This window comes from Malurus melanocephalus, unplaced genomic scaffold (genome assembly GCF_030028575.1).
Source record: "Malurus melanocephalus ecotype Western Australia unplaced genomic scaffold, MMel_1.1 scaffold_132, whole genome shotgun sequence".
NCBI classification, from domain to species: Eukaryota; Metazoa; Chordata; class Aves; order Passeriformes; family Maluridae; genus Malurus; species Malurus melanocephalus.
Window position 1 is genome coordinate 711,528 of NW_026623364.1, and position 72,089 is coordinate 783,616.

The 72,089-nt window shown below is 39.8% G+C and overlaps 1 protein-coding gene across 1 annotated transcript; it reads right to left on the bottom strand.

The window, feature by feature from the left end:
• Positions 1-12,527: 12,527 nt before the first annotated feature.
• Positions 12,528-41,979, bottom strand: SLC25A36 (solute carrier family 25 member 36). The gene is made up of 7 exons (XM_057370766.1): positions 41,809-41,979; positions 33,822-33,992; positions 29,282-29,359; positions 26,545-26,645; positions 19,037-19,103; positions 17,291-17,580; positions 12,528-16,544 (listed from the first exon to the last, which is right to left on the bottom strand). The coding sequence occupies exons 1-7, from the start codon at positions 41,847-41,849 to the stop codon at positions 16,351-16,353; spliced, it is 942 nt and encodes a 313-aa protein (XP_057226749.1). The 5' UTR covers positions 41,850-41,979; the 3' UTR covers positions 12,528-16,350.
• Between the last annotated feature and the right edge of the window lie 30,110 nt (positions 41,980-72,089).

Sequence of the window (72,089 nt, forward strand, 5' to 3'; positions counted from 1 at the left end):
GTGTTTTGCCCTTGTTTCCAACCATTGCACTGCTGTGCCCTGGTGCAACTGAAACACTGCACAGGAAGCCTGTAAACCACGTCACTTCAACCTGCATTGTGTTAACAGRCTTATGGATGTGTTCCCCTCACCTGTGATCTCCAGGAATCCAACAAGCTTAACTCAGGGCTGGCCAGAACCTGGGCCAAGAGCGAGAGGACAAATTCTCTTAGCAGTGAGGTGAAGCTGGGAGTCTGGTCTGCAAGGGTCTCTGGAATCCTTGCACAGAGCAGCTGGCTGGTGCCTCATGGGGTCCCACAGACCCCACTGAGATCTCAACACCACAAGTGACCAGGGGGGAGTAAGTGCTGTCAGGAAACTGAGTCCTGATGGGATAGAACCCACCCAATACTCTGACCCTTTTGAGGGAAGCACAGTGTGGCACTGAAACTGAAGGACAACACTATTGACTAAATCACTGCATTAACATCCTGGGTTTTCTTCCTTTCCTTCCATGTCTCTGAACCAGAACAATATATATTGTTTGCAAGAGCTAATGAAATCCTGGCTCCAGATGGGACAGCCACGAGTGGCTGTGTCCAAAAAATGAACTTGTACTAGAAAATGCATACCTTTGGATATTGCAGCAAGGAGACATAAATATTTACTGTAAATTTGCATTAAGATCAAACCCAGGGGATCCTACCTGCACTCACATCAACTTTCATGAACAGAATGCTGGTGTTTGTTTAGTCCTGGTGTGAAAAGTCCCCTGAGTTGGCAGCAGATGGTACTGGGGGGCATCTGTGTTCTGAKGTTAAACTCCCTGCTTTACCCTGAACTGCACCTGAATTCCAGAGCTTGCTCTCTTGTGCATCCTAAGARAAGCCTTTTTTAAGCCACTTGTCARCAATCTTACAGCACCTGCAATGGTTTACAACAGCAGCAAACTGAAGGCAAACCTCTCAAGTCTTTGACAAGCAATGMACCACTACATTATTTTGTACCCTTGTATTCAAAGCGTTGTAGAAACAAGTAGCTMCATATCCATTTTGTTTCTGGATCCCCATATAAAGATTTTTAATATATTTTGTTTGAAGAGTGTGATAAAACCCAATTAAAATGTATTAGCTTCTAGCTGCAGCAACAAAGAGATGATGTGCCATTTTTTCCAAGTTTGCTGGTGAGCAGAGGGAGCCGACATATAGTTTCACAAAGGAAAATTTAGTCCAAATCAAACAACTCAAGCAGAAAAATAATTTATGAGCTTATCCTCGTCTAATGAGAAAAGAAAAAGATGGAAGCACACATTTTTGGCAGCATAACAACATTAGCTGGAGAACATTAAATAATTAGTTGGCAGTGGTGAGCCTTTGATTCAACTGCTTTGCTGTGAATGAGTTTTGCATTGCAAAGCAGGTTTGTAAAACTTAACAGCGTTTTCACATTATGAATTTTTTTCCTATGTAGTATCTAAAAATTAGCTGGGTCCACTGGACTTTATTGCTGCTGCACAGTGGCAAAATAAAAMCTGGAGAYTTTCAAAAGACACAAATGGGAGATRAACACCCAGCTCCTGACCTTCAGGATTACTTTCAAGGGGAACCAAGTATTTAACTACTATTCACATAGGAAAAATAATTTAACATTTAAAGCACAGCTTTAGGAGATACCCACCTGCAGGGGTGTCCAGTGCCTGGACCACTGACACACAGTCACTCCAAACCTGCTTGTCCCATCTCTGGCTTTTGCTGCTTCCAGGCCAGGGGAAGGGGCAGCTCCAGGAACATTTCTTGCAGGGCAGTCAGACCTGGGTGCAGAATGGTCCAACACAACCTCCCAGTCTGAAAACCGGAGAGCTGGAAAGCTTCAGACACTCATGCAAGGAAAAGAAGTCTCTGTTCCCTTCAATCTACAGCTTCTTCTCCTTCACTGCTGTGAAGGTCACAGCAACCCCTATGACAAGAAAATATTCAAAGCTGAATTCACAGCTCCCCTTCAGAACAGCATGCTTGATGCAACAAAATTTATACTTTTTTCTACAAGTTCTCTGGGTCTACTTATGTTTTCATTTCAGGACCACTGAGGTTTTGTGTGGTGATTTTAAAAAGCCTGCTTTTCATTTTACATTGTTGTGATAGCTCTTTACATTTTGGCACAAGAAACCAAAAGTCTCTCCAGCAGTTCTATTAATAAAAATCCTTACAAGTAATACAGCTGATCTGATAGCTTCACTGAGATTTAGGAAGAAAGCCAGCCTTCCAACCAAGATTTGGAAGGAAGCCTATAAATAGTCTGAATACTCATCCGTTCAGCTGCTCCCCTGCTCCCTCCCTGCAGGTCCATCCCATGGAGCTGCTGAGCTGTCCTGGGTCCACACCAGGTGATGCCTTTCAAATACTTCTSGTTACTCCTCACTCTCACCAGCCACAACCCAACTGATTTTTCTGCACTTTCTATCCTTAAAAGTGTCTGACCTAGAGAAGCACAGGGAAATGTGCTGAGACCTAATGACAATGCACTGCTTCAGACAAAAGCCAGTCCTGTTCAGAAATGTTCTRTTGAGAAAACAAAGATTATTTCCAGTGTGCTCACTTATCACAGACTGTAAGGCAATTCTTGGTTATATCAAAATATCACTCTGTCTTTGACTCGGAAGAGGGACAAAAATGCAAAAGGTTTTCATCTGCAAAATCTCAACTGAATTATGACAATGAAAAATTCTTACTGAAAGCAGTCCAGCACTTGAATCACAGAACATACTGCTTATCTGGGCTTTGTACTCTTTCAATCATAAACTAAATTCACATTATGAAGAAAATAATCTCAAAGTGTGAGTATGGCAATTAGATGCCWTGATGAAAATATTCATTAACTGTTAAACATCAAAGGATTTACCTCAGCTTCATAGGATTACCCAAATCCCCGAACAATCCAAACAAAATTCTAATAATAAAAAGGAATATTAACTATGATTTGGCTCATTTAAGTCTATAATTTGACTGCTATACACCTATAATTTTTTTCCCCCATTGGGTCTTGTCAATTTAATGGCTTTACTTATGCAAGGCTTCTTGTAGTTGGTTGGGTGAAAGTACCTTGGAGCTTTGTGAGGGCACAAGAAAACAGCCTGAGGGACAGAGAATGCTACCATAAATTAAGTTACATTTAGGCAGCTCTAATTTAAAGGCTCTCTGAGCCCAAGATGTATAGTCCCGTTTGAATGAAACAAACTCTCATCCAGAGGAATCCAGGAAACCAGGCTAAGTAMAATGTCCACAGAAAGCCACTCTGAAATGAGCAGAAAGCTATTTCTGTCAAAGGGAAATGTAAGAGACAGCTTTTTGTGGTTCATTAAAATACCTGTAAATCTACTTGTCTTCAGCATCAAGAGCAGTGCAAATAAAAACAGATTTTTTTTTTTAATAAGAATCAGTAATTTAACTCTCTACAGGAACAGATTTCTCCCCCACAGGAAGAGGGTTTTTCCCCCTTCAAGACTCCTTCTGTTGGCATTAGCCTCAATCAGTACAGTGCAGTCACCTGTTTTATGAATTATATTGTTCCCAGCAGGAAATAATGGGAAATGGAAAACTTTCTCAGAAAAAACAAAGGGGAGGATAACAACTCAGCTTTTTCAGTAACAGTGATGAAATCTGTAATAAAGACCAGCTGCCATTGAATTATTTTATTATCAGACAGATCAATTGAATGCACCTTGCGTTCCACACACRTTGTTATTTATATCCACAGCCTGTCAGTGCGTGGCTAATTCCCACCAAGAGGGGAATGTGATTTACTGGTGGCTGTGCACAGCTGCAGAGCCAGGAATGGAAGTGCTGACTCTCCTGTGACTTTAAACAACCCCACCACTGAAGGACTCTGTAGCTTGAAGGTCAGACACACACACAATGCAACAATATCAGGACAACAGATTCCCCAAAATTACAGGAGCAGCTGTGAGTGTACAGCAGTGAAGGAGAGCTAAAATCCATTGGAGTGGTTTTTCAGGAGAGCCTCACACTGTGCTGCTGAAAAAGCAGTAGTAGGCTGTCATGATGGCATCGAATGAGGAGGATTTATTTAGGCAAGTTAGGAGAGAAGAATCAGACCCACAGAAGGATGCAAGCAAAAATATTAYGAGGTTGTATTTCAATGGTGCCATAATTTCATGTATAACCGAAAGGAAATTCAGTGTCTATAGTCCCATAGAAAAACTTGCACAGAATGTGTGAGTCACTGCTGCAAACCAGCAATTGAGAGCCGAAATACAGCAAAAACAATCCAAGAGAGCCAGTCTGAACGAATTGCTGGGCTGCACAGAAGCTGAGCCAGCTGTGCCATTCGCTGACTGTAAGACACAATAGCTGGCTGATTATTCAGTATGTTTGTACAAATATGAGGAACTGTTTTAAAATAAAAATAAGACAGCTTTTTTACTACACAAATCCAGGAACAAGGCAACCCAGGCCACTCTTCCATGTGCAAGATATTCCCTGTGCTACTGAAAAGCAAAAGAAAGGCAGCAGAAAAAGGGAAATCAAGGAAACTGTCTCCAATCCAAAGTGCCCATGWCACAAGTGACTCTTTAGAGGGCAGTTGGCATTTATTGTCACTGGTGATATCAATTTGTATGGACTCTTGCTAGGACAGTAAATCAGAGCAGTTTCAACATAAGAAAGCCAGGTTTTGAGGCAGCCTCCCAGAGGAACAAGTAACCTAATTAGTTAAATGATGAAGCCTGGTAGTTTTATGAATGGTATAGGCCACAAGTTCCCWCAACTAGGACCTGGATTTAATTACACAAGGAACCCTGTTTGGTCCTACATTGCTAAGTGAGAGGGGACTAATTTYTTATGTGCCTGTAGCTGCCTTGGTTCTACTCAAGCCTTCCACAAAAGTCCCAGAACACAGAACAATGCAGGTTCACAGCAGGCTGGCTGAGTGGCACAGCCCTTCCAGGGAGCTGGGCAAGGATAGTTCTGAACTGGAACAAATTACTTACCGTTTCCATGCTCTTCATGGTTTTACTTTGTAGTTTTCTGTCATCATTCCCAGGCTACTTTTAAGCTATAAACCACCTGCAAATCACATTGATCTCAGTAGTAACACTCCAGCTACACATTAAGGTCCCATTTCTGCAAATTTTATACACCCTTGGGAGTTCCATTATGAGCTATACAAACAGCAGTGCCACAGACAGCACAAGGAGTTAGACAGTGTCATGTCATAAGCAACTTATTTAGAATTTACCAGAATTTACCAGGTTTATCAACCACAAAAATCCTCAGCATCAACCTGTATAGAAAATATCAATGAAACTTGAAGTGTTCTTGAAGTGTGACCTATTAGAGACTTTCTCTTTCAACTCATATCTCCAATACCAAACATTTATCAGTTGGGTGAAGAAAAGCATTAACATTGATATATATATTGATATAAAAAAGCATTACACTGATATATTCAAGTACTTATCCAGGCTATTCAAGACCTGGCTCTTGGCTTTCCTGCTTTTCATTGGAATTCCCAGTCTGAATCATGCTTTTATATTGACTAGTTATATAAAAATACTTTTTTTCCAGAGCCTTATGCCCTCATCTCTGCAGGGCATGGACATTTCAGACATGGAGCTCTGCAAATAGACTCTGTAGATGATACTGTAGATAGTTCACTTGTTAATTCTAAAAACTTGCTGTTAGGTGCCAAATAGTTCTTAAGCAGTCTGGTGGATAATCTTAAGAATCTGATGGATAATTAGGTTGACATAATTAGAAACTACAAATACAGAATGAACCATCAATCATAATAAGCTCAACAAAATGTTACAATTCAAACCTAAAAGCTTGATCTTAGCAATTTATATGTACACCCCTTTACACTAAGTCACCTTAAATAACAAGTAATTCTCACAGTGTTTAACATACCGAGGGAAAGTATGAGAAAGCTCAAATATACTTCCTTTCCTGTCCTAGAGGACTGCAGATGTTATTTATGAATGTGAATTCATGAGGTACTTCTGTTCTCTAAGTGCTATGACCCATTCATGGTTTACTGTTGGTGACCCTACTGTGCTGCACATAATTCTGACTGTAAGTTATTAACATTGTCTTTAACCTTCAGAGTGCTTTCTTAAGCAGTATCGAGCTTTTCACCACGTCAGGGACTTTCTGTTCGTGTTAGGAGATATTTGATTGCCTGTAAACAAGGAAATAATCAGCATAAATTAATCTTTTAGGCATTCATGTAATTTTACCTTCATTAATTCTGTCTTACTGACTTCCCGCTAACCTGGAAAAGCTGAAGTGGGGGGTCCGTGGAGGGGTGGAAATACAGCTGGGAGAACAATGACTGGAATTGCTTTAGCTGGTATGCAATTCCCATAACACCACACCACTCTTTCTGCACTGAAATTCTTATGACTAGAAAAACAGTGGGAAAGCCATGTTACTGTAGGAAAAAAAGCTGCTTTTGATAGAAGAGGGTAAAGTTTCATTGTGAAAAGACATATTTGGGCCTGAGCAAATTCACCATTTTGCCCAGAGGGGGAAGTGCAGTCGTTTGCACATGAATAAGAGGGTTGGCTGGCAGAAAAAGCAAACTGTACACTGGATCAAATTTTCACATACTTGCAAAACTATCAATTCCCATAATAAGTGAAAATGGGTAGTCCTCTATAGCTCTGTTTTCAATATTCTTGATCACCCTCAGCCCAGAAACCAGAAATCCCAAGGTCAAGAACAAGCCCCCAGTTTCAGAGTCAAATGTTCAGAATGACCTTTTTTAAAAAATAGGCACCTTTTCACTGGTCCCTCTGGGTCTCCGGGACTTACACTCCTTTTTCACAAGGAACCACTTGGTAACACTTCAAATTAACAGGCTAAATTACAACTCTGTTAAATCAAATCAGATATTACAGGTGGGAATGCTTTTCTTCCCACTACCACTCCTAAATCTTCAACAACTAAACCAAGAGAAAGATAAATCAAGAATTAGTTTGTGCCATTTTTCTTGGTTTGCAGAAAATTAATTTACATGCATTAGTAGTAATCTGAAATATACTGCATTAATTAGGGCCTGCTTAGAGGGCAGCTGGCATGCCAAAGGTTCACATCTGTAGCTGGCACCAAGAGGTTCTGATCACAGAATTAYACAAGTGTTTGAGTTGGAAGAGACCTTAAAGATCATCTCATTCCAACTCCCTCTGGCATGGGCAGGGCCRCCTCCCACTAGACCAGGTTGTTCATGATTAACACTCCTCACTGTTACAACAATAATAATCATCATAATCCAAATTCCCTCAACACTATTCCATAGGAGACTACAGCTAACAGTGAGGTTTTAGATAATTTCATATTGTGGTCACCTCATCAGTCCTTTCTGTAGAAACACATCTCTAAACCTACYTAAGCATAATAAACCATGTTGAGAACACTACTGCTAAATTGTTCCCTGCAGTGGAGTGAGCTGATAATTCATTTTCCCTTATGCAAAGCTTGGCTGACTAAACCTCAGTTCTTTTCCTTTTGTCTTTGCCTCAATTTCATGTGACAGAGTGAATTACCCAGGTTCAGTATCAAAAACTCTGTCTAGTGGAAGGTGTCCCTGCCCTTGGCATGGGGGCTGGGACAAGATGAATTTAAAGCCCATTCCAACCTAACCCACTTTATCCTCTTATGTACAGCCCACCTATTATTTTTCAGGGTGACTTCGCTGACATTCTGCACTTACCCTGTCTTTAGCAGAGACTGCCAGGCTTCTTGCTCAGTCCCAAGAATGCTGTTTAGTCTGTCAGCTCAGGATGTTTGTGAATGTTTCTGTTAGAAGCTTTTTTTTTTTTTTTTGCCATGTTACTTCAGTTTTCTTGTAGAAAAACTGCTGTACTTAGTGAAATAATAGTTTCCTCCATCCAGTACTGYTTTTATAATCAAAAATATACAAATGAAAGAAAAGCTGTACAAACATACATCAGGAAATAAACATCTAGTAAAGAATCAAATCAGGAGAGCTACAGTTTTCAGAGCCTTGCTCATCCCAGCTCATCAAAGCAGCAGCTCAAAACCGTGGCAACTCCCTGCTTTCTCCAGATGCTGCCTCTTTGCCTGAATCCTTCTTTAGGAAGGGATTTACAGTGCTGAATCCCAATCTTATTTCCTCTTCAGGAATAGGAAGCTTGGCAGATACTGCCACCACACGTTGCCAGTTCTCCATATGAATAACAGAGGTCTTTCTGCAGCTAGGGATGAATACAGCTAAAAGTTTCACCAATATTTATTTTCTTAAGTTATTGGGAGGGAGGGGGTGATCATCTCTTTTTGTCTTTTCTGGTAAGCCAGAATTCTCATACTTTTACTCAGCTTTCAGCATCTTTCCATGTCTGTCACCTCTAAAAATCCCATCCCTCCCAAATTAATTCTGACCACCTTTTTGTGGAGGGTGAGATAGGTGACAGCCCAAGTTGGTGGGCTATAAAGCTCAGAGCCTGAGAACTACAAGAATGCTGTCCCACAGAAATATCCCATCACACCTGAGGACCACTCCAGRGTCCCTGCCCTGCCATAAAGAAACAATTTTTTATCCTGGGAAAGAAGGTGATAGGAAGAAAGTTTAGTTCTGGCTGCCCTGAGCTCTGGGGARTGCTGGCTCTAACTGGTTCAGTCCTGTGTGGCCAAGTGTGTGTGTGGTTTTAACAGCTCTAAGCTGCTCCTGCTCAAGAGGCAATATTCCATTTACATCCAAGCTATAAAATTTTGGCAATGTTCTTGGTTTTTAACAATTAGGGACTAGGGTAGATATTCTTCTCCCTAATGGGGAAAGGTCAATATTTTTTATATTGGTTTTGTGATTCCTTAAAAAAAGCTTTTTTTTAAGGTTTTTTTTTTAGTATTGCAAAGAAAGCACTTTAAATCTTTGTCTTTTGCCTGAATGAATGAGGGAATAATATTGGACCACCCTTCAAGCAGAGCTGAATGGTTGTCATTTTTCAGTATTTTCCCTCAAGTAGTCTCGCAGGAAAACGTGTGAATGATAATAGATCATTCTTGTTTCAAGTAATTCAAAGCATATTTCCAAGTCTCTAAGCATATTCAGCACGAATCCAGCTGGAGCTCCCCAAATCAACTTGCAAGTCACTGAGTAGGCCAAAACCATTTACAGTGGCAGTGCAGGATAACAGAACTCTGAACTTTTGGGGCTAACCAAATTCCAAGAGACAGAAGGGAAACAAATATCTCCAGAAATGACAGAATGAAAGTAACTAAGAACTGTAAACTGAAAACTTACCAACTCAGAAACAAGTTTTCCTTGCTTGCCTTTCTTTAGCAGCCAGAGGAAAAAATTGTTTTCACATCAGTAAGAATTTTCTGCAGGAAGCAGCATCTTGGGCAGTGAAAGTCTTAACAGCAGGATGTGTCTTCAACTATTTCCAAGGAATGAGGAAGGAAACTCTTCCCCAAGCAGACCTCACTCCTGGACAGACTGAAAAGAGAACACCTAGGGAAATCCATTGTGACTTCTCAGAGAATTCCTTGAAGAATGACCCATTTCTGGGTAGAGATTCACACTTACTGGGCTTTCTTAGCAAGAACAGAGTTGTTCTTTCCTCAGCATTCACTTCCTTACCCCATCCAAAGGATAAACTACAGAAACTGGGAGCACCTTGTCTCAGGTGTGCTCTCCCTTCAGCACCACATCCTCAAGGTGTTTGCTAATACTCATTTTAGCCAAAGTCAAAATGAATATTCTGAGAGAAAATTGAACAGTCCTGGGAGAATTGATCTTGCTTCTTTAGAGGGAAGTGATCTGAGTTCACAGACACATTTCTACTGGGCATTCTTGTGGAGGCCTTGAGGAGCTAGAAACAGCTCTGGAAAGTATCCACAATATTACCTTCTCAATGGAAGCATGTAGCACAGCTGAACTGGGATAAAGACTCTGCAAAGTTGTACTTGGAGAGCTTTTTTCCATTAGGTGAGAACTGCTGACAAAGGGGACACCTTTTCCATTTAAAAATATTATGCCACATCCAAGCTGAGATCATAAAAGCAGTAATAAAACCAAACCAAATCACATTACCTACTCATTTCTTCCACTCTATTTTTACCTGTTTCTTCTGGTTATGGCAAGGATACTGCTTTCTATTGCTGTAACTCAGATATGCCCAGCTTCCAGATTTTTTACTTTCAGAGAAATGCTCAGCCTGTAACTTGGAAAGGACAGCTTCTTGAAAATTTTGCAGTGTCCACACACTTTCCCCAGATCTTTACTTAATGCAGAAACTCACCCTCACTATATACAAACAGGAATGCACCAGGATGAGCCAGCCCAGGACACTCCCTATGAAAGCCATCTATTCTCTCCTAGCACCTTAGCTAACCACAATGTCATTCCTCAGTGACAAAAATATAATGCTGGCAGAAAAGCATCACCTGGCACTAGACCAGGAAAGATTCAGATCAGCAATGTGATAACTTATATTGTTCAATTAAAGTGATAAAGTGCTTAAAGATTAAAAAATTTGACCATATCAAATGATTTGGACAAGACCAAGACCAGTTTTCTTCAGAGGCCATCGAGAACTTGCAGTACTCGCAACCAATCCAACAGTGCTCATTACAAAACACTTGCACTCTAAACAAAGATGTTACCCATGTTGGAATATACTGGAAATTTTGATTGTAGCTCCRCATCACATTGCTTCACAAAACCCTGACATGGATTGGGTCTCSTGCATTTACTTCAAGTGAAACACAGATGATCACAAATAAGCATCAGCTTCTTTGAAACACCAGCAATTCTTGCTTACTGGCCAGTTACCTTTATGCCTATAACATACTTTGCAGAATGTACTCATAACTCTGCTACAGTCTCATAAGCCTGTAGTTTTCCTATTTAATTGTTTTCCTTTTTAAACACTGATTCTRTATTATCCAGTCTCTATTTACATAGTGACAGTTGTGAATTGACAGAACCCTTAAAATATTTGCTGCCCCACTGGCACATTGTATTTCAGAAGTTTGGAAGAATGACCAAGTCTCAGAACAGATTGCTTTGCATTTTAGTTTGTCTTGGAAAACTTCTAGTCAGCTTCACACATCACTGAGGTGCCTCTGCAGCAGTGAACCCAGTCTTAAGAGCATCCCTTGAAATATTCCATCTACACTAACAGAATCTMCTGTGCTCCAATCCTTCTTCTACAGCTCAAGACACCATTTTGTTTGCATCAATTTGCTTATGAAAACTGGATTCCAGTCCTGGCATTTCCTGCCTTTTCCAGAAGCTGTGCAGGAAGATAAGGATGTTTGAGTCAGCACAGAGCACAGTGGCTGGCAACAGCATATGCAAGATGAGGGGAGTGTTTGTCTTTGGAAATACATTTTATTTTAGTGTAAGTGCATTATCAAATTCAAGGGCTTTTCTTTGTGAAAGACATCATTGTTAAGCCTCACGTGCTTTCAGGCTGCATCTGTCAGACTGCACTGCTGCACCAATGCCAAGTCACAACCAATTAGAACCTTAAATACACCTTCATTTCATACACAACCTTTTTGACCATGGCAAGCTCAACACAACCCCTCYAGCAGAACAGGCTGTAAAAGCAGCATGAACATCAAAACATCCCCACAGACACACTCTGAGCTCTGCCCTGACAAAGTGCCTCCTTTGGAGAGTAAAAGTGAAAGATCAATTAGGGACAATTATAGCTATGCCAGTTAGAGGCAATAAATTCAGATGTGTCAGGGATAAGCATGCTGCTTGCCTGTACTGGTTCCATTCRACTGATCACCTGGCTGGCCTGGGAGCTAGAAAGTACAGCAAAGWAAAGAGCAATTCACTATAACACCTACTGAAAGAAAAAAGTTATCACAGATGTGCTGGTTTAATGTGAGTTTTGAATAGCTGAAAGAATCAAATCAGAGACATCCAGCCTACCTCYATATCAGAGGCTGCGAAGATCCAGTTTCAGAACACACACTGAGGGGGGAAAATCAGCACACAGTCACCAAACAAACCCCATGTGTGCATWTGCAGAATGATTTGTGAGGAAGTCAAGGACAGACTTCAGATCAAACACCAATTATTGCAAGAAAAACAGTATCTAACGTGTCAGGTTCAAGGACTTGATTATAACCACACATGCAATTAACTCTGAGCRTTTTAAGGAATTACCACCCTTCAGTTTTGTCAGCAGTGGCCTGTGTTAGCTGGAACTTTCAATGGATATGAGTTTTGTGGTCACCACTTCCTGAATCTCAGCTGACAGACAGGATCCCTCGGTTCTGCAGCGAAAACAGTGCTCAAATCCAACTGCACCAACACATATCAATAGTTTAAGCCATCCATGAAGCCCTCCAAAAAGACCACATTAAAGGTACAATGCACATACATTATTTTCAGCTACTATAAAATGGCATAGGATAATGAGTCACTGGGATCTCCTAATGAATTTTTCATTTTTAATCACAACTGTCCAGGCACTGTTATGTATCAATAATAGAAAAATTAAAAGGTTAAAAATAGTCTACAGTTTAGCACAGAAGGCAACAWTTGAATAGAAGCACATAATTTTAATTTGCTTTGAAGTTTAAAGCAATCCAAACAAAAAGTTAACTATACAAATACAGAGTAAATGCACATAGTTTACAGCCAACTACATGTATGCAAGAATAATAGCAAACCTCACATGAGTACTGAAGTATTCTCAAWCTGTCATCTGTGAGTGTTTAGCTATGACTCTGAGGGCATAGTTATGTTCACATATGCAGGGTAGGCAGACTCTTAAATAGAAGAACTGAAAACATAACTCAGTCTTAACAGACAAAGTTGAAAAAAGTAGTACATTTACCTAGGCACACTTCAGCATTCAGCTTGTTTTCCAAATTTGAACAGTTTAAACAGGAAGCAACATTTATAAAGGCTCTCCACTCTTTTGTYTCTGGAAGCATTCTTGGACAATGCTACAGTCTGAGGAATGTTACAGATGTCGTAAGAAAAAAAACAGAATAGCAGAAACTGTCATTAACAAACAAACAATCCGCTGTCATTAACATCTCAATCAGCAAGAGAAGATGCGGAGTGCGTTATGTAAACAGAGATGGGGGCAGTGTTAATGGCTAAGTGGACAGGTGATGTCTCAGTTATAATCACAAAGTGTAAACCCACTCGCAGCCGGGCAGAGCAGCAATCGGGACAGACAGGCAGAATCACCCTCCGCACAGCACTCCAGGGCTGGAGGGGCTCAGGAGCTGCGTTCCCGCCGTTCAGTTTGCCAYGGCTTTGCCCGGCCCTGACTCGCGTGCTGCGCCGCCACCTGGCGGCCGCGCTGGGGAACGGCAGCTGCCAACCAAMCCCACCGGGCACCAGCGCTCGGGGCTGACCTCAGCGGGGGAAATCAGCCACCAATTCATTAATGAACTAATTACTGACAGTTCTTCACACACCCTTTCCTTCTAGCACAGACAACTGTGATAAAAACATGACATCCAGATACAAACCAAGATGACCAAGCTAATGGAAGTTTTAATGCACTGCTTTCAGCTCTGTAGTTAAAGATATTATCGAATGAAATATCTTGTTATTCCCTTTGAGTTTTTATAATAAATACCAAGAAAACTATATAAATAATTTAAAGGTCTTTGGGAAAGATATCAGAGGTAATTTTGCAGGTACTTATATTTTAAAAATAACAAAAAATCCCAAGAAATTTTGGGGTTATGTTTGGTAATATAAAGGAAGCCAAAACGATCACCCTGAAGTTTAAAACAATGCTGGAACACCCATTAAGGAGGTGGAAYAATAAGCTGATTGTCTGCTTTTAGCTGTTGTCTCCCATATTTAACTGTCCTTGTTAACATGTCCTACTTATCAACTCCAGGGGCTCTGCTCTCACCCAGAGAAGGCACACACACAGTACCCAGGGGATTCCAGGCAATACCCAGGAAYGGGAGACAAACACAGAACCAAGGGACAATGTACCCAAACAGAGGGCAGTAACTCTCATGAAGCCTAGGCTACTCCAAGTGTCCACTGGATTCACGAAACTCCAAAGCTGAGTATGGTCTTGGCCAATTTAAGTTTTGGCTATGATTGAGTAATCTGGATAACCTGAAGAGTGACCCACATTCTACACCATGAAAATGACAGTAAGTCACTGTTCCTCCATTTATTTATCTAAACAAAAGCATCATATCAAGGCTTAGGTCAGTCATAAATACTCTTCTCTTTTCCTAGAGAGACTACTAGAAAAAGCCCACTTTAAAATACATTTAAGCACCCCTTTCACTTCTTAAGACAATCAAGTTCACCATGGTCACACCTCAGACCATGCTCTGTCTTTAAAAAGGGAACATTTTCTGAGCAGGGAAATCAATGCAGCACTGCAAGGTCACTTTACTTACTATGGGTGGCTTTTAGAGGATCAGAAATTCATACAGAGAATTACATTAAATACTCAAATACTTTGACACTGCGTGGAGAGCATGACAAGGGTCAAAATAAAGGAAAGTAAATGAGAAAAACCCAGGCTGATTGTTCTGCAAGTTTTGAGGTTTTACATAGAGCCTACAGAACCACTGCCACAGAGATGCTATGGATTTACAGCATAAACTCCTGCACAGCTTCCACAGAAATCAAACCACATGCTTTGTTTAAAACCAATCTGCATGTTTCACACACAGCTTGATTCCAGATAATCAGTAAGAGGAAGAAAAGTTGTAAGCCCTAAGAAGGCCACAAAGTGCATTAAGAAGTCATTAATAAAATAAAGCCATTGCACATGATGCACAGTTCAAGTGTACTGAAGTACCACACTGGAAGAGCTGAGAGCACAGTTCTGTCCATGCCAGTGTAGCAGCATTTATATGGAGAAAGCTATTGACCCCAATTTACAATGATTATCTTCCTCATAARGGTGATGGATGCAGACTGAGAAGACACCTGTCTGGAAAGCTGTAAAACTTCCTGTAACATTAACTGCTTGACACTCCAGTTGTATGATTTTGGAAAACTCTGTAAATTATGACAGAATAAACCAGCTAAGCCTCACTGCTGAATGCAAGGCATTATTTTGCAATTGGCTTACGGAACAAAAACAATGCCTGAATAATCAGACAATGTGGAGGACAAGGTTATACTGTCAGGTGCAGTTCAGTACACAGGCTCAAGCTGACAGAAGTGATACAGCAATTATCATCAAGGGGAATGCTTTCAAGAAAATCTCAATTACAATTCCTCCATCCTCAGAGGCTGTCTGCACTGACAAGATCTATCACAACTTCAATTGGTCTCTGCTTTCTGGTCACCCTAGCCACAGTGATATGTGCTGTCCCCCAGTACTCCCATATAAATACTGGTAATCCGAGGCAGGATTTGCCAGACATTTAAGGGTAATACAGCTTGTGCTTAGGCAGCATGAAACTATCTGTGCGAATCCTGTCTTCACAAGTGGGAGGCTGACTAATTGAGATTTCTCATCACATTACAAATCCCTAAAAAGGCTATAAAGTAGCATTCAGCAACTTCTTCCTTAGCTGCTTGAGTGATCTGAACAGGTTGGCAAGGAAAACTGATGATATAGGACAATGTTTCATAGGTCTCTATTACTTAAGTTCCAGAACAGAAAAAGGATGATGCAGCAGGACTAGAAATCCACATACACAAACATTAACAGACTGATAACCTGAGGAGTTGAACAATCAGACCCTCTCTTACTAACCTACAACACTGCTCAAACGTCAAGGGAAAAAAAAMCAAAATCAAACCAAAAGCTACACCAGGTATCACCTTTYGTAGTGAAGAAATAACTGTTCTGGGTCCCTGCACCATATTTTTCTTGAGGTAGCAACATGGAGAACTTTACACACTGACTACTACCTCAGTCTCTTTATGAATCTTCAGAGCAACTAAAAGGAAGTTTCAGGTATAGAAAGCTATAAAAGTACTGTCTTGCCCATTCTTCCAACAGGTTCCTGTGCAGTAAAATAGAACAAAAATGATGTAGTTGAGAGCAATCACTAAGAAAAGTGAACAGGACTGCCCAGGAACATATTTTATGTCCCCTCCCTCACCCATCGGGTCTCTGAAGATGACTCAATGGCTTTGTCTAGATTAACAGATGAAAAGAAAGGAAWAATTCTGAATTAAGAGATGTATGAAGGCATTCCCTAAGGAGCAGTTCCCATTTGTCACATTGACAAGAGACCACACARTAAAGGCAGCAAAATTATTCAGAGTTGCCCACAATCAACCTTCTCTTTTGTCCACAGCCACTTGCTCCTGATGCAACGTTCCTTTTGCCCACCACATTGGCATTGACATTCAGTGGTCCACTCTAGTCTTTCCATCTTTCACCTTCTTCCAGGAAGCCTTGTCACACTGCTATCCATCAAGTAAGTAGACTACAACTTCATAGGTGGACATCATGATAGCCGTGTTTGGAATCTGTCTGATCAGGTGTGTGGTTAAACCTCGGTACAGGGCGCCGTACCCCTCCTCTCGCACAAGCAAAGAGAGTGTCTGGAAGAAAGATCTGTATTTTGTTCCCTCTTCTCTTAGTCTTGTTCGTACAACCTCTGTACAAAGAAAACCAGTGGGAAAAAAAAAAAAARAAAAAAAAGAGTGGTTACATTCACCACTTTTCATTACTTTCCCCAGCAACCAATTAGTGATTTTTACATTTACTCTGCAAATTCTCAATCTCACAAGCCTTCTTTGAAAAAAGGAGGATGAAGACAGAGTAACAAACCAAGGATGTGTAAGAAGAGAACAAGTTACATTTTTGTAAGCATTAGATATGTGACTGAACAAGGCAAATTGATTTGCTAAGCTACAACCCAGAAGAGTACTGCATCTGGGCTTGCATTTTAGCTCAGAAGTTGACACTAATTTAATACTCAGCCAATGAACAAATTTATTGTATACATAACTTGCAGGAAGATCAAGTGCAACTGCAACACAAATTAGACAGCCTGCTTCCCTAGAAGGAGGACAAGAACTTGCTGGCAAATTAGGGAAAATTGCTGAGTATATGGAAAAATATACAGCTGAAAAAGTACCTCTAAGTACCTTGGGCCATACCCTGGCAAATCCCTTGGCAAAATAAACATTGCCTAAGAAAAGGCCATGGAKGATATCCACTATACAGCATTTCCATTACTGAACACTATACTCATGTTGACTTGTTGAATCTGATATTTACACAGGGAAATATTTCTTGAGCAAGTAAACCAAAGCTGGCTGTGAATCTCAGATTCTGACTCCTGAAGATCTCAGAGAAGACTCCTTTTGATGGATCTGGGCGTGCACATGTCRCACTTACCATGGGGATATGCTATTGACGTTGCACACGTTTTGGAAGTGGCAGCAGCCATCATCATTCGAACAAAGTCCGATGCTTCTTTTGCTGATTCATCCTCATTGTCCAAGGCAGAAGCAGTCTTRTACTCCAGTAATTTTTTCTTAATACTCTCATAAATGACAAAGTGAATAACAGTCTCAGATATGCCTGCATAGGATGCGGACATCCCCCGGTAAAAGCCTTTAAAACCATCCGAGCGATAAACTCTGCGGACACATTCAAAAGCACTCATTCGCTTTTCTCCACGATTCCTAAAAAGGAGAAAACGAGTCTGATATCAGCTGGTGCAACCAGTGAGACTGGAAAATAATTCAACAGATTTGGAGGGATGAGAAGACTTAGGAAATATCCAGCACTGATGTTGAKGGGTTCCAAGTCAGACAGAGCTAAGAACACACAGAACTTGAAATCTCAAAGGCCTTCAGAACTAAACACAGGTAAAGCATTACATGGAATCCAAGCCAAACTTCACACAGTGACTAAAGAAAAAATATCACACAGAAATGTTGAACTACTCCAGGCCTCCCCAGCTCTCTGCAATAAAGGGCTAAACTGCCTGAAAACAGGCTCCCAGATGGGCTATCAGTGTCAGCGACTCATGAGAAAAATGACCATTTCCTTTTGCATAATGGATTTGTTGCTTCAATAAGGAGCTCCACAGCATTCAGTGGTAAAGGGTTCAAAGAGCAGCTCTCAGCAAACAACTGGCACAGCAACCAATGCAACACCAGTAGCTGTTATTTGATTCAACTAAGCCACTGCTGATGCCAAGGAAAATGCTCATTAGACATGACTGTATCAAGCAGAATTTGGCAAAGAAAGTTTTAGTCCCATATTGAGCTTGCTCACTGACTTGAGTTGCGCATATTGAAGTAGCTAGAACACTGTACACAGCTATGCAAACCCATGATAACACTGCATGAGATGTGCCTCACTACAGCTGCAAATGCAGTCACATGGCTGGTGCCAGCAGAGGTCTGAGTGAGCCAGGCACAGAATAAAAGAGCAAATAACCTCTAAAGGAGTTATGGTAACTCATATGGACACATGTCACATAGCATCATACTAGCATCTTCCTACAGTTTTAAACAGATGGGAATACAGAGGTCTGTCTTCCTTCCTATTTGCACAWAATTCTATTTTCATTACAAGTTTCATCATAAACCCTTTTTGTAGTCAATTCTGTCATAAGTCCAAACAATTCATTGACTATCCCACATTAAGACAATTACTGTTTCTATCCATGAAAGAAGTCTCTCCCTTTTTCTAGGCTAGAACTCATGGTATGCAAAAAAAAAAAAAAAAAGCCATAACAAAAAAGCCCTGAGGATGTTCAAGGCCTTTTTCTAAACATTTGTTATAACAGTTAATCCGTATTTCAGGAATGTTTAGCTCAACAGTTAAAGAGAATGTATTACTGAATAAAAATGTAAGCATATGGTTGGTAGAACATGATTTTAATGAGATTGTTAACCTTGTAATTAATTCCAAATTTAGTGGCCAGTCTACTACATTGCCTTAGGCATGTCTCAGAATGGATTAAAATAGAGAGAAATTATAACATAACTTGTAGAGAGAGCAGCATCAACCTTCCAAATCTGAAACGCTGAACSTTTAAAAATTCATTCTATTTTGGGATGCAGAACAGATTCACAACACCTGAGGACCATCTTATCACAGCAGTGAGATTTCCTATTGTCACTTTACCTCGCATCAAGCTGTAACCGTGTCTTTACCAACCAAATGGGATTAGTTGTTGTGATCGCAGTAAAGCCTAAAAAATGTAAAAATAACAAAATTAGATGTGATAATATCATAAGAACAGCTGCATCTAYGTTCCAAACGCTCACAGTAAGGTACAGTGGATGCAAAAACTCGGACTATACTGATTTTTCCGAAGTCCCCATTTTACTGACATTTTTGTGAATCCATACAGCCAATAAASTTAGCTAGTTTTTAAAATTTACATTAATATTGAGTAAGTTTGATTCTTAGCAAGAGATGCCCCATATAAAATATGCCAAATTAAGTACAGTTCTCTATCTAATACCAACCCTGTTTTGACACCACAGAACAGCAATGCCAACTAGACAAATATCAGCCAATTGGGCAAAAATATCACTAAGAATGCATTGCAGAGACAGCAATAGCAATTTGAGATGCTATAAAACACTGCCTCAATTTAGTTGGTTACCTGAAATACAATCCGAGTTTAAAAGCATGCAGACTGAATAAATACTAYTTTTGGTGCAGTTAAAAGGCATTTATTACTGTAAATTAAGAGACCTTTTAATAYTGAACTATAAAGAGCAGTTAAATTTGAGTGCTAATCTTTTATTTAGTATTCAAAGCAGAGATGGTTGGCTGGCCTTGGAATACTTTTATAAGCATATGAGTCTTTAAATTGTTAAAGTAAATACTATGACTTCTAACTATTCAGACAGACAGCAGCTACTCAGGTTTGCATAAGGGCCAAGGGTTAAAGCTTTGATTTTCAGTCCACTAAAGAAAAAGGAAGAAAAAGAGAAAAGGAAACAAATTAAAAAAAAAGGAAAAAGGAAAAAAAAAAGAAAAAAAAGAAGTAAGAATCACTCTTACTTCTGCACAATCGTGAAGAGAGAAGGAGAAAGCAGAGTGAAAGGCAGCTCTGAAAAAAAGTAAAATTAAAAAAAAAAAATCATCTCGAGCTGTAATACCACACATGCACCATCAATGAGGTGTCATGTCTGCAGGAGAGAATAGGAAAAGGAAAAAGCTGGAACATGGCCAGGCAAGAGATGATAAATTTAGACACTTGCTCTCTAAGTGACACACATGGCTGGTTTATCACTACAAAGACATGCTGCCCTCCTGCAAAGGGATAGATAGACTGGGGTTGTGGGGAAGGACAGAGCTACCCTGCTTAGTGCATGGTTGGGGCACGGTACTTATCCAGCAAACAGGCTATTGATAAGCTCGTTTATCAGAYCAGTAACAGCTCACAGAAATAGATTTAGCAGAACTGGTTGCATACAGTTACTCCTGTTCAATCACAATCTAGGTTTACATTGCACACAAAGGTCTGCAATACTCAGAAATGCCAGGGGATCTTAACTGTTCAAAGGTTTGATCTGTGCCCATCCCCCAAATCTTAAACAGGTCATTATGGWTTTCAGTTCAAGTTCTAAAAACAAATTACCAGATTCAGAAGCTACTAAGATTGAGCTGGTTTTCTACACCAGAAGAACAAAAACACTGGAGCTTTCTGCTCCATCTTCTGATTMAATAGATTTTTAAAYTATTTTCAAACTTCTTAACTAAGCAATTTCCTGCTGTTGATACACTACTCTTTTTTCCCTGTATCTCAGTACATATGGACACTTCATAAAATAGAGCGAAATCCTAACAAACCAAGTGTTTTATATCTCTATTTCATGGAGATAACTATGTAAAAACTCAAGGCACTGGGGAACTACTCTGCCATAGCAAGGCTTGGGATGTTGTAAAACACTCCCACATGTGCAAAACAGGCTCTGTAGCTCAAGTAGCCAGAGCCTGTCCGACCTTCACTTAATGTCTCAGAAAATCCACTGACTCCAGCAACACTTGAGCCTGACCACACTGAAAGGAAACATTGTACTGGCATTTTTTTATTTCTTTACCCTAGCACTAAGAAAGTTTCCATTTTCTTTGACTTCCAATCAAAACCTTTGTGGAGTGAAGGGCACTAGGAAATGCACAGAACTGCAACAAAGGCATGGAAATAACATGGGGAAAAATAACTAATTCCCCCTAACAGCATATTTTCTCCAAAATCAGTTAAGTCTCTCCTAGTTCTTAATTACAAGTGACCAAAGCCAAAAAGTCTTTTGTATTCCTATTTCAGTTTCATGTTTTGGAATTTTGTTACTGTTAGACTGTAACATACAGTCTTTCTTCTTCCTATTCAACCCAAACTTAGGGTCTMTGCAGATCCTAAATCTGGAAAAGGCAAGGCATAGGTACCATCAGTGGCAGTGTTTGAGTGACAGCAGTGACTGTACTCACCCACAGCAGSAGCCTGATACTTATAGGCTGGCTGAGAAGAGTATATTGGAAATTTCCAGTGCAAAGTGGTTGGCATAGGATTCTGCCCCTACTCTGCTCAAAACTACACTCCTTGGGTCACTCTAAGCATTATTTAAACGCAGCACCTCCAACAGTAGGATCAGACACTCAGCAAYGAGGCCAGTTTTTTTTAGCTAGGGCTGCCGTAAGCCTAAACTGACAGTTTAACCCTACGTTTTCAAATCAAAGGGCCTTCAATTACTCAGGTTTCAAGACGAAATGACTACAGGTCAATTCTTACAGCTAATGCAGTAAATGCAGTTAGTGAAGAAGAAAAATGAATTAAGAGTTGAGTGATGCTGACACCAATAAATGCCCTCCAAAACATGAAACATACCGTTTGGGATCCTTGAGAAGATAAGCTTTGATGATTTTTAAATACAGAAAATTTGTAGCAAAAATTTTTGTTAAAGAAATTAAGGTTGGGGCTCTCAGCAACTACCATGAAGCTCCATCAATTGTTTCTTTTTTTCTTTTAAAAAGCTACAATGAATTTTATAATRCTTTATAATGCCTATCAATGTGTTACATCCTCAAGAAAGATCCTGATTTGTGACAAGTACAGATAAATTTGGCAATASTATTCCAGACTCCTGGAGTTTTATGTTTTATTTTATTGTAACCCAGTTTCAGACAGAATTATCTCAGTTTACTTTTTCAGTTATACCAGCTACTGACAGGTAAGATCCCAGGTATTCCCATTAGGCATCATATTTCAAAGGATAGGGTTGGTGCTTTTTTATCTATAAGCCAATGTAATCGACACAGACACATGTGAACATGGAATGCTGAATTAAAAATCCGAAGTAGTAAAATAAAAAACCAAAAGAGTAAACAGAAAGAGACAGAAAGGAGATTATATACACATATTAAAAAAAAAGAAAAAGAAAAGAGGTCTTTGAAATAAATGTGACAACACAGAATATCAGCTGCAGTGTTTTAAAGGCAGCTCTGGGACACTGAAAAAAAAAAAAACCAAAATGCCTTGTTTAACCCAGTAGGGGCTTTCAATTAGCCAGAGCTAAGTACAGTAGCAGCTCTCAGTGAAAGGTATTTCCTACCTTTCCCTGAACTGCACAGAAAAAAAAAATTAAAAAAAAAAATCACTCTAACCAGAGTTAAGGAAAAGTGATGTCTTTGCACAATGCACATCATCTGAGTTCAAGCTAGAAGTGCCTTCCCCTTATGTTGTTTATTCAATAGAGATTACAAACCCAATGTGTGGTTCTTACACTAGAGGCTGCAAGAGACGCTCAGTTCAGTACTCACGAGGTTTAAGTTAGTCCATATTGCTGCAGGAAGTGACCTGCGGAGGGGGAGCATGAGATGACACGATCTCACTCTTTTCACGGGAGAAATGTACAGTAAATGCCTAAAATAGACACAGGCTTTTCTGTATCATAACAACAAGCAGTGACCTCATCAGACACAAGTGTACAAATCGAATCCCAGCGGAAGGATTTGTCAATTAGTTATTGGGAGATCTAACTGTTTGCAGGTAAAAGTTCAGGAAAAAAAAAGAAAGAAAAATAATCAAAACAGGCCACAGATATTAAAATAGATGTGTAAAATGCACTGAGTACTGAAATTTCTGCTCATTTGCAGCAGTTCAATTTTACATCTCCAAATACTTACCTATATAGCAAATTTACAAGTGAACCCTTCTTCCCCACTCCCTTGAAAATATTACTCACAAAAGCTAGCTTAGTCTTAGGACTGAAAAAGCAAAGATAGATGCCTTATGAAATCCAACTTCCTAAGATCAGTAAGTAWGCATTTTATTTGGTATGAATTAACTGTGTACATAGTAGTAAAACCTTGCAAAAGTAATGTAATCTCTAAGTAATAAAGTGGTCCCAATTATTTTTTAATAAATAATATTTTTTTTTTAAATCTGCATTTGGGTTGGTATGCCAGTAAAGTTCTAGAAAAWACAGCAACAGCATACAGGGCAAAGTAGTTTTGCAGCAGATTTGCAACCATGTTGTCTGACTGAGGCTATGAATCATTAAAAAAGCAAATAAGAAAGCCATACAGGAATCAAGTATCTCATTCAATTCTCTACAGCTTTTCTTCTCTGTGGTGAGAGAGGCTGAGTGCAATGAGAAGGCAGAGTTTATAGTGAATCTGAGACTTTAGCCTAACTTGGAAATGTCCAGAAATCAACTCTCTTCATACAAGCAAGCACTCTCAGTCTTGTAGCTCTGACATATTYACTGCCCTAGTCCACAAAAAGAGAACCATGATATGCTGAGGAGTAAGCAAAAAGGATTGCTGAGTATTTCTTCATGTCTACACAGATATTTTAGGTATGAGGGGACATGAACTATATGCTGGAAACTAGCATGGCAAGACGACAGCATTTATTTCTATTTGCATAAGGCATCAGTTGCTAATACGCAGATAATTCAKTCTCCTTGGCATAAACCAAACTTGGTACAAGAATCTTAAAACTATAAATATGTATTTTGAGAAGGAAGAAGCAGGCCTAAAACCAACCAACAAAAAAAATGCTTAAAATATCATACCCTCAGCCTTTCACTCCCAAAACCACCATGTGCATAAACCAATCCTTATTTAACAATGACATCACTCTAGCCTGAGACATGTATTAGCACATGATACAAACACACAGAATTTTAAGTTGACTAAAGTTCACTATTTGCAGTACTTTCATAAAACAATGTTACAGTTGTCTTTTTTTTTTTTTTTTTGCATCATTACTATATTTTGCAACCTAGAGGAAAAGCTTTGTAAGTGCAAATCCCACTTCATGCTAATTAGGTVTTAGACTTTATGAAACAGAAAGGTCATATCCAAAAAAACCCCAACCCACCAAAAAACCTCCAACAAAACAATAACCCTCATTTAAGACTGAATTACTCAATTCCTTACTGAAACCAATGGCAGCTGAAAAAGAAAAACACCATTACTGATTATTTTTTGCTAATTGTGAAGTATTTATCCACCTTGCCAATTCTGAAACCTTAGGTTCCAAAGCAAATATTGCAATGATCTGCTGTATTAACCTGTCAACCAAATAAGAGCTCACATTTGATCTTGTCCCTGTTATTTTGTTATTTCTTTAAGGCGATTTGCATCATACAGCAATACAAACCTTGCAGGTAAAACTGTTAATAGCTGGTTTAAGTGCATTTTCTGAAATATATTAGAATTACAAAAACAAAGTTAGCACATTCCCAAGAAAGCAATTTTAATTTTAACTGCAGAGYCCTTTTCAAACATCAGAATAACACCAGAACAGAGTATTGAAATGTTGTTTGTCAAAAAAACTGAGAATTTCTGTATTGTACAGTGCCAAGACCTATGGTGTGAGCCTGCACTGAGCATTCTGTTTTGCTGACTGTGGTTTAGAAATACAACTGCAGAACTTGGGAWGTGTGAGAAAGTTAACAGCCCCAAGAGCTGCTCAATACTTAAACTTGTATACCAAAGTAAAAAAGGTAAACAGAAATCAAGGCTCAATAGAAATCAAGGCTCAATGTTTCCCCAGTCTCCTGCAGTCGTATGTACAAATGCACAACATCAACCCTCTGGAAATGAAGCAGCTACAGAATTCCAAGACAGACTACAGCCTGAGCCTGCAAACACTCAGGAAATGACAGTACAGCACATCTCCATAAATGTGCTTTTCACTACAGAATGAGGGCAAGAACTTCCAAAGATGAGGAACACTCTGACCTTTCATTTGTGTGCAGCACTGCAGCTGCAGCACTGCACAAGATGCACAAGTTGCCTTCAATCAAGGACAGACTTGTTCATATCACCCATACTTCCCCTGTCCCTAAATTTAAAGACATGTTTTATTCCCTTGACAAGGAGCTGAAGACTCTTTATTTTTCTTGGTGCAATTAACTGATTAGGATAAACTCTTCATTAACTCCCCTTCCATCCCATTCCCCATGCTGTTCACTGACAAATAAAACCACACACTTCTAGATAATAAAAAAAACCAACCAACGTTGCATTCTCCTTGCCTGACTTGGGCAAAATAAAAGAGCTTTCCTGGCATCTTAAACATGAAAAACTACCACAAAATTTCAGGTGCCAGAGATGAACATTAGTGTCATTTAAGTATAAAGCTCATGGCAGTTGTATTTTATATGCTATATGAACCTTTTTCTATCAGATTTTTAGCAAGAATTAAATAGAAATCTAATCCTATTCTKTATTCTGACATCACACATTTGTCAGTTCATTCCAGATTGCTGGTACACGCATTCTATAGGCTGGTTGTAAAATTTTACAGGAAATAAAAACTTCAACAATTAAATTGCCCAAATTCATCTGTGCCTATGAAGTGCTATGGCATATGAAAAAAAACTTGAAAATTTGTTTCTGTGCAGGAAAGGCATAGGCAACAACAGGTAAAGCATTGCCAGCCCGTTTTGATTTTCCAGCACAAGTCCAGGACCATAATTCAGCTCAGTTGCCTTTAACTCCTCCTTGTAAATGATCCCAAAGCACAGAATATACAAATCAAGCAACAAATGTTGGAAGGTGCTAAAATAAACCAAAGTTACACTGCAGATATAAAATAGAAATTATTTCTTCAGAGATAAAAATATATGAAAACTATGAAAAATCTGCTCTTTGACTCTTCAGTGGTAGAGCAAACTTCCCATAGACTGGTATAYGAACAAAGGAGGGAGAAATGTAACATAGAATTTACAAATATCTGCAGGCATATTTCTGAAAGACAAAAATCAGTCAAATATACAAAGCTGTAGCAGAAAGTGGTGGTAAAAAAGTTAAGAATTAAACCAGAAGTCAACACAAATAATGTTTACASCACACAGAGCAATAAGTTACTGTTTTGAAAGGTTACCTTTTTCATTTCACAAATTTATAATTGAAAAAGCAAGCATGCAGGTTTTCTAGAGAAGACRTTCACACACACTTATTTATCACCCAGTGCAGTTTCATGCATATATGCTCCAGAGAGCCTGTTTGTTTACTGACAGGCCAAGGCAGATAACCACTAAAAAGACATCATTCAATTACCAAACATGTTCTGTTTTGTTGGGGTTTTTTTTCCCACATTTATTGTCACCTCTCATTTTGCAGATATGACTGTAGGATGAAGCTAAAAAGTTACAGATCCTTACCTGCCACTCCAGCTGAAATCATGTGTACCTGGGTAGAATCTGGATTGAAAATACTGTTCAACTTTTCCTTGCAGTTTGAGTAAGCAGCAAAATATATAGCTCTAAAATTARAACAAAATCCAAGTTATGTTATGTTTTGCATGTCAAAATCCTTAATGAGCAGTGCCATTGAATTCACTAACTGAAGAGAATCATGGGCTAAAACTTCYTTTCTCAGTAAAGACCTACTCAAGRATTAACGCTTGCAAAGTAGTGGGACTATTCTACAAATGGAAAAGAAGAAACCAAATGTGACACTTGAACTTTCTTTTTTCAATTCCAATCAGCGAGGGGAAGGACAGATAGTTTGAAATGTGGCAGTGGTTTTGGGACAGTAGGAAGTTCAGCCAGGGAAGAAAACCTCAGAAAAAGTTCCAGTATTCTTCAACACTAATAATAGAACGAGTTCCTTCTAATGTACCTAAACTCATTTCAATAGCAAGACAATTTAAAGAGAACTGGCAAGTATGCAGCTTCTTTAAAAAAAACCCAAACAACATTCTTATTACTATAGCATTTAAGATTTAAATGTTGATAACTCATGATTATAAATATTTATACTYTAAATGCTAGAACAGCTGTGAAGCTGAGATTCACATTTTGTTTCCAGAGTTCTGCATTTGTAATGGACACTGAGTTTTGTCTCTGAATACACCATGAAAAATGTTGTAAACTTGTGCTAACTCAGGTTTGTGAGCTGGTGTCAAAACAAAGCTAGACAAAGTCAGCATCCCAATTGAATGTACTATAAAAATGCTTGGTTTTGCTCACTAAAGCTAAAAAACTTGTTTTAAGCACATCTAAACTTCACATTTCAGGTTGTAGCTCAGTCTTTTTAAACGTACAAGTGCCCCYCTGCAAGAGAAAAAGTGAACGTGCAATTTTTCCCAAGCAGGACATTAACCTCATTAGCTGTGCAAACATGTTTTTCTTTATTACAAAAAAGATAAAGTGCTTGTTTTATGGGTGTAATTTCCAAAATGGAACCTGAACTCAGTTAAGTACACTGGATGTGTTATGAAACATGCTTCTCTACAGCTTATTTAAACAAAGAGCTGATGTTAAATCCACTTAGCTAATGCTTAATTGAAATGAAGTACWGGGTGAAGACAGACTCAGCCAGAGGGAAATAAAGATGTGCGTATAAATAAAGTTTACACATTACATCAAGTTGACATTTTTGGTATGGTGGATGGGAGGCAACAAGCTAAGTATTTCACCTGAGKGAAGAAGCAAAGGGAAACAGAAGATTTATCATATAATTAACTGAAAAGAGRTAATTTGTCTTATTAATTGAGCATATTTCTCCTAGAGGATAGTCACTTATACAATAGAACCCATTCCTGGATAAAAATTGCTATTAAATTGATTATCAATATTGAAGATTTGATAGAACAGCGTAATCTATTATATAAAAGTACAGGCTCTCCAGACGAGGGAGTGCTGATATTTTACCTAATAGGTGTCAAGAACAAAAATGCTACTGAATYAACTTCAGCTTTTCCAAACAGCAATGCTAAGTTAGTGATGAGAAAATACTTGAGATATTCCTAAATCCTTTAAAAAAGTCTAAAATAAAAATAACTCAATTCCTCCATTATGGTTTTCTCTTATTCATGCAGAGAATCTATCGAACACTACCACATCAAAACTAAAGTTCAGTTTAATGATATTTTTCAGAAACATCCAAATACCTCAAACCAGAAAAGTTAAGATACTCTCTAAATTAGAGTGTGCAGGACACTGAAATGTTTTCAAACAAAATAAATAAACAAAAGCAGGACACTAAGTCAAAGGAAGAACAAAACCTGTGTGAACTCTATTCCCCCTGCATAAAGGCTCTTCTAAATAGAAGAGCAAAAATATGGGCCAGGAAACAACTGCAACTGTTTCTATAATGTAATTACTTAATCYTGGGTGAGGACAAAGCTGTGTAAAAGCACTCTTCCTATGTATTGTCCTATTTTTGGRCTGAACTTCAGCTAACACTTCTATGCAAGGATAAATTCAAACTCTGGCATAATCTGCTCCTCTCTGCCTGCCAGCACCAGCTRAGTAGCTGGGGTATTTGTGCTGATRCAGAGCAACAGACAACAGCACMGCCACTGCCAACTAGATCAAATTTACATCCTCGGCCCCTGCACTGCCCCAGTACCCTTTGGAGCCCAGCCCAGCTGGATCTGCTTTCTCTGGGACAGTTGCTAAGTCTCTCATCTTACCCAGTGTCTCACCCTTTCTGAAGATTCAGAACAGGCTTCCTCCTGCAGGGAAGCACCAGGCTGTGYTTCACCAGAACTCAGGAAGGAATACCCAGTGTATGAGGCTACAGTCACAGAATTGCTTCCTGAGCATGATGGATTAACTGAAAGCCAAGTCTGCCTTTGTATTTTCCAAGATCCAAACTTCCAGTTTACATGTGCAACTCCTCAAGCACTTTTTCTTTTTAACTAGACAAAACTCCGCATAAGGGATAGTACACAACAGTAAATACTATTATAGTGCACACAGGATAGGAAAGGTTGAGATACCTGGAGCTCTGGAGTACATAAATGGCTCAATTCCTTAGGCAAAAAATTACCSTAGAAACCAAAGGCTTCTTGCTGCTAATTAACTATTTATAACTGCWGATGCAAGACTTGTTTCAAATACAATTTAAATCCCTTGATGTATTTCATTTATTGTGCRTGTTTGTACTTACCTGGAAGGAGCAACACCTACTAAATTAGGACCCAACCCTCTGAACAGAGAACGAGGGCCTTCATTTTGCAAGATCATCCTAGAAAAGAAAGAGATAATACTGAAACATTCAGAACAAAATTAAGGAATGCACTAACCACCAAAACTACATAATGTGAAAAACTTTCATAGTAACTGACAATAATACAGTGCCGACTACAAAAAAAAATTAGTCACTTCTTAGAATCAGCATGAAAAACTACGTTATTGCTCAACATGCCACAAAAACCATAAACTAAATGCAAAGTAAAACTCAGGATGTCAATACAGATTTAACTTCCATGTAGGAGAATGCACATGCCCAGAGTTGTCTGTTGGGAAGTTAAAGRAAGTGTCCTTGAATCAGGGAGAGAATACTCAGCATGGAAATGTTCCCATTCGTGTAGATTGTAGATAGTTAAGGATGCAAAAATAGTTGAATTTATGCTACATTCCTTTCACTTCCCTTYAGCTCTCAATGTTTGTGAACTTCTTTGAGTGGGAGGGCCAGGGAACAAAAGGCAAGAGAGAAGGAGAAGAGGCAGAGTTCAGAAGTTCAGTCTCACTGAGCCATTGCTGTTTGAGAACCACTCTGCAGGATGCTGTTCTACTGYTTATGACACCCAGCCAGGAACACCTTTGGCAATTTATTATCTCCTCCTGTCAAAAGGAGAGAGACCTCAACGTAGCTTTGCATGTGCTACCCCCCAGTGCAATTCTACAAGATTCCCAACAGAGCACTGAGTTCCATGGCAGAAACTGCTATCTGGAAGGCTGCTTTCCTCTTTGCCCTGCCTTTCTCATCCCATAAATTACTGAAATCCACTAACTATTCAACTAGAAGCCCATTCTTAGCTTTATTCTTTAAGACATGATGATTAGTTTGACTACAGTAAAAGGAAATTGAGAACTTCACTGTGAGAAGTGGCCCTTCCTGGAGGCTGGCAGGGGCTCTCTCCTATCAGTTTTGAACTGCTGCCTGTGTGTTCCTACCCAAGCACTGCTGCTGGGCTGTAAAGCCAGTGGTTTTTTGCTTTTTGACTTGTTCCAGAGAAGACAGCCCTTACCTACCCATGCAAGGTAATTCACTGATGGTACCTGAGACAGGAGTGTAACCCATGCAGAGTCACAGCCACAGTACAATCCTCACATCTCCTGTACCACACCTACTACAAACACAGCTCAGGAAAGATTGCTTGGGTGGTAACAGGATGTAACTCTCCGCCATTTGTGGAATTTACAGAGAAGCAGGGATACAAGCAGCGGGTTGAGACCTCAAATGAGGCATTACATTCCTTTAGTGTTTGTAGAATGGATGGCATGTAGTTGAGGATTTTAGGAAGAGTTGAAAACTGTAYCATGCAAGGTATCATGGCACAGTAAGAGACTGTGCATGAACGTTCAGTTTTAGTGAATCTGCCCCACAATCTAGAWGTTAATCACATCAGTATTTTACAAATAGGACATGGGAGGGGAAACAAGAACTACCTGCATCCCATTACTGCAAATTGCTCTAGCWATTACTTTGGAACCAGATTTAAAGTTAAGAATTAACTACATTCCCAGATGCTGCAAAACAGAGCCACGTGCCTATTGATTTAGAAACTTTGGCCAATGCACATGAACAGTTCTCCTGTATATTTTGATTTCAAAGAACCATGCAGGTTAATGACAATTACTCAATAAAGCAAACTAACCTTCTATAAATGGCTATTTTGTTTGGAATTTACTCTCAGAAAAAACAAGTGAAAGCAATCTATAGCACTGAAGGAGATTCCATGCCTATTCTAACTTCCAGTAGCTGATTCCCCACTGCTCTGCTGCTAAATCAAACTGAAACTTCACCCTTGCTTTCACTACACAAAAATAGAACAGTGGTTCTGCAGTTACCAMTGCTGTTTAGGAATGCTGATACGTAATGTGTCCAGCAACATCCTAGCTTTGTGTCCTTAACAATTAGAACTTCACTATGTGGGCAGCATTGCTTCACAGCACTAACTGGAATATTGAACACAYRCTCRAAGATACCTTGGAAATACAAATTACTTAGACCTGTTTGTCATCCTGAAAGCATTTTTATGCCTTGAAATGCTGAACTCAATTAACATGATCTGTGTTCACTTAAACCACTCCTTAAAAATCACTACCACCACATCAYGTGCTACGCATCTATCGATGCACAYACAGTAATACATGTATTCAAAGCAGCAGGAATCTCAGTGTCTTAAGAGAAACTTAGGGGTGAAGGGTTCCAGGTCTATTTGCTGCTTCTGGATCTACAGCTCCAGAACTGGACAGAGCAGCAAAAAGCTAAAGAGAGATTGCAACAGACAGGATTATAATGAAGATAGTTACTGTGCTCTTTTGCATTCACAGACACCAGCTGGAAGAGTGCCAGAGGCTGCACTGAAAATAAGACACAAACTTTTTTCATTGAAGAGCAGATCTCAGAGCCTGCACTTGTTTATTGAAAGCAGTTAAGGGCAAATCCATGGTTGGAAGAGCAGGACAAGCGCTCCAYACAGCCTCAACTGACCTTCTTAGGTCACATGGAGAGCCTGTACTGGGAGGCTGGTGAGATTTCCATTAGCAAGACCTCAGGTTTAAATTGTACAGGATGAATGATGAGAATATGTAATATATCATGCAAAACAGATATTTAAGAATAAAAGAATTCACTTTTCTCACCAGAGAATAGAGTCACCTGTTTTTCCGAGTTTGTTTTGAAGTCACCTCCACCGATGTTTAAAATGCAGAAGTGATTCTACAGCAGTCAGTTCACTGAAATTCTGACATAATTTGCCTGATTCAGTCTGCTTTTAGACTGTGTAATGTGGGCCTTGGAGCACTGCACCAAATTTGTTACGAGACAACCAAACTCTGACAATTCTGAGTCCAAAAATATCAAGTGACAAGTAACGCCAGGACAATGATAAAGGAATCCAGTTTTATTTCCTCACTAAATAGCCCTAGTACTTAACCAAGCGTAATTATGTCCTATACCTATGTATTTTTACTGTCACAGTCCACTGCCATGTCACTTGGGATTTTTTCATATTTACTGTATTTAAAGAACTTGAAGCCCAGGCTTTGCATCTCAGCCCTTTGATAATGACCTGAAAGAAAACACATCTAAGCAAAGAACTAAAGCAGCAGAAGAGACACATTCTTATCTAACACATTAACAGCATGTGCAATAGGGCAATTGTTAAAGACTAATAAAACAAACAAGCCCTACCAATGAAGCTCATCATGGACTACCTCTACCTCAGTCTGTATTTGCTTCCTGGGAATACCAAGTTTTTTTCAGTTTTAGGGATGCATTTAAAGTATAGCAGGCTTCTAGCAGAGAGGCATAACAAATACACATTTATTCAACCTGCTATTCATTTATATATGTTTCTAAATGGAAAATAAATTGATAACCAAACATGCAGAAAGAAGCTGAAGCACATGACTTCCATCAAGAGAAGCCAATGAGTCAAGTGCGCTGGATGAAATTCTCCTTGTCACAATCCAAGCCTTTCCTTCCCACACACCTGTTCCAAACATGTTCATCCATGAGATCATCACACATGAAAAGGCTCCATATTAAAACTTGACAATAAGAATGATCTTCCATTCAAGGAGCTGTTTGGGAACACCCTCCATTTAAGCAAATCCTATCCTCTAACCAGATTGAGCTTAAATCCTACACTTCAGCTGCCAGAAGGGGCTCTCTACAAACTACTCACTAATTAATTGGGAATAGAAGATAGAATTTGTCAACACTCAACCAACTTTCTAATACAAGGAACAGCAGCAGGTCCTTCCTGGAGGAAATATCCCCTCATTCCCAAATACTGAAGGTACCTCCCCTTCCCTTAAGTGGCTAGCAGGGTGAAGTAAACCCTTCCTGTGGGCTGTACAAACAGTAACTGTGGCCTTATGACGTTGCTGTTGGCTCCTGAACTACATAAGCACTGACAGCAAGGAGAGGAAAGGCAGTCCCCATTCAGTGAGGCACTACACAAACAAGACATCCTGGATCATTGCAAAAGCTAGCCTTAGCTGTTTTTTACTAGCTCTAGGAGTGTTACTAGTCACACTTCCACCTGAAGACATTCAAAGGCAGAAACTGTCTGGGGCAGTGAAAGATGAAAGAAACTATGAAGCTAAGTTAATCTTAATTACCCCCATATTCAGTAGCTTCTATGATTTGGACACGAAACAGTTTTAAAAAATTTATACTAACACTTTTTAAGGATGAAAATGGGAGTCTGGCATTTACATGTTCTCAGTAAATTTGGGATGCAGTTTGGAGCTGTGAGTTGTACAAGGTATATGTGCTCTGCTAATTCCCAATACAAGCTCAAGCACAAAGGGCATTCAAAAAATTGGAAACACTGTTAAAAAGCATAACATGGAAATTAATTTCATTGGTAACATGACAGTCTGAATCTTTCACACAGATTTATTCAACACATCTCTGTCCTCCGCTCTCCCCAAAATGAACCCAAACCCCTTGTGCCAGGTAYACTCACTTCAGACAATGAAGAGGTCCTGGAGAAACTCTGGTTACTCGATTGACGGTAGCACCATTCACAGTGTTGAGATGAACCTCAGAGATGTAGAGAGTCACAGAAGAGGACTGCAGTCGTGTTTTTACAACTTCCAGTGGACATGTCAGAATTGCACCAACAGTACCCCCACATCTGCCAAGATAAATAGGATCGTCACATTTTTAACTGCAAAGATATATTCACATAGAATTGACATTATACTCAATATAGTCACTGCAAAAAGTGAAGAACCAATKGYAACATGTGTGACAATGATACAGTTATTTGCCCTTGGAGGCAAGCAAACTGTTTAGTCAGTTTGCAAACCCCACAACTTGAAGTGAAATTTAAACAGACAGAAAGTAGTGAAGGTGCATAGTCTTCAGTACATGCTGTTCAAATCAGATCTGGAAAGTAGCTCAGTAGCTTAAATGTTTAACTTCTTATGGTAAATTTTAACTTTTTTTTTTTCAATGTGCAGTGTGTTCATGACCACAAACAAGATGCCAAAAATCCTTAAGGGCAGAAAGATTTATGCGCTATGCACACAGGGATACATAAAAAAACTGGTAAAATCTGTGGTGTGGCAATATAATAACATCTTCAAAAGTCCAACTGTATTTTGGTCATTGTACCATGAAAGCAGTGATTGTCCAAGCGCTTCCCAAGCTCTGCCCATTTCAGCAAGGCAGAACAGGTACTGTGGAGTAGAACCTGCAGAGCCAGAAGAGCTCACGTTGCAGGGTTTCCTTCAGTCTCTCATTTCTGAGAGTGAGCCAAGGCAAGCCGTGCACAACATGTGCTGACAGAGCAGTTCCTGCCGTTCTGCTCGAGCACAGCACAGCCAGGAACACACTGCCCCGCACAGCTCTGCTCAGAGCCTTCTTGGGCTTCTTCAGAACTCTGTTATTGGTATCTACATTCCTAGCTGTGCAACTACAGCCTCTGAGGGAAAAAAAAAACAAATCCACAAATTCTGAGTTCCAAGACATCTCAAATTCTATGGCATTACATTACAAAAAAAAAAAGAAAAAAACCCGAAAAACAAAAAAAAAACCCAAAACTACTTTCCTTGAACCTTTTCAGAGATCAGTATTAAYACTGCTAAACACCCTTCTTAAAACTAAGGCCAGAGCACTACCTGTCTGTCTCATTTAAAAAACAAASAAACAAAAAATTCCAACCTAAAGAAGTAAACCCAGATTTCAATTCAGGTATTGACGGTAACTACAGCTCAGTTTGAAATCCACTAACACATAGATACAATTTGTACTAAATTTAAAGGGCCCAGCATTCACTTCCCCTAATAAATATATATATATAGTAACAATATATATTAACTTGAAGAGTTGCTGGATTTTGACAAGAAAGTTATCACCTTTTTTTTCTCCTTGCACAACAAACTCAAACACCCTCAAAACCTTTAAAAAGTTTGGGTGACTGTTCAAGCCTTTTTAAAATAATGTTTTATGAAATGCAAAGGAGAGTTAAGTCGGAGTTAGGAGTAAGGGCTAAGACTTAAGGTCTCCTATAAATTTTCATGGGAGAATACTCTGATGACTCTTTTCTACCACAGACAATACAAAAAATACAGCACTGCATCCTACAAACCTAATCTGTTTGTATGAAGTGAACTGAGAGTACAGCTGCCAAGTAGAAGTTTGATGATGTTCTCTTAACTCCATTTAAACTCAGTGACCCAGAGGTATCCTATTACTAAGCCTAAAGGCATCTTGCCCATCCCTAACTCCAGCATTAGCCTGAAGTTTATTCTCTTCAAATATTTAATTGAGGAAAGATATCGAGTTTCTTTGYCTGTCTGGAAAAAAGCGTTATCACAGGAAGATGAAAGACAGTCTTTCAGAGTGTGCCGCGCTCATGCAGTTACAGCCTGACACAGACCTTCAGCAGCCTGCTCTGAATGAGCAATTCACTTGCTTTAACAGTAAGCTACAAATAGACCAATTTTAAAATCAGAGTTGCAGAAAGACAGAGTAGATGTGATAATATTTATTTTAGCCAGTGTTGGAAGCAGCAGGAGCCTGTTAACATATGAAGGTTCACAACATGAACAGCACGTGAGAAGCACAGGCRGGTCAGCTCTCAAAACAACTTCACATGAAGCTACTGAAGCTCTAAAGCTCTGAGACAAAGTTGCCATGTTTCCTGCAGCTCGAAACAGACCCCACTCGATCGTAATGTGTCTGTGCAGGCARTRTAGGAAGTTKGCTTTAGTGTTTATTTCCWTTYTTRYAACCTCTCCATTTCTGCYCCCCTTGCGCTTACTTTCCTGAAAKCTTTTCTGCATTTGATTTTGGACAGGTTACACAAGAAYTCGTTTTCAAGCAACAGTAATCACAAGAGAAAGCACGAGGTAGGATTTATATTAACGAGATAAATGCTATGGGACTGGAGAAGAAAATGAGAACAAAAAAAACTTGACCTGCATTCTTGAACACAGCTTGGAGTTTGGAGCCCTTAATACTCCCCTCAGCTACATCAGAGCAGAAAAATTTTCTAAAGTTGAAGATTAACACTGACCTGGAGCTCGTGCCTGCATGCTCCCCTACGCCACACCCAAATCACATGGGATGCCTGACTGCAGCAYTCCTGCCAGACATGCACTGTGGGTGGGTCATACACCCTTCACTCAGCAATGGATCACTGGGGAAGAGGGCTGATACACAGCAACTCTGTGCTTGCTCCTTGTACGCTTGCCCACAGCAGGCACTGGACACTGACAGCCAGCACTATGTTCACATCCATCATAAAGTAGCAGCAGATCCACTTGCCTTAAGAACCCTTTCCTGTGCCACATTCTGCCATTCAAGTAACTTCAAACAATCAGCACCCTTGGCAGTTTTTTGCTGTTGTCTTTCTTTGGCTAGGCTTTTCTCAAACAGTTCAACACGTCTCAACCCAAGAATATTCTCAATGTTTTTCACTATTGATAGATAGAATTAAACTTCTCTGTCCCCAGTCAMCAAGATCTCAAATTGCTACTTACAGCTGAAGAAAGCTGAGAAGTTTCACAGTGCTATGTGGCTCTGTAATGTGAGTCTTGGCAAAATCCCAAATTTCTACTTCTATCAAAATAATACGTCATTTTCCCAGCCCCCTCTGCTTATTACAGAGACAACAGCTGAAACTGAAGGAGTAAAAGAGACGCATTGATATGTTGAGAAACCAGAACTTTCTCAATGGTCACAAGACCCACTGTGGTTGAATTAAACTACTAAATGAGGGCATAATCCAGTAACCACCCTGACTTGTCTACTTCACTGGACCTTTAAGATAAACACCACGAGGCTTGACAAAAATCTGTTTATGAAAAACTGTCAGTACACAGAGTTGGTGGGTAAACAAAAAAGAGAAACAATTCAAGAATATGCACTCTGTACAAATAAGCAGCTCCTAAGAAGCASAGCAGCTGTTCTGTCACCAGCATCAATGACAGTGTATTTTACTTAGCAATGTATTTCCGGCCTTGCTTATTTAACACACTTCTGGGAATATCATCAGAGACAGCTACGTTTTTGTGTTCAAATCCTTGTAGGCTATTAACGGAGCCACCGGCTCCAAGCCTACAACAAGTGCCCTATAAATTGCAGACTTCTGCCACCTTTCCTGGTCCCCCTCCTCAGTGGCTCAAATTAAGGGCACTATTTTTACTTTGTGGTTTAACATAAATTAGGAACTAGAACAGTCCAGAAAAACAATTTTTAACAGTTTTAGAATTGTTAKATTCTATTCTTGAGATAATGATAATTTTAAAGAAACAGAAGCCATGGCTACCTAGTGCTAGTTTCAGAGTTACATTTCACAGTATTTGTAACCACAGCTTTAAAGACTTGAAGATAACCCTTGACCYTGTTATCTTGGGTCTACATTCATTCATGTATTTTACCAGCTACTTATCTTTCCTGTATAAAAATGAAAGCTCAATGCAAACATTGGCTGTAAAAAAACAGCAAGAAAACAGAGCTCAAAATTCTGTCAAAAAAAAAAAAAAAGGCACCCAAGCCACTTACAAACAGAACACCTTTTCATCTCTTCACTTACTGCAAGTTCAGATCCCAAGTCTAACAAAAATTTCATAGAGCTGTCTTACAACCAGARCAACTTTCACATCAACAAAGTCACAGATTTGGATATTAAGTGTACAGTATCAGTCCTTTGTGAGTATAGAAGGGCTTTAGCAAGCACAGCTTTCAGAAACAAGAAGAAACAGCATTCATTAATCCTGAATTAATGTTTTCCTGTCATTATACTGGTCAGCTTGAGTACTAGCAGCCAGAAGCCCTTAACACCCTTACCTGCCAGTCATTTTTCTTTGCTGAAGCTTGGAAACTGTAAGTTAAACTCACATCCTTAAACTACAAAGACTAATCAAACTTGCTATTTCTAATTAACAGTGTCAAAATAAAATCCCACTGATGTGCTGCCACATAGAAACTAACAAGTGAAAACAGGAAAAAAATCACCAGGGAATCAAGCATCACTGGGTTCCATTATCCAAAACAAACATCAACATGAATAGTGTAGCTTCTATTAGGAGCCAGGGTAAAYCAATATTTACARCAACGTTTGTATTAAGTAAAAACAGCTCAAAGCATCTAGGAAGAAAYACAAGAAAAATACCAGTGGCACAGTTTCTCAAGTACTGACAGCAAGTTTCATGCAATTTAGTAATCCCATGGAACAAACCCCAAGCTTTAAACAAACACAGTCTTATTTCACACAGAAATGTATCCAAATATAAAAATAACCTGAAGTTTGGACAGAAAAGCACTAACCTCCTTCTCACTTGTTCTGAAACTCATCCAGGGTTATGCCAGCAATGTATTTAGGGCAGAGAAAAGCTGAGTACTTGGCAACTCAGTTAGGGCTCAAGTGGCTGTCTTCTGAAAGGGCGTTAAAAAGCCCCTATCATTACAATACCTGCTACAWATTATTAATATTCTTCTCAAATCAGAAAAGGGTCTCTTACTTTTGCTTCATCTATTTCAATGGTGTCTGATCTTGCTGAGAATTCAAACACTTATCTTAAATACATTTCCTGAACCTTAACCATTTCAGCCACTACAGGAATTTATTAAGGACCCCTGTAAGACAGAGTGATTTCAATTATAGACCAGTTGGGCATAGTTTTATAATCAAGAGAAATAAATATACTCCTCCCTATACTTCCTCACACATAAAACTACAGAACAGCCAAATTTCTGCAAAAACAGCAAGAATGAAGAAAATAAGCAAGCCTGAGACCATCCAGCTGTGAACTCAGAAAAGCAGCTGTCCAGCTCCTAACCCAAACCCCTTCTTTTGCTGAGGAAACAATGCTCAGGCAAGTCCACTGCTCCGATGGAAGTTAGTATGACATAGAATTACTATCATTAGCTATCTGGAAATTAATAATAAATAATGAAAATCTGAATATTATTTTTGTAGCCAACACCTGGATTTTCACTGTATGGATGCAAGCCAGTATATCCAAAACAWTWATCTTTCCTATAAARCATWAAGGTTATCTACTACTTTTTTTTGGTAAYGAGTTTTAACAACTAGAAAAGCAAYTACAACTTACTAYTTGAACTAAAATGTTAATCTATAGCCTACATTTCAACCACATGATTTTTTAATTGAAGAATGGAGAATGTTCAACTTCATCCTTAGTTTTGAATGAAAGCACCTGAATTTATACTATCAACATACTGTCTACAGTGACAACAGTTGCTACTTGACTAAGTGGTGGAAAAAGAGAAGATAGACAAAAAAAACCCCTACAGACTACGCAGCTACAGAGAAATCCCAGGATGGCCCCATTTAGTTTGCTAAACCAGCAATGTCATCTGTTCAAGTGTCACTGAAGAAAGCAGGAACTGAAGAAAGAACTTGAACATTAAAAAAAAAAGTCAAAAAACCAGCAGATGATCATGCTGTTTCCACAGAGGCTCTGGTGCAACTTAAAGGAAGGAAGCTTTGTTTGCCTTTAAGTTTCACTGAAGACTAAAGATCACTCAGGTGATCTATGCTTGCAAAGTCATGGGATGACCCCAAAAAACTTTTCTACTGCATACAGTGTTAGCTTGGCTGAACTAAGGTTACAAGAAACATGTGGCTGGCACTCAGCCTCATCCTCAGAGCATAACCCTTGACCCAGCTGGCCAGCACCTGCCCATCGACCAGACYGCTCAGCATAAATAGGTATGAGCAAGCTGAGCTGAGCAATCTTCATCTGCTCTCGAGTTTCAGGTTTATAAACCTGTGTCTGACATAACATACAGTTCTGTCCAGTAATCTCCTGTGTGCAGAGCTGTCAACCTGAAGAGCTATAAGAASGYCCCACTCACAGAATCCTCRGGGCTGGAAGGGAGCTCTGGAGATCCTATCATCTAATGGCYCTGCCAAGGTAGGGACACCCAGAACAGGTAACACAGGTTTGGAATGTTTCCAGAGAGGGAAAGCCCACAGCCTCCCTGGGCAGCCTGGTCCAGTGCTATGCCACCCTCAGTAAAAAGAAGTTCTTCCTCATGCTGAGATGAAACTTCTTGCTTTTTAGTTTATGGCCTCTGCTCCTTGTCKTTCACTGGGCAYCACTGAAAAAAACCTGGCACCATCCTCTTGACACCTCTTTGAGACGTTCATATGCATTAATGAGATCCTTTCTTAGCCTTCTCCAGACTGAGACAGAAAACAGGCCCAACTCCCACACTGTGCTMTCATATCAGAGATGCTCCAGACCCCTCTTCATATTTGTAGCCCTCTACTGGACCCTCACCAGCAGCTCCTTATCTTTCTTAAGCTCCTGCTACTGTTTTTGTGAATGTTTACAAGGATGAAGAGTCTGAAGGAAAAAGTACACACTACTCTATCCTGAGCCTGCTGCTGCATAACCACTCTCCTCTTAAACAGAGAGCAAGCTATTAAGGGGATGAAAAAGCCCACACACAGGCACTAGAACAGGTGCACAATGCTGCAAACTGTGCCAAAAGCAGAGAAAATACTCACATGTATCCMAGTYACTCAGACTTGCTCAGAATCARTACACCTCAAATTCTTCCAYCATAAACACCTCAGTCCARAAGCAGCAAGCTCATTTTTGTCARTGAAGAACACAAAGGGAAATCACAGCTTCAAGCTCTCTCGTGCGATGCAAGGCGTGTCYTCAGTCTGTCACTTCTGCAGAGCCATGCTCACCACCCAAATACACTTTTACAGTCAGGCCYATGAGGACCCCCAGCTCTCCCTTTTAAACTGCGTGCCATTCCCACCCTCCCCCTGGAAGACATACGGGCTGTGCAACCCTATATAGCCCATACACTTTGAAACACACACATTTTGAAACTTCCCTAAGAGCTGTGAGGGTACAAAAGTTACCTTAAACCTAACTAAAGCTACATCTCTATTTCTGGGTACATTCTYCCCTCCCATTTCTTCTGTCTTGGTGGGTGGCGAGCTGCATGACCGYGCCAAAGCCCCACACGGAAGCGCAGCGCACACTGGAGCGTTGAGAAGCATTCCATGGATACAGCGGCCCTTGGACACGAGCGTGACCAGCAGGGCATTCCTGGCCCGCGGGGAGTCCCGGCAGATGAGAGGGACAGGGCTGGTTTTACGGGAAGCCTCCCCGCCGCCTCCCCAAGGGCCCGCGTTCCACCCGTGACACAACGCAACACCCGGGGCCGGGGCCGGGCCCGACCGCGCGCAGCGGGCCCGGAAGGGCCTCAGGGCACGGGGCGGGAAGCAGAGCGCGGCCCCCTCTCCCCTTCCTTCCGCGGTGCCCTCGGGCACAGGRGACCGGGGCAGCTCCTCGCAGCCCTACCGAGAAGCCCCCAGACAGCCGCTACAGGCCGCCGCCGCCCCCGCGCCCAGCCCAGGAGCAGCGGGCACAGGAGTGGGGGCAGAGCCGCAGCCCGGGGAGGAGAACGGCAAAGCGCAGGAGCCGTTCCCGGGGCTTCGCTTCACCTACCCGCCGGCAAAGAGATGCACCAGGGTGTCTCTTTGGCTCATCCTCGTCGCCTGCACCCGGGCRGGAGGAAGGAGGTGCCGGGCGCTTCCGCCCCGCGCTGACGGCGCCGCTCCTGGCGGGGCTCACAATAAATACGGGCGGGCCGGCTCCGCCTCCRCTGCCGGCGGGGCTCCGCAGGCACACGAGCCGCGGCTTCCTCTGAGGGAAGCGGGGCCGGGCCGAGCCGAGCCCCGCCTCCCGCTGCCGACACGGCTCCKCAGGCACACGGGCAGCGGCTCCCTGAGAGGGAAATGGGGCCGGCTCGGGCCCGCCCTTGGCCGCGGCCGCTGCGGCACCGAAAGTGCGTGGTTATGAATATGCATGAGATGAATATGCAACGAACCCTCCCCCCAGCAAACAGGGGCTGCTATTGGCTGCGGGGMGTGACGTCACGCGGGCACCGGGCCCGTGTCGCGAATATGCAACGAACCTGCTCGCCCCCTCAGGTAAACAGAGGCCGCCATTGGCTGCGGSCTGTGACGTCACGCTGCCTCTTAAGGCCGGGCCCGCCGTGAGGCGGCAGCGGTTCGGTGCGGTGCTTTAGGTGTGTAAGGCCTGTCCTCGATATTCCAGAACTTTCTGGGCACAGTGCTGTTCCCTGGGCTCTGGGATAACCCTGCCTGAGCAGGGAGGCTGGGCCAGATGCCCCGCTGTGGTCCCTTCCAACCTGTCATGCTAGAAGGTCACATGCTGCAAGCGCAGAAAATGTGGGGAAAAGGGATATGAAAACCAACCCCAATGCCCTCAACACCCTCAGGCAGCAGCATTAGTAAGGKGTGTGGTGGCCTTAGTTTTTGTTTCCTTTTGGTTTTGAGTTCTGGGTCATACCCTCAGCTGCTGAAGTAATGCATTTTCCCAAAGAGGCACCCAAACGCTGCTCCTTGTGTGTGTTTCTGAAGGGAGTATCTCAGTGAGTGTCTTTCATCTTGGTTTTCCTCAAAAATTTATAGATGAGGGGAAATAAATAAGGCTAAACAGGAAAACATTTAACATCATGTGTAAAATTTTCATCAGAGTTGATATTTTGAAAATCCAAGCACCWAAGGGCACATAAACAACTAGCTAAAATCTTCATGAATATCCACTAGCTAATATCTCMGTGAATATTTTGCTGCCCCCAAAAWTATTCRAAAGTRGAAGCAGCTATTTCATAATAGCAAAACAGTTTTTAGTAAAACAGTATTGCATTCTCAAAGWTATTTCTTAARCAAGAAATGCTCTCTCAGCAAGCGAGCTCATGTAGAAGACAAATAACTTGGAAATGTAATGTGAGATTTTGAAAGTGTGGTGGGAGTTAAGGAGGAGGTTGGGTGGGAGAAGGCTTGGACAAGTGTGACATGTGGAGATGACGGGGGAGAAAGTTGTTACAGTGAACTGAGACAAGGAAAAGTAGGACAATGATTCTGCAGCTGGGATTCTGCATTGCCACTCCACACAATATGTASTTGAAACTAGCAAATAGATGAGGAATAATTGTTCCAAAGTAGAAAGACATGCAAGACTTTCATGAGCCTGTAGTACGTATGTGTGAGATATATTGCATTTAATATTTAAAAGTGAGAAAGGATCATTTGCTACTTGGCACAAAATTTCACACAGAAAGAGTAAATATATCCAGGATAATTAAAACAGATACATTGAAAGTATTGGAGAGTTCCAACAATGATTTTATTAAATCCTACATGAAAGATGGTCATATGCCAAATATTTCATGTGAGGTTATGGRTCCAATTTTTTTCAAATTCTGTCAGTAGCTTAAAAGGGAWCAGAAGATGGGTTTTCTGCAGACCATGTGATTCCACCCAGCAAGCACATGTCCCAGTAAACTCAAAAGAAGATTCAATACCAGACCCAGGCTCTGCTTTATTTTGTCTCTGTATAAGTGAATTCCTGATCTGGGAGTTTTTAACTTCATCTGGCACTGATGGCTTCCATTGTGACAAGTGAAAAAATGTAATGTGATTATTTTCATGAATACTCATTGAAAAGCTAGAATAAGTAGAACTATTGAAACATATTATTTACATAATTAGATGCTTTGTATTTTTTAAAAAATGTATCTTTTATATAGAAAATTTACATATTCCATGAAATGTTTAAAAAGCCTGACACAAAATGTTTTCAATTTTAATTAGAAGTCTGAAGCATTTTAATTCAAAATATTTTTGCAGTATTTCTTGAACACTGACTTTAATACTACTTCTATGCTCCTTGCTAGGCTGGGCTTTCTGGTTGGACTGCRTATCCCATAATATTTGATGGATATGGATTCTTACAGTGCATTTTCCCTTTCATCCATGAGGGTAAGTGTGGAGGGGAAATGTCTCGGGGGATCACACCTGACAGCTCAGAATATAAATAAAAGCATCCAAATTTTATTAAATCCCATTTTCAAAAATCTCATTCATACAGGTTTTTTTAGGATTCTATTTTTTCCATACTTTTATTGCAAAAACCAGAGAAACTCTTMTACTTAATGTTCTGCCTTTATTACCTCTTGATTCCTTAGAAATAATAATTTAAATAAGAATTTTTTGTTTGAGTTTTGGGCTTAATTTTACTATTCGTCTTTGCGTATTTAAGAGTGTGATAGAACTCAACAAAGATGCCATAAGGAGAAAACATGTAACAAAAAACTTGGAGACTTTGTTTCAGTTTTTTCTAACTTTTTTTTCTGAGGATACATGTAGCATCTGCTGCACTTTTAGTCTTGGAACAGAGCACACCCTTTCTTAAGGTGTGGCTCATTGGCTGTCTACATAAAAAAGAGCAAGAGAATACATTAGAATATCTGATATAGCTGGGTTTTTTCTGTTCCTTTATAGCAGCTTAAGGTGGGAGAATACRTTTTTCCCAAGCAGCAGAATCTCTGCTGCCTTTTTTCCAGTTAGGTTGCCAAAAMTTGCATTTGTCATTCTTGTCAGAACTACAGTGTTGGATTCATCTCCTTCTTAATATGGTTATAATGGCCCTCTATTTTTCTAKTATTTATATGACCACATTTCACAAGTTTAAAATATACAGGAAATGGGACCATAACTCCCCATCTGAAACCTGGATTTAGTGTAGTCATGGTTTTGTTTACCCTATAGTATTCCTTCAACAAGAACTTGCTATCTTTTGCCAGTGCCAAGGTCAACCCTCATAAAACAACAGAAAACAGTATTTGTACTAAACATTCTATTTAAAATATTTAGCATTCTTTGATATTCTGTTTATCCAAGTGATACATTATTCGTTTTCCAGACCAAGCTCACAGAAATGGATATTCTCCCTTCAAGAAATGGGAAAACAAGGTTTATTCAGTTGGGAATTTTTGTTCTGAGGGTCTGAACAATTTTAATCCATTTCTTTCTCCTTCTATGAAATTTTTCTGCCTTGGGATAAAATTATTTATAGCATGCAGTGATGGGTGTATGYATTACATGCTCATGMAGACAGAGGGAAATTTGTATCCCCAGGGAACTTGAAAAGGAGGTAAGATCCTTCAGTCCAATAAACTTTGCAYGTTTGTGTGAATGAAAAAAMCCMAAWMAAAMCMAAWKGAAAAMCCMAAMMAAAARSMAMCYYCTTTTCCTGTTGGTGAATGGAGCACCAAGGCTGAGGAGCAGCAGACAGTGGCTCAGAGCTCAGCTAAGGGCCTGGCTCAGGGAATACGTTGTGGATAAAGCAGGCTGTGGCTGGCCTGTGGTGCTCCTGAGAGTGGAGACAGAGTCCAGCCTCTCTTCTGAGGCCTCAGGAAACACAACAATTATTGTGAATTTGCTGGCCYTGAGATGCTGAGCAGTGAGATGGAAGAAACCAATCTCCCTCAAAAGGAAACCTATGGAAATTGCTGAGAGCACAGGAAGAGGCCCAGCTGTGGTGTGYTTWRTTTTCTTCCTAGGAWCTACMTTTTCCTGATCTTCTTTATGCCTTYTTCAAATGATCATCCCATTCACCACACTCTGTTTGTCTCCAAATATCATGAAAAGCTAGCAGAGATGTCTTAAGATATTCCCTTTAAACAGATGTATTCGGGAATGACAAGATGTTGAAAATAAAAAATTATGAATATTCATAAGTTTTTTATTAATCTTCTTTATTCTTTCTAATACTTCCAAAGCTTTTAGAAGAATGCATGAATGCAGACAATCCACAAAATTGTGATMACTAACTTCATGTTCTCYTTTAAAAGTATTTTTTTTTATTTCTAGGAACTCAACACTTATAATCTGAGAAGCTTTCAGAGATTACAGCATATTTTCTTTAAATTTCACAAGGTAATGTTTTGTGTAATTGCACTTGGTGTGGATTGTCCTGAGGATGTGTGATGTTTTCCTGTATTTCTTTGCACTGGAATAAGATTGAGTATATCATGCACTGCACAGGGAATGAGGAGGGAGTGTAGAAGGAATATTCCCACTGAAAAGCACAGTTTTTCAGGGCTCAACATCTATTCTGTTGCAGAACCAGAATGAGTAATTACAAAGTGTCTATGCCTGAAGAACTATCAGAGTTTGTAAATTCCAGGAGATGAAGTACTGGGAATACATCCCAAACTGGAATGGCTAAAAGTGGCTGGTATTGCAGGGGCAGCTCAGATGAGGCCTCGTTACGAGTACACAAAGTGAGATAAAGCTCGAGGACTTGGAAGCAAAAAATGTGAGTGGGCTGTTACTCCAACAGGGAAAACAGTGAGCTGCTCTCAAAAGGAAGTCAGGCAAACATTAGACTTTAAATTACAACTTCTGTGCTTTAGAAAAGGAGTAGTGGGTGATTAAGGCTTCTTTTTTTTTTTTTTTTTTTTTTTTTTTTTTTTTTTTTTTTTTTCCGTGGAAGGCATTTTTAAAAGCAATTTGATCCAACATTTGTAAGTGGGTGAAGAACAGCTTGTTAAACAGCCAGCATTAATCTCCTGATATGTCTGGCTTCAAAATGAGGCTTGAGCTCGTGCTTATTAATGACACTGAGAAATGGAGCTGCTTCATTATTGCTAATGAAGACATGGTGTAAAGGTTAAATTTAGATCTAAAGTAAGCCTCTGGGAAGAAACCAGAAAGGCTTCTTTCGTACGCATTKTATCAGATATATGAGATATTTTGGGGGATGGGGGAGTGGTTCTTGGGCTTTTCCCCCTTTTAAATGCTATTTTCCTAATGTTTTATCTATTATATCMTGGTATTTTGATTCCATAAACTGTTCAAAACATGGGAGATGGTTGTTATGTTCTCACACAGTATTTTTTTTCTTTTTGCTGGTATGTTCACGGAGCTTTTCAATGAAGGGAAAAGAATTTTAGTCATATAAACCCCAAAATCTTAAGATTGTCCTATAAATAACTTGCCTTCTGACTTGTGCAATTCAGACTCCATGGATAAATACCATCAGCATAAATGGTGAGATTGGGATTTTTTGCTGCCAGAAGTTGGGCATATTTTAAGCTGCGAATCTGGAATCATAGCAAGATATTACAAGGAATGTTTTTTTAGCTCAGAAAGTGTACTGATTTTGACTGGGAGCAAAATGAGGGTGTTTGTACTGCTCTTTTGACATGGTAGAAGTGAATTTGTGCCATGGTGTAAAGTAGAAGACCTTGACTCTATCCTAGCAAAAGCCGACTGCTCTGAGAGATTTTTGAAGTGCCTTGATTTTATTAATASACTTCTATTAATCTGTTTATTAATATATTTCTAACTCAATTTCACAAAGAAGGAATCAGAACGAGACAAGACAGATATTCAATATAAATCATTGGACAGATCAGTGATGGATTTCGAAATAACTTTTTGGCCAAGAAAACCAGCAGAGAGAGTGTGATAAACAACTGTCTTTATACTCTGTGTAGTCCTTTTTGCTTGAGAATGGAGCAGCCTTTGTTCCTAGAGGACATATAAACCTTTGTAGAACACATGTGTAAATACATATTTGTAAGTCTATTTCTCATTTGCTGTTTATTTGAAATCTGTAGCTTACAGAATATTCAGAAGATAAAGGAGAAGAGGACAGGGAGAAAGGATAATAAGTATGAAAAGAAGAAAAGAGGAGCAGCAGATCTTTAAAAAAGGCATGGGAGTATCAGTACCATGAAAATAAGGACTGTGAGAGTGGTATTTGTAGGGGTTTTACAGTCAGGAACATGCAAGTCCYTACTRCAGAGTAAAGGAAATAGTTAATTCTTCATAGCTGGCCCTCATGACAGTCATGGTTAGCAGTTTGCATGACTTGGGCTGTCAGTTTTTATGACAGGTTTATTGAGACTGGGTCAGGTGCATAGAAAAGCCACTCAGATTATCTGAAAATGGATGCCTTATCATATCAAWGAACACTTAAAAGATTTGTTTTGTTTAGACTGGGTAAATAAAGGCTAAAGAAAGATACAATTTCTGCTGAAAAAATATGTCAGGGGAATAAACTGTGGAGACCAGAGAAGTAAAATAATACATAAGCTAAAAGTCAATATTAGCAGAGTCACCAGAGGTCATGAATAAATTCAGGTAGAGAAAAAAAGTGAGAGTGTCTGGTTTGATATTCTACTGCACTTGGAGGGTCRAATGAAAGATTTCAAGTATCATATGCATCCTATGCTCAGTTGAGTCTCAAATTGTGTGAAGATGGGTGGGTTACCTTGTCAAGGCATCCCCRTTTTGAAAGGTGTGAATCCAAGATGCAATTGCTTCAGCCCAAGGGTTTCTGCCCTTAGCTTACTCTGAGAGAGCTGTGTAAACAATGTCCCATGATTCAGAGATAAGTTTCCTGATGTGAAAAACCTCAAATATTTGAGAAATTTRCGCACTTCTAAATGAAGCAGAGCTTCTACCTTTATTTTTTTTTTTCCCTGTGAAAAGGCAGAAGGAAGTGTGACTCATTTAGAAAAGGTGAATATGTGACTGCACAGGGTTTGCAAAGCTGGAGTAAGCAAACTCTGGGAGCTTAGCAGTAGTGTGGCCTCTGACTCCACCTCTCTGTTGTATTTATTGGGMGAGGCTGGCTCTAAGTGAGGAGGAGGGATCACAGCAGCACACATTGGTCTCTGGGCTGCATTGGCTTTTAGTGTTTTACATGAGCAGCCTGTTTTGGCCAACTGAGCAACCCCGAGCATCCTAGAGGTACATGGAGGATATGGAAGTGTTTTCAGGCCTCTGGCAGTTGCCTGGGGAGTCAGTTACCTTGCTGCTCTCCCTTGATAAATGTGGTTTAATAATTAATGTCCATCTGGAGGAGATGTTAYTTCTCCAGCTTGTCTAAGCCTGGACAAGGAATTTGCTGACCCAGGTGTAYATTAGGGACATAAGCTTCATTACTGCTAATGAACCAGTCAAAGAAATATTGCCAGGAGGCTTTGTTTTTTGCAAGAGATAATTCATTGGAAGTTTTGGTAGCTGTACAGTATAGTTTGTTTCCTGCATATTATGCATAGGACTCACAGCTCAGTTAGAGCCTCAGTTTTGACSTGTAAAAACCATAAACTATTACATCAGCTGCTGCTAAAAAGGGAGGATATTGAGTRTTAACAGGTTGTTAATCCTAATGGGGCAAATTTTATTTTCATTGTGTGAAGTCTTCGCTGTCTCCTGTAGGCTATGGAAAGCTCTTGTCATGTTCCAGATTCTTCTGACAGTCCCATTTACTTTCAGAAATGGTGGGGAATAAAGTCTGTTTTTTTAAAAGGATCAGATTGTAATTGATGTTCTGCCCCTGAACAACCTGTGGAAGTGATTCCTTTGCCTAGGAAAGGTACTTTCAGAAGTGGAAAGAACAGTGTAAGCAATGCCAGTTTAAAAGATGTTTAACAAAACATAAAAGAACACTTACAAGTTGCTTTATTTTTTTCAAAACTTTGTGGAATACCAATTTACTTGACCTTTGATAACAAATTAACAAGATTATGATGAGCAATTAATGGACGGAGCATCAGGTCAACTAGATTAAGTCCTCATTTGTTCTGGAAATTTTTTAGCACAAGTAAGCTCATGTAAATTCTTGGGATACATCACATCTTGGATACAAAGCCCTGGTAACTCTTCATTTCTCAGTGCTGTTATTTCCTCTCCTGTGAAACACAAGCTCACTTATTTTTTAAGCTGTTCTCTGATCAAAATACAGTGCGTTATATTTCCTTAGTTCTTTGAAAATACTCTGAAAAATCTTTGTGCGTTTTTTGTGAGTTTAGACGCAATGAACCTCAAGTAATTTCATTCATAACATGCTGTATGTGCTTTAGCCTTGGTGAAATTTCAGCTTGGAGGAATTTGATCTTATCAGTCTCATGGAAAGAGYAGTGGTTTTTGTGATGTGAAATGAATGAGATTTGATGGAGGTGGCTTTGACAAATCAATCTTTCAGGTCTTGGCTGCATTTAAAGTTAGGTTGTTAGTCACTGTGGTGGGAAGAACTATATTTAACTTTTACCTATGACATGATGAGGAAATTGAATTTATTATCTTGATTTAATGATAAAACATGATGTATTTATCCCCATAAATGAATTAGAAGTTCTGYATAACCCAGTGTCTGTGGTGACCTAGATTTCAAGCCCCCTATTTTTAATCATACTATGAAATTTTCCATCTCTCTTTTTAAAAAGAATCTTTTCAATTTCCATCTCTGAAAATACAAGAATTTCTGGCTAAGAATATACTCTTTATTCTTTCTTGCAGTTATATTTGAATCTTATCTAGGTTTTAGTTTGCCACAAARCAGAAGTCTGTGTATTCACAAAGGCAAGTCTGTGTGGGATTATGCAATACACATGTGCTTCAAGTATCTCTGAGCAGAATTCAAATGTTCCTAAACCCAGCTGTGTAGGACAGCCCTGACTTTGTTTTCTGTGTCCTACAAGTTCTGAGTTCAGATCAGTGGAAGTTTGATTCCTTRTCTGTCACTGTGTTTTATCCAGAATGGAGCACAGTGTTGAAATTCTGAGATATTTGACCACATTTTTTCCATGCAATCTGAAGGGAGGTTTGCTATGTAACTTGAGGCTTATGTCTGTCTTCTGCCAGAGCAGATGTTTTGAATTATTTTTTTTAAGGATTCTACCAGTTACCATAAACCAAGCTATCTTTCCTAACCAYCATTTGTTGCTGAAAAGAAAAGCTGGAACAACCCCCACTGTCCTTCACAGTCTTTTATTGATTTTTGTAGCATCAAAAATAAGAATACTCAAATGATGAAAGTCATTGTTCTGGATGTTAAAATCATGCTCAGAAATATATATGGRCAATTCTAATATCTAAAGGAGGATGGAGGGGGGAAGCATTACAACTTTTTTCAAGGAATKGTCAAATTTGTATGTAGAGCCTGCATCTCTGGGATGGTGGTAGAGATACTGATAGTAGGTTCTCATTTTGGCTTTGTTTCAAGATAAATGTTAGTAATAAAATGACAGATTTTTATTTTAATGATGTGTAAAGGTCACTTTGAATGGCTTTACCCTCTGTTTTTTTTTGTTTTGTTTTGTTTTGTTTTGTTTTGTTTTTTAAAGGAACAAGCACTGAACGACAGTACTTGGACAGTTTGCTTTCCTCTTAAAAATCTGAGTTTGTAGCATTTGGAGGAGAAGTTGCTTGCCATTTTGTGACAATTATTTCTGGAAACGTAAACTAATGGTGAATTGGATCTAAGGTTATTATATCTGCTGCTTCCTTCAGGTAAACATAAATTAAGARTGTATTTTTCTCAGGACTTGACATGTACCAAGGATTTATAACAGTAAGAACTCTTTCCTATTGTTTATAAAAAAAACAGTGAAACAAAGCCTCTAAGTTATAATTTAACTCCCCTACAATTCTCAGGCTGACACTTTATAAAAGAGTTATTGATGGAACTCTCATTAAGAGTGTGTTCAAACCACCTTTGAAATACAGCTGTGAAAAGTGGTTCAAAATACACTGGTRAGCATTACAAAAAAAAAAGGGCCCATGGTATTTACAGGCCCTGTTATTGTTACAGCCATTCCATATTATGCAAGAGACTTACAGAAACAAATGATAGTGATATATTTAAATTATTGGAGGGTGGGGTGGGAGTCCTGAATTCTAAACATATGTTAAAGGATAGAAATGAGACTTTCAATTTAATTTAACTTATATTTACTGTGAACAGATGGGATATTTATTTTCTAATTCTGTGAGTTGTCTTCAGGAATTCCATCCTAGACCAAGTCCAAGACGCAATTTTTTCTCCAGTCACTTAGTCACAGAAAAGGCTGGAGAAGTGAGGATATGTTGAAACTGGTTCTCCTCTGCACTTTTTGCTTGTTGCTATTAGTGATATTTTCTAACTGGGGAAACTGTAATTAAAATCAGATGGCAAATATATCCTGAAATTTTTATGCATGAAAAATTTGCCAGCACTGTCAGCTGCTGATGCCATTATCAGAAACATAGTTGTTTTTTTCTATAACAGAATGGGTTGCTGTGAAAGTTTATTTTCAATCTCAGCTCAGGAAAGAAATAGATGGAAGAATAGCTTAGAAATATAGATCCAGCGTTTTCTTCATTTTTGTATCTGCTTTAGAAGAAAGAAAATTACTGCTGAAGTAGGATATTGGTGATGTATTTTTAAACAGTACTGGTRTGTAATGGGGCAAAGGAGCATGTACCATAATATTAATGATAGTAATTAAGCAGCAGTCTGTAATATACCCCAAATTTAAAACAATTTGGTCATCAGAACACAGACTTACGTTCCACCAGGTCAGATAAGTATAACCCCTGTTTTGACTGCAGTTTCTGAGAACTTCAATAGTTAGAATTTGGAATTGCAGTCACTATAGAGGCTCAGCTTCACTGGCTTTAATGATCATTGGCCAAATGACATCTCACACTATACTGGAGGTGATGCATTGGGAGGTGTTTGTGTGTGTGTGAAGGAAATACTCAGTTGGAATAAAACTGAGCYGTCCTCAAACAGTGTGACATTTCCATCTCCTCAGACTGCGTGGAACCTAATTCACACTGAATGTAATCAGTTACACTTCAGTGTTGGCTAATCTTCAACTGCAATCAATAAATCATCCTGGACAGGGAGAGATTAGGCAAGTCAGAAACATGTACTGTGGTGTTTGCTTTTGCAGCCTTTTTGAGAGGTCAGATAATGGAGACATCAATTAAAAGCAGGATAAACATCAGGCTTCTTCCAGTGCGATAGCATTTCTCTTTCTTAAATGGGAGTGTGAATTTAGCTTTAGAGAAAGCAGCCAAAGCACTGGTTATGTTTATAATATAATACAGACATGGGTGGTGAAAACTTCAGTGCTCAAACCTTTTTCACAGAACACAGAATGTAGATTTTGAGTGAAAACATCGATGTCCAAACCTGCTTTACAGAAAACAATGGTTTGGTTTTTTTTCAACCTTATTAATTTTCCGATGTTTATTTCAGTTATTTCATGAAAGCTGGTTGTGATGCACATATGTGTGAAGAAAATACTTCAATTGGGATAAAACTGAGCAAATCTCAATGTGTCACTTCGAGGCTCTAATGGAAAGCTGTGTTATCTCCTAAGTGTCTTTGTCAACAATGATCATTTCTGTGGTGAGTGGAACTACAATATTTATCCRTTGACTTATTATCTGGGCTGTTTCATGCAAACATCCTCTTTTCCTCCACTGTGTTGTTATCCAATAGACTTGATGAATACCATGGTTTCATCTGTGTTTTTGTTGTGTGGCTATTTTGATTCCTAGCCTTGTTTCATAGGCCCCAAGCAATGATGCCTCTGGTAGTTAGTGGTGCCATCACTGAGCCTGTTGTTTAACAGGAAAAGAAAACGCTGAATCAGAACATCTGTTGAGAAGTGCTTTGGCAGGGATTTTGTCCTCAAAACTAGGAAGTAGGTTGTTCTGACTCCAAGAGCTGGTAATCATGGGCTTGCAGAGGAGAGAAGTACATGAGAGCTTTATGAGCTTGTGTTCTGCTCGACAACAGATGTGTTCATTTGGCTGTAGTTCAGAAGAWTTACAGGAACCTTATTAGAAAAGTGAGCCAAAAGGCTCAACACACTSTGGTAGCTGATGGTGATTTCTTACATTGCATTGGATACTGCACAATAATTTTGCAAGAAGACAGAGCCAGCTGTGAGACAGATGGAGCCACATATGTTTCCACACCCAAGAGAGAGGTTTGTGTACAGAATTACAGTCAGGAATAAAGCTGAGTGAATGATATCAAAGGTTATTCACACTGAGATGTCTGGRTTTGTAGATGAATTCACTTGGATTGGTTGTTTTTGTGTTAACTTTCTGACTATAAAGGAGTTTTATTGCACTGAAGTCTATAAAGCAGTAAATAGTGAAGAAGTGCTTGATTATTCCATTCTAAATTCAAGAGCATTGTATGACTTGTGTATGTGATCTCTTTTCCAAACTCAAATTGGTCATACTACTTTCTTCCTTTTACCCCAATGGCACCTTGGCACTACTACCACCCAGAAAAGTTTAGTATGAAGAGAGATGCCATATTTTTCTCTCTCACGTGCAGCAGCACTGAAAAACTCTRCAAAATGAGGTTAGAGCTTTTGCCCTCCAGCAAAGCAGAGAACAGACACCAGCCAGGCTCCTGCTTGCTTGCTGTAGCGTCAGATAGAGGGAAAAAAATTCATTCAGCAGTGCTTTGATTCCAGGCATCAGAATCATTGGACTGGGAACAGATCAGGGAGTGCCAGTATCTCCCAGGACAGCTGGAGCACATGGATTCTCATAGCCAACATGTGTAAAAGGAGTGTTGTCTCTGGTGTTAGTTAAAGGAGATTTTTTTTTAAGTGCTCAGGTTCTTATTCTCTGTTTTAGCTTCCTCCTTTAATTTTCTCCCTTTTAGAGACAATGGGACTAAAAAGACTTGTCTGTGTTCTAGCCTTATTAAGTCTCTTATGTGAACATAAAATGAGAACAGTGCTGTGGAGAGCTGAGCTCCCAGAGAGCACACAGCTAAGAGCTGTTGAGGGCTGAGTAAATGCACTAAAGGTAATTTGTCGACAGATAGCTGGATCTTCCTAACAAATTCCCTTCCCTWGTTACAGTCAGTTTAATGTACCATAACACTCTTTCTTCCTTTTGTAAGTAAGGAAAAAAAATCACTGCTGGGATTAAAGCAAGCAGAGTGAATTTCAGATGAGGGAGAACACAGTAAAATTTGTGAAGCCAAATGCTGGTAGTCATAATTGTAAACCTTCCATTCCTAGGCTACCCAGTTACTTCCAAAGTGACTTTAAAAAAAAAAAAWTATAACATYTAAGGACAGATGTTGTATATCTCTTCTAGTTCATCCTAGAACAAATCACATGCAAATTACTCATAATTTGTTTCTATTTCTTGGAATGATAGTGCTAATGCGGTCAAATATTTAAGGTGAGCTTCAAAAGGAAGTGAGCAGTAACCTCTGGAATGATTAAATTATCACCCAAAAATGCAATTGGCATTTGTATATGAAATGTACATCTGGCACAGTATGTGAAAGACTTGCGTGCCGTAGGGCARTTCAGCTGAGCCATCCACTACAAGACATAATCTGCTGGACAAGACTTTATGTCTGGAATTGCTGAAAGGTTCTTGCTCCAACAGGAACCACAATGCAGGATATAAAAAAGCTACAGCTGTTTCAAGACAGACTGCAGTGGCTGCCATAACCATTTCCTATAATTTCAAGAAGCTGTAACAAAAAAAAAAAAAAAGGAAAAAATGAGAGAAGGTGATTGTGAGGTTTAGGTGCAGGGAGTCTAACTAGTGAACTTCCAGTTTTGCCATACAGAAGACCAAAGTTAATAAATATTATAAAAGAAGTGGACAGCTTCTAAGAGGTTCTAAATTTACAGAGAATTCAKGGTGAAGTGGGGCAGCTAAGCTCAGGCCTGAGATATTGCTTGTCCTCCTTTGCTGGCATTTACTTTCAGATAAAAACAGCTGGATTCAGAAAAGTGATGCAGTGCTGCATGCTTCCATGGCCTGGAACTGGAGCAGTTGTAATTGACAGGAGTTCCCTTTCTTGTACTTATCTTGATTAGAAAAGACCTTTTCCTATCACTGATGGTTTCACTTCTCTAGATACRCTGTTTTTATCAATATCAGTGACTGTCCTGGAGCCCTTTGGACTCTGCACTGCTGCTGTTCACATGATGCTCTCACATTCCTCCTGGAGACAAAAATGTGTGTTCATGCTGCTAGAGAGTGGAAACTTACTGATTGTACAGAGCTTGGCAGGAGCTCCTGCTCCAGCCTCCTGACAGATGCAGAAAAAGGCTTCATTTCTGGAGGTGCTGAGCCAATCAAAGCCTTCTTGTCTCTGCACTGATGCTTCTTCTCTCACTGTTTGTTCCTTTCTCCATCCTTATGACAAGCATGCAAAGCAAGAAAGCTGCTTTTTTTTCTGTGCCTAGTCAGTGATGTAGGCAAGGTTTGGAACAAATGCAGATCCATTGCAGCAACATTTCTGCAGGAACCCTGCAAGCCTTCAGCGAGAGCACAGATTATCTTTAATGCCTGATACATCCATCTATTTTAACGTATTAGAGCAGAAGATGGAACAGTTCTTTCAAAGTCTCCAAATGAATTAGCAGTGCAAACTGGCTTTCTACTGCCTAGAGCTCTGTCTACCGTCCTTGTTTTAACTCTTTGCTAGCCACAATCCAGACCACAGAGAAACTGCAGTAAACAATGAAGTTCCATAACTGCATTAACTTCTTTTTATTGTAATATTAACTTACATAAGCTATTACCTGCAGTGGAAGTATGTTGCAAAAGCAGCATCAATGTGTGGCTATATTGGAAGAGAATAGCTCAATGCATAGTATTTTTTTCCATTTTCCTTTTTGAAACATTCCTACTAGCTTTAAGGAAGTGGTTCAAGCACATTTGGTGACCCCAAAGCCATGCCTGTGCAGATGCTTTAGGGGAAGGCTTGGTGAACTCCTTCTGAAGGTTCAGAGCAACCTTCCTTCCATTGCTTGATGTCCTTTTCATGAAGTCCTATAAAACATGCATTTTGCATGGGTCATATTATGGGCATTTACACAGTCAGGCCTTCACACTGATTTAAGACCAGCATTTAAGGTATGTCTTCAGATTTTCATCAAAATATCCAAGACTAGCTTTTCATCTGGGTCGTGATAATTTTATTTTGCAGGCATGCATTTGCATCCAGTATGCCTGAATTTATGGTATATTWAACCTACCAAATCAAAGACTTTAGTGGTCTGTAATGGTATTATTAAAACTGCCAGTCTGATATTTGGAGATTTCAGTCTATAAACAAATACAGTTCTCACAGGATAGTAAGGAGTTCTAAAGAACTAAGTCTGAGTTTGGCTAAGCTGTGGTGCACTACTGAGTGTAAATACACTGTCAGTGAATCTCTGGTGGGTGTGAATGCCAGGGGAGMAGAGGATTAGTGCTGTACCATAAGTTATGTTGAGATGTGCTTTGAAGAATGTGAAAAACTATTTTTGTTATCAGCAAAACACATAACCTTGGGTTCAGTTAGAAGGTTCTGCTTTCCTAAGAAATATTTAAAACCCTATTAAACACAGAGAACTAGCTTGCACTTCCAAGAAGATAAGACAGATGAGCTAATACTTTTTCCCTCCCTATCTTTCTGTTCTCCTACTTGGCTGCTGTCGGTGGCCATGCTGAGACTCACCAGCTGTGGAGCATGGGGAGCATTTGGGCTGGGAGTGAGTGTGGGACAGATGAGTGCCTGGAGACTGTCCCCACACTCATCAGCCAGTTCCTTCCTCAAAGAAGTACACAGCAACATGAAAACAGTCACTGCACTCTTCTGCTGCACTCAGCATTCAGTATTCAGAGCAAGAATGTCCCAAATTTGGTAGGTTTTTCAGCAGGACATTGATAAAACGTTGATTTACTCCAGATTTTCTCCCTGGCCTTGCTGCTTTCCCTCTACTGTCCACACACAATCATTGCCTCGATGTCACAGTGCATTTGAACAATCTGTGCCGCAGCACATTTCTAAAGGCAGTTTCCCTGCTAGAGCTGCTTCTGCTGAAACCCCAAACCTTTACAGACTGTAGGAATTTCTCCGTGACAGGATTGCCAGAACAAGTGATGATGAAGAGACCAGCTTGGCTAAAGTTGGGTAGGCTCTGGTTAAAACCTCTGTATCTCAAACAGGGAGAAAGAAAACATCAAATAGTGAATAGGCAGGAAGTAATTTTAAAGCCCAAGATGCTTTTTTTTTAATGAGCATTGAGTATTTTCACTTTCATTGAAGTTTATTTTCCTGTTGGTAAATTACTTTTGCATTGTTTGCTTTTTAAGAGAGTAAATTATTTTCACGGAAAACAGTGAGTGAACTTACAATTTTTAGCACAAACAGAACTTGTTTTTTGGAGTCAACATGAGAGATTATATGTCAAAGTGTTTTCTTAAGACGAAAATCCTGAGAACAGGTAAAACTCAGAGAAAATTGAGAGCTGTTTGATGCAAAGAGTAGCTAGAGGCCTTGTTTTGGTTAATTTGTTTGATTTCAAGATCAAAGTGAAATTTATGGGGAGCTGCAGTGCCATGGAGACAGTTGTTTGAACCTTGGATTTGCTGACAGTAACAGCTGCTGATATCCTTGAGAGGAAGAGCCTTGGTAGCAGTGCAAAACAAGCCCACTGCTTTCATCTGCACTGGGAAAAGCTTGGCTGAAAATATCACTGCTGTGAATGGAGGAGGACAGGGAAAGAGCTGTTGTATGGTCTGCCTGGAARAATCACAGTGATGAAGGAAGAAGTGCTCTGAGTCTGTTATGGGTGAAGCTGAGATTGAGATTGATTGGATTTGATTGCCCTGTGATGTGGTGCTAGATTGCATGTTTGTGTAAAGCTTGTGTTTCACTCTGAAATTAGATGGAAATGTTTCTCAACAAGAGATGTATCTTAGAGCTTATATAAGAAAAACACACAGAGATTATGGGAAAAAAAAACCTGGAAAGAACCAGTTTCTAAAAAAAATTGCAAGATGGAAATTCAGAATTCCTAGTTTTAGACCGGAAATAATATTAAAGCATACTGTAGTCTTCCCCTCCTTTTGACATGTAGAAGGATTTAGATTTGGCCTTTATGCTGTAGCCTCTGTCTGACCTGCAACAGCTCTGAAGAGAATTGTTGTGTCGACAGCTCATGACAAGGCAAAGCAGAACTTGTCCTGTATATTTTTCAGGCAATTATCAAAGTCCTTGCAGCTTTCCATCAAAGCAAACAAATCCACAAGAACATAAATTGAATGTGCTGGTTGATCCTGAACTCTTAACTACCAACCAGCATGAAGACACTGACGTATTCACTTTAATGATGCTATTAGATGGTAATGTACTTTCCCCACCCTCCACTGTTTGATTTGTCTTCCATCTTGCTTTTGAGATCCCCCCTGCCGGGCTTTGAGCTGTGCTTACCAACCTACTCTGTGCCCACCTTCTGCTGGAAGCTGGCCCAACCTAGGGTAGAAAGGGACTAAAATTAATTTGTTGTAGGAGAGCTGTATTTGAGTAGAAGCAGACAAGCATGTGCTTTATTGAGTGTTTCATGCTGCCTTCCAGGGGGGCAGAGCTGAAAACTGCAGCCCTTTTAAAAGCAGTAATRCAATTATGTGCTGTGTAAGTTCTTTAAAAATCCTTTCATGAAAAACAGCCAGTTGTGTTGTTATCAGCAATGCTGGGGAAGGCAGGGTGAAAACACAGGATGTTATATCACAATGCTCCTCAGCGCTGGGGTGAGTAAAACAGAAACACCGTGACCCCTGAGATTGAGGTGCAAGGCACACATTGAGCAGATAGCTACCACAGCACTCTAACAGTACCTTCTGGCTGCTAAATATGCATTAAAACAAATAAAATTACTCCTACTACAATATGGCTGCTACTACAGCTACTAAGCATAAATGGCATGAACAAAAACAACTACCAAGTTTTGGATTTTGTAGCAAACAAGTTGGGTGTGTAAGCCTGATTCATCTTCCATTGCAAGTGTCTAGCATGCCCAGGTGCTGAGGTTGTCTTATCTGTTTTATAACATTAAATTAATGGAGGATAGTTAGTGAGCCACATTCTCAGATCTCTACGAAGTTTGGAAGCTTTGCCCAGTTCACAGTGGTGAATTTGGCCTACTCCTATAATTGACAGTTCTGCATATTAATTTGGGTACTGTTGAAGGGGGGCTTAAAGATTGAATTATTGAAATGAATCCAGTTAGGAGGATGGATGTTCAAAAAACCAGTGTACGACTGATGCCATGGGCCCTGCAAGCTCAGGGTAATTAGGTTTCATACTTCACTTCTCGCACCTGAGCTGTTGCCTAAGGGACAGCAGAATTTCCTGTAGTGTTCATAAATTCAGTCCTGGCTGCAGAGTCTCTGGACAATTCACTTGGCAACTTCTCAGTGTTTTGTTTTCCTGCTACAGTGATACAGACCCTAAAAACAGATACTTTAATTTACTGCAGCCACCTCTTTTAAATCAAGAAAATCAGTTATGTGACCTTCASAAGAAATCAGGCCTATCTGGGATCTCAAACTTCCCTGTGTTTTTTTCCTAGAAGTAAAATGGAGGTGTCTTTAAGAAAGGTTATAAATTTAGCAAATAATTCCTTTCTGTAAATATTCATCAGGGAAGGGTTCATGCCAGCTCTGAGGAAAGCCACACACTTGGGTGCAGCRTRGAACAGAGACAGAAAATGGTAATGCTGCAGGTACGAGCCTTTGAGAAAGTCTTGGAGCTGGATCTCACTTATCTGTACAGGGTCCACTTCTGTGGGGGAGAATCCTTCATTTCCTTTCCCCAGCTTCTCAAAAGCAGGGTCAGATTTCCTCAAATATGCAGAATCATGTAGAATGAATGTTCTAGAGAAAACATGTTTATTCAAAATCAAATCAGTGGCACTTGGTAATACTTCCATGGGAGTGGTTTTCAGCTCAGCCAGTTGTATTCCTCTGTCCTTTTTCTATCTGAATAATTAATATTAAGAAAATAAAATTTATTGGAAAACAAATGAAAGGGACACTGTTGGTTCAGGAAAAAAAGTAAAATTGTCCTTTACTCCAACATTTTTATTATGCCCTTAGAACTCCCTGTTCTTTTTAATTGATTTAAGCTAATAAGATCTAATTTTCATGAAGCAACCACACAGTTTGAATCAATCACAGGCTGTCAGGCATCATCCTTGAAGACACACACATTAGGGAAACTACATAAGTAGGACGAAGGAAGGGATGCAATTAGCAAAGTTCATGTCAACCTTATGCTTGTGGAAATACTTTCCTTTTATCAAGTAGGGTAGTAAACAATCCTTCCTGCTGTGTTAAAGAACAGCGGGCAATGGTACTGGTTGTAAAAACTCTAGGAATCTTGCACACTTGGGAAACAGTTTCACACACCCTTCTGATCTGTTTTGTTTCCCTTATATTTACTTTCTGTTAATTAATTTGTGTCTTTGGAATGCAGAGACTGTAACTGCATGCTGCACTTAAGATGTGGGTAAAGCAAGGATTTATATAGTGACAAAAATGATCCATTTCAAAATGTTTTCTCTTCATATTCACTCAGATATCAGAGTCCTAGAAAACCAGATGTTCACRCGGCTTTATTTCCTCTGATTCAGATGTAGGAAGAAGAAACGCATCTAAGGATTTACTCAGGTTGAATTAGGCACAGTTATGCCTCAAGTTGCAGGACTTTACATAAGCAATTGCAGGAGGAGGTGAAATAGAGCTGCATTTTTGCTGTACWTGGAGTGACTGGTTCCTCATGAGTGCCAGTGGTGAGATCTGTTCTGCATTGCACTATTTCTCAGCAGGGCAGTCCATCTCAGGACGAACCTGGAATAAAATATTGTTTTTTTGGGGAAAGTATCCCACATAAACCAGACACTTAGGTTTATGGCTGTTTTGTGGTGTTGAAGTAGCATCCAGCACTGAGTGTGAAGAACTGGACCACTGAAACTGCAAGTCATCCCTGCTTGCACAGCCTGTCTCGATGGAGCTGGGCATCAATTATCTCTCTGATCTAGGTATAAGTAATACACTAGAAAGGAGCTTAGTACCAGMAGTTCCTGAGAAATCTGCCAGTGAATTATTAAAACCAGTGTTTAATTAAAAGATGCGCTCAATCTCATGGCCAGAGAAGCTCAAAGTAGGACATGTGAACATTGAGAGCCAGTTCAGACCAGTTTTCTCACAACACCAACTCACAAAATCACTGATAGGGGAATTATTCTGGCAACAGTGCTTTGTAAAGAGAAAGAAATCTCGTTTTTTCCTTATCAATGTAGGGCCTGTTGTTTCAGAGCTTMTGAAAACCGTTTGACCCTTTTGTGGGCCTAACATACATCTTATGATTAAACACATCAGATACATGCATATTATTGTTAAGCACATCAGATGGGATTTGTTTTTCCTTTACCATTGTTACAAGAACCAGTCTAAGTGGAAAACCTCAGTAAATTAGACTAAATAGGACTTCATCTCAATCCAGTCCTCCTTGCTATACTGCTACACTCAAAACTTCATTCCAGCTGATTGTTCTAACTCATTTTTTTACACAAGTGACAGCCCAGTGAAGCCGTGAGGGAGCATCTGCATCAATTCCAGGCCATTTTCCTTTGAGAAGAATTCTTTAATCACTTTTTTGGATGCAAAATATTTATTTATGTCAGAATTATTYCTTCTGTCTTTTCCTTCCCCAGTACTTAGGATAGAACAAGGAGAAAGACTGAAATTAATCTGCAGCTCTGGCTTTACTTTTATGTGTTCAAGGTCTCTGTAGAACTTCATGTGTGGACACAGAGAAAGTAAAGATATAAGAAAGGAAATTCAGACTAAAATCCCTGTATTGTTTTTACATTGATTACAGAAAMGGAATGAAAATTATTCAATGAAGACTCAAGCCTTAAGATTATGATAAATATTTTAGATTGTTTTCAGGACAGTTTAGGTACKTTCAAAATGAACATCTTGAACATATTTTTTCTCTCTTTTTAAGCAATTCTATGAGAACATTTTGCCCTCTAGTGGTGCAGAGAAGTGAAACTGAGCTCAGACCTTGCAAGACATATTTAAAATATTAAGTCACTTGTGGTATTTAAACACTGAAAATTCAGCTTCATGGATCATCACCATTTGTGAGCTATGCTTCAAGGGCTGGTGAACCAATAGAACTGATGAGTTTTGAAAATGTTCTGAATACAATTGATTGTTATATACAATCAAAAATGAATATTAATATATAATAATGAAAATTGTTCTAAAGTGTCAAAAGTGCTTCAGTATTCACAGTAATTTGTTATTCTTCTTTGTTGTAAAGCAAAGGGAAAGACTAATAACAAAAACCCTTTAATCTATCCTAGAAAGAAAACATGCATAATGGACCAGTGTTAGAAACAGTCTTTAAGCTGGAAAAAGAGAAGTTTAATCAAATTRTAGCCAAAAGATTTATAAAAGCTTCCTTTGAAAAGCCTCACTCTGAAAGATTACTATGTTAATTTAGAATAAATTTAATTCAGTTACTCAAGCTCAGAATTCAGCTAATTTACACAAGAATGCATCTTACTTGATGTGGTATTTTTTAATATCTCCTCATAATCAGAGAGGCAGTAGAGAAACTCCAGGGCTATTGACATGCTTGTTTACCACTGATGATGCCCTTGGCCTCCACAGCATCCTTTGGCTTATTCCAAAATATTTTCAGGCTTGACAAGTCTGAAGAGTTGCTTGAGCAACCCTTGCAGGAAGTGATTTTCCCTGAGCTGTGGGGACACGTTGTGATGTGCCAGGGACAGCAGTAACCACAGGGAGGCAGGGCAGGCAAGCTTTAGAGACCGAGGAAAAGCTGCAAACTGAAGTGTTTCTCCACTAAGCGCATCCCAAAAACACAAAAGGTTGCCCCTGTTCCTACTGATGGAGCATTTTCCTTGTGCATTTGAGAAAGACCCAGAGAAAGGTTATAAAAAAGTGATCAGATGTCCATTGAAGCTGTGAGATGCTTGATTTATTTTTTACTTTTTAATTTTTTTTTTTTTTAAGCAGAGCTGAACAGTAGCTAGAGTGCAAAGGAAGTGACACAGATGAAGCAATGGTGATGTGCACTGTGGTTTTTTAGGAGACCACAAAACCAGTCCCGTTCAGTTTTTCCATGCCATGACCTTCAAAAAGCATTTAAAATTTACATGCAAGGAGAGGCAATCACAAAGGGAGCTGGGGGTTGGGAAGAATTCCTCCCTGTGCATGTTTTTCTTTCTTCTTTTAAGCTCTTTGCTCAGTAGGTTGAAGCAAACAGCAAGGTTCCCCTTCACACATTACAAATAACTACTTTTAGAAGGTGCAGTTTACTACAGCTTTCCCTTAGCTAAATTTGCTATAGCTCTGGTGTTTGCAGCTTTAAATTGAACACAGGCCAAGATCTGCCACACATCCCCTCATGACAGCCATTTAGGTGCCATTAAAACACAGCCTCTTCCAGAGCAACTTCCCTCACTCTATTGTGAAATGACGCCTCCATCTAACATTTTTGAGGACAATTCTGTTCCATATTGCAACCAAAGTTTTCACTTGCAAACAAAAATCAGACAGAATTCAGAGTGGCCTTCAGCTGCTTCAGTTTTCCCAGTAATTTGCTTGTTGGTCTGACAATATGGAAGTGTTTGGCAGAAGGATGTTACTTTTGCGAATCAGTGCTGGGGTTTGTGACAAGTCCTTCTGCCTATGGTAATGCCATCGAAATTAATTGTTCACTTTTTTTCCCAGGCTTGAAATACAAAAGGCTTGGGTTGTGATACTGAGATTTTTATCTCACTACTCAGTTCATGTTTCGTGTCTAACTTAATGTTATTCAAATTGAATGATGGGAAAAAATAAGCTGTTCATACATAAGAATCCCATGAAACTTCAGGCAACAGGGTTGCACAACTAGAAATTCAGTTTYGATTTATAGGATTAAAGGAAATGCTCAGTTAAGTTTTGTTTATGTATTCCTAAGTGTTCAGTGTTTTTCTGTAAGCACAGTGAATTTTGTCTCAGGCACAGTGTTACCTGAGGGTTACAGTTATGCAATGGCACTGTCCTGTGAGTCTGGGGCTATGTGAAACTGCAGTGTTAAAGAAAATCTCCTCAACATCTCAACAATTAGAGTATAATTCTTTAAACTTCACAGTGGTTTGGMGACTCACTGCCTCAGGTTTTTCTGATCTGGTAAGAAGATTAGTGGCAGAGGTCTAAGTTGAATGAATGRSGTGCWGGGGCTGGTTTTARATCAGAGAAATTTCACWTTTTCTACATCCTTTTTCTGAAGCTGGCAACTGACCTTCATTCACAAACTTTAGCTACCTTGGAAATAGTATGAGTTCTATTAACCACATAAGAAAACAGCCCCCCAAACAACAAAGACCACACTGACCAAGAACAGTTTAAAATATTGCCTAAAACATACTATCTTTAAAGATGAATATTTACTCCTGGGAAAAAAATTCACTGGTCAGAAGCTGAAAAAACTTCTTTCAAACACTGACTGGTAGATTTTTCAATATATRTTTACAATAAATAGTCTTTTTAAGTCTCTCAATGCTGCATCATTTTGTTCTAGAAATGCTTCTTCATGTTTACCTTTGCTTACAGCATTGAACTTAAAATAGTGTTGTTTTTGTGAATAAGATTTATTTTACTATGAAATGACAGYGTACTAAGAGGGCCACAGAAAATATTGCCTTCCTCACTTTTCCTTGTCTGATAACTTCAAATTCTATTTATTGTCCATAGATTTGCCAAGTCTCAAAAAAAAAGGTGTTTTCCGCCTCAAAAGAGGATAAATAGTAAAGAAAATGGGCAKAATTTTGGTTCTCACTTCTTTTTCTGACTTACTGTGGCAGGGAAGTAGGAGGGTGTGTGACCCATCCACCCCTGCACATTACTAGAAATGTGTCACATTCACAGGGCCCCTGCTCTCTCCAGGAAAGAAGGGCACAGTAAACAAGGAAGGTACTTCACAGKTTTTTTCTGCTTCACTTTCCACCCCTGTACTCTCAGAACAGCTCTGCTTTAGAAGAACAATTTGCTCATATTCTGAGTTCCTGTTTTCTGCTCTGTTGGCCCTCTGAGGGGCGACGACATAACACAACTGTCATTTCTGCTCGTTTCCTGCTCATAGTACTGAGACCTTTCAGGTTCAATATTCACATTTGCCTAAAGTCATTACTGCATCTGCTMAGTAGTGAATAATGAGGTTGCCAATAGAGCAGCACTTCACTCATTTCATGAGGAAAATCTGTGCTGACGCTTAGCTGGGAGTCTATTTTGAATTTTTCTGGCTATTGATCTACATTCTGAAGTGCACCCCAGACCTTCTGTCTCTTGACCTGACCATCATTTTTAGTCCTTCATTTACAATGAATTAAAAGATCATTTCCAGTAAACCCAAGTATTCCCCTGGAATGTTGCCTAGTTTGCTGCAAAGTAGTGTAAATGCTGTTTGCAGAAAGACATTTGGACTTACAGCCTTAAACCAAAAGCTTAGGGCCAAACACTGTCTTCATTTGTGCCATGGTAATTCTAATGTAATTATTCTGCTTGTAGTGGAGCTCCTCTCTTGTCATCCTCTTCCTGTTTGGGATTTGCAGAATATTTTTCAGGAGKAGTAACAATTTCCTATGAAAGCATCTCCAGGAAATGGTCAGAGTGACAAATCTTACATGATTTCCATAGGCTGGTCAGTGAAAAGACAGAGAAATCAAGTGARTTATTGCTTGGCCTCTGGTAAGTGYTGGCACAGGATCTGTGCTGTGCAGCATTTCTCAGAAATTAGAGAAAYATTATCTGGCACCTCTCTAATTTTAGCCAAGAGGCTCTTTCTTCATCCACATTAGATTCTTAACTCCAAACAAGAAACTCTCTCTGCTCGAAGAAAGGGAGGAAGGAGGGGAGTTGCAGGGATATGGTTGGGATATCAGGAAGCACTGAATCTCAGCCGAACAGTGATGCCTTAGCAGAGATCCTTGGCTGGATTTTCAAGGTAAATGACTTTGATGTGAAGGGAAACAGGGTGCCAGTACAGGGGGCACTGAGAAGCCAATGCACACATTAGAATTCAAAGCACTCCTGTGTGTCTTCTGTCCCCTGGAGAGCAGGCCACAGATGGCTTGTAAAATGTACCTCAGCCTTTGGAATATGAATTTCGAGCTGCCAGCTGATGCCCTGCTTCCTGCTGTTGGTTACMGAGTCTGGTTGGAGATCAGACAATATTATAACGTCAAATTGCCTGATATACCTCCACCACATGCTTCTCTTTAAAAAATACCCTCCAAAGCTCCGATGTAAAAGTATCATCACATATTCCCTGGGCTAAATCATTGCAGTTAGCAGGCTTGGWAAGGGAGACCAGCTTGAAGGGTTTTGTTTTCCCTGTCAGAAACACTATTTTAATTATATCTCCTGTGGCCAAGCATCACCTTGAATACTGACTTTAAACAAACATGTCAATTGAGGGGTTTAAACTAATGCTTGTGGGTCTATTTTAGCTCACTCCCTGGCATTTAAATGTAGGGTTTGCTCTGATAATGTTTCTAAGTTTTGTTCTAAATCCATGAGAGCTTGAAAGGTTTAGAAATGCATCAGCTAGCTCTAGAAATCTGGAGGCCCCTGGAACCAGATCAGCAGCTTAAATTCACATCACTGCCTATGGGTGAAATAGTCCACCATCTTTTAGAAAAATACAGCTTGTAAAACTGGACACAGAAATTTAATCTCCCTCAGAAAAGGAAGAAGAAACTGGGTTGGAAGAGAAAGAAATGGGATGGTGGGACTCTAACAAAGAAAACCAAGCTCTTTACACATGACATGGGCTAAGGGAAGGGATCTGTCTTTGGGRGGGAGCTGTGCCCATGGGGAAAGAACCCAGAGGGGTGGAAGAGATTTCATTGTGTCATCCATCACAGGAACCAACCAAGTCAAACCCACTCCGTCTACTGCAGTCCAGAAGTAGAGGTAAATCTGCCTTAAAGCTCACTCTGTTGTAATTTACCCAGCTTGGAATAGGAGCAAACTAGGACTTGCTGACCCTACATGGATAAAGGCAAAGTGGGCTGCCAGGTGAGCAGATTTGGGAGATTAAAATAATTTTGAACAACACTGACAAAGAGAGGCAGAAAAGCTCTCATTCTCTCCTATAGGTGATAAGTGGGCCACGCAAAGCCCCTGATTTCCTCTGTATGCCTTGACCTGCAGTACAGGCCTGGCTGTGCCTGGGCACCTCCCAGATCCCAATGCCAGTCTGGAAACCTCAGAGTGCCTCTCACAGAGTCCTGGCTGCTGTCTGCTTGCTTGGCAGGGAGGGCAGTTGTAACCTATCCAAAACCAATTATATTCTCTAGGTTTGGTTCAAGTTTCAAGAGGAATTTTTTAAAATTTGGGAAAACCATCCAGTTGCAGAAGGGATGAGGTAATACCAAGACATCGACTGCACTTCAACATTTGGTTATCAAAGTGACTGAGGGACATCTAAAATTTCCAGCCTAGTGAACTAATCTTGTTTGTGCTTTTTGTGTTAGGAATTTCTGCTTATTTTTACATCTGCTGTTTTACAGGCAGCACTGTAAGTGAATCTGTGTCCCAGTGCCTGTCTCTGGAGTTCTGATTGTCTGAAGCCTCTGTTCTGTACAATCACAGCCCCTGACTTGCTTCCTTTGTTGTTTTCTCTCCCCACAGTCCCCATTTCCCTCCTGTCCCCAAAATGCCTGCAGAATGCCAGTTGAAATCAAGAGTTCTAAAGAGGTAGAGGTTATTTCTAGACATGGTTACAATTATGTGGTGTGGAATCCAAGAGGATTCAGGCAATCATGCTACAGGCTACACTTGCCATAGACAGCAAAGTTTAAATCAAACGAGATAGTCTAAAAGGACTGAGCCACAGAAACACATATTGTCCTTTGTTATTCTTCTAGRAAAAAATAAAATCAAGCCAGTTATGGGATGTAAAACTAAGTAACTGCATCTGGCAGTTARGGGAATTAGAGGAATGGGGAAGAATCTGAAAACAAGTCCGTTTGATGGTCGCATTCTTTACTGCTTTCATTATGCTGCTGTAGTGGAGATTGGAGCAGAGTTGTSCTTACCACTTGTTTACCAGCTCAAATCCAGCTGGGAAAATCCACTCAGTGCTTCCATGAACAAGTGGTAAAGTTTCTCATTTTGATACACATTTCTTTTGCTGAGTGCTGAAGGTCTAAAATTCYACCTRAGSTATTTTCTGCCTTACAGGTGAATTRCACTGAAGATTTCTGACATCCTTTTGAAGGCTTCCTGCAGGAAAGAYGAAATTTTAAACCTATATATTACTTGAACCTTGATCTCATCCTGTCTGCTGTTGAAATATATGACCCAAAAATGCTTCCCTATGAATTAGGCACTCATCATGCATTTTAACCTCCTTGGAGAAAATTATGCAGGTCTCTGAGTTGCCTGCATGAGTTATCTTTTATTCATTAGAATCCTAAATGTTATTGACGTGCATTCTTAATTATTCCCTGCTGGAAACAGTAGTGTTCCTGCACAAGTATTTTGCATTTGTTATGTCCTACTGCTAGCATAGTTAATAATGTATATAATAATAAAATAAGAAACTATCATAGCAGAATAAGAGAACTTACTAATATGATTCAATATAAGAAAATTGTTGCTTCTGGCTTTCCCAGGTTAACAACATTTTCTGAATACTTCAAGCATGCAGAATCTTTGTGATGGGTCTGGCATGGAAATAACCCTGCCAAAAGAAAAGCTGGCAAGACATCACCTGCTCTCCCTCCAAAAGCATTAAATGGAATAGTTAGTATCTTCCTTAGTGGAATGCATGTTGCCAAAAGATTTCAAAAGCAGTCTTTGGACATGTGTCTGGAATTAGTGGCTAGTTATTCAAACAGAAAATCCCAACCCTAAAAATTATATTTGTGCTTCAGTGTTTCCCCCATCTCCTCTTTTTCCATCTCTTCCTCAGTGCACACATACTTTTTCTTTTTGCTGTGTGAGAAACCCAAAGGTTTCTAAAAAAATTAAAGCTTGTTCTGGAAAACTGTACAATATTCACAGTTGCTCTTTGGTAGGAAAGCTAGAAGCATCAAAAAAGTCAGTAAAAATTACAGCCTTTTGTTGTGTTGTACATGAGATAGAGTGCAAGTGATTTGCCAGCATGTCCACATCTATTTCCTTAGTCATTTCCAGCTGGCAGCAATTCCTTAAATACATGGCTTTGTGTGCTGTRCAATTACATATCATCCAGTTCCTATGCTGTCAACCCCAAAGATTTTTCATTTCATTCTGTAGGACATTTCAGTCTTCTCTGATGCTGATGACATGTCCCACCTTTGACATTGACAAATATCACCTTCTGCATCTTTTTGATGATAATGGCAAAATTAAATATTAAAGAGATGTAGTCCCAATTTGAGACCTTGAAAAGACCATCTAGGAACCAATTTTCAGCCTTCTCATTTTGKCACAAATTATCAGTTCCYTGGTTTAATCAGATCTCTTGCTGCKTTATACTTATTGCACTAAATGTTTTCCTCAGACTGAAAAATTTAAAGTGCTATTTAATCACAGCAGGTCTAAACTACCTGGAATTCCTTATCAAAGAAAATACTAGAATGATCTCAAGGGTGTGCTGTTGGTAATCTGATACAGGATATTATCTCATTGTCCACTCATCACTTCATCTTCAGTATTTCTTACCTTGAAAATGTGTCCTAAAATCTTAAAACCTGTTGACAATAGGCCAAGGCTCATAGGTGATTAGATTGTTTATCTTGCTGTTATTTCCCAGCCATGTGCAGGTTAACTGTCAACAGCTCCCTGCAGCTTTTCTTTTTCTATCTAGAAATCATAGTGTCATGGAATAATTTGAATTTTATGTGACTCCAGAGGTCACCYAGGCCAACTCTGTGCTCACAGCAAGTCTAATGAGATCAGGTTGTGGTTGCATCTGTCCAGATGATCCTTAAACACCTGCAAAGAGGGAGAGACATTCCTCTCTGCAGCCGCCTGGGCAGCCTGCACCAGCATTTGAGCACTTTCACGGTAAGAACGTTTTCTTTCTATTAAATGCCTTTCTCTAYTCCTGTTGTGCCTGGTGCCTTTATCTTACTGCTGTGCACTCCCTGAAGGAATCTGAGTCTGTCTTCCCTGTAGCCCCTGCTCAGGGAAGCACMGACTGCAGTAAGGACATCCTGCAAGTGTTTTCTCTTCCAGACTCAATGGGCCCATTTCTCTCTGCCTCTCCTTTGCCATTGTGTTCTCCAGCCCTGAAAACCGTCTAGGTGGGCACTGACTGAACTCACTCCAGAATGTCAWTGTCTGTCTGTCCTGTACTGGAGAGACCAATCCTGGATGTTACATCCCCAGGGAGGTCTCACAAGTGCCAAACAGAGGCAGTGATCGCTTCTCTCGGCCTGGTGGCCACAAGAATTCAGCCCAGTTTGAAGGCTCCTAGGCTCCTTTTATCCAGGGATTCACTGCTGATTGATGTGAACTTGTCCACCTGGACCTTCAGATTATTTTCTGCAGGGCTGCTTCCCAGAGAGTTGGCTCCAGCCTGTCTGGGTTGTTAGGGGTCATTCCATCCCAGATGCAGGAATTTGTGTTTGCTTTTGTTGTTTAACTCCCCAGGTTGCTGTCAGCCCATTTCCCCAGGCTGCTCAGGTCCCTCTGATGGGCTGCCCTGCCTTCCAGCATTTGACAGCTCCTCCCAATGCTGTGTGATCTGCAAACCTGGCAAGAGCCACTCTGCTCCATCATCCCAATCRTTGATGAAGACATCAGACAGTGCTGGTCCCAGCCCTGATCCCTGAGGGACACCACGAGTGCCTGACTTTACATCAATAGCTGTTATTGATGATTTCTCTCTCAACGTGCCAGCAGATCTGAGGGAGATTTGTGTGTCTTAYTCACACTTATAGGGAGATCAGTAGCGACACAGACACACTGCACACAAAGTACTGGTTACTAGCACTTTTCCAGGGGAGCTTAATTTGATTACAGAGTTCTGGGAACACTGTTCAGGTTATGCAATTCATGTTGGAAATAGAAAACATTGTCTAAAACTGAAGTCTTTAGACTGACTAAGTCTTTCCATTAATGATTTCTCGCATTCCACATAACATGGATTTTTTTTCAAGCAAAATGTGTGAAATTAAAAATATTTTCACACAATTCACGTGGAGAATTGAAGAGGCCATCAAAATAAAATGCAGCAGTGGACTGAAAACAAAATATTTTTGTTACTGGTAACACTAAATG